Source organism: Aquarana catesbeiana, linkage group LG04 (assembly GCF_042186555.1).
Source record: "Aquarana catesbeiana isolate 2022-GZ linkage group LG04, ASM4218655v1, whole genome shotgun sequence".
NCBI lineage: Eukaryota > Metazoa > Chordata > Amphibia > Anura > Ranidae > Aquarana > Aquarana catesbeiana.
Window position 1 is genome coordinate 521,461,886 of NC_133327.1, and position 72,089 is coordinate 521,533,974.

At 43.0% G+C, this 72,089-nt stretch overlaps 1 protein-coding gene across 1 annotated transcript; it reads left to right on the forward strand.

The window, feature by feature from the left end:
- The first annotated feature begins 21,160 nt into the window (after window positions 1–21,160).
- LOC141140516 (sulfotransferase 6B1-like) lies at window positions 21,161–55,404 on the forward strand. The gene is made up of 7 exons (XM_073627797.1): window positions 21,161–21,463; window positions 27,264–27,373; window positions 41,956–42,045; window positions 46,588–46,714; window positions 47,451–47,545; window positions 51,225–51,381; window positions 55,190–55,404. The coding sequence occupies exons 1-7, from the start codon at window positions 21,244–21,246 to the stop codon at window positions 55,318–55,320; spliced, it is 930 nt and encodes a 309-aa protein (XP_073483898.1). The 5' UTR covers window positions 21,161–21,243; the 3' UTR covers window positions 55,321–55,404.
- The last annotated feature ends 16,685 nt before the right edge of the window (window positions 55,405–72,089 follow it).

Sequence of the window (72,089 nt, forward strand, 5' to 3'; positions counted from 1 at the left end):
TCTCAGTGCAGCTGAGGCTGCAGAGAAAGGGACTGGGGAATCTTTATCCTCGGTCTCTTTCTCTGTCTCAAAGGGGAGATATCAGAGGTCTGTTAAGACCCCTGATATCTCACCAAAGCCCCCCAACAGGGCTGATCAAAAAAAAAAAAACACACACATTGCAATAAAGAATAAAAAAAAAGATTGTAAAAAAATAATGAATGTAAATAAAAAAAAAACACACAGAAACCGTTCACCCCCCCCCTAAAAAAAAAAAAAAAAACACTGTCACGTGACATTAAAAAAAAGTATCGGTAATCGGTATCGGCGAGTACTTGAAAAAAAGTATCGGTACTTGTACTCGGTCCTAAAAAAGTGGTATCGGGACAACCCTATCCTCCAGAGTACCCCTACCCAACAAACCCCCCAAAGAAAATGTCGTGTCTGCAGAAAGCGCGGATTTAGGCGTGACACCCGGTATTATTGTCCCTCCTGTCCTGGCAATCCTGGTCTTTGCATTGGTGAATGTTTTGAACGCTACCATACACTAGTTGAGTATTAGCGTAGGGTACAGCACTGCACAGACTAGGACACACTTTCACAGGGTCTCCCAAGATGCCATCGCATTTTGAGAGACCCAAACCTGGAACCGTTACAGTTTTAAAAGTTACAGTTATAAAAAAAAAATGTTAAAAAAAAAAAAAAAGTAAAGAAAAAAAAAAATACACAAAAAAAATATAAAATAAAAAAAACAAAAATAGTTGTCGTTTTATTGTTCTCTCTCTCTCTATTTTCTCTCTATTGTTCTGCTCTTTTTTACTGTATTCTATTCTGCAATGTTTTATTGTTATGTTTTATCATGTTTGCTTTTCAGGTATGTAATTTTTTTATAGTTTACTGTGTTTTAAACATTTTTTTGTTTTCAGGTACGCCATTCAGCTGCAGCGCTGATTTATTTATCTTGACAGCAACAGCGTTTGCTCCCACGATACATAAAGCCGTGACTCCAGCGCTGTCGGAGGTGATTTCACCACCACAGTTACATACTTCAGCATATATGCCGAAGCGTGGGGGCAGCAGTGGGTGGAGGAGCAATTTGCTCCTGCCTTTTGCGGAAGGATGCCCCCATGCTTTGGCATATATAAATGGTGCATGTATGCCCATCATTAGAAGTGGGTGGATGAAGGGAGGTATTCTAATGGTGGGCATACCCACCGATCAATATCTTTTTTTCGTTCAGCCCACAGGCTGCATGAAAAAAAAGTTTACAATATATGCCCAACAAGGACCAGCAACGTACTGGTATGTTGCTGGATTTTGAGTGGTTATACCAGAATGATGCCTGCAGGTTTAGGTATCATCTTGGTATCATTCTTTTCAGCCAGCAGTCGGCTTTCATGTAAAAGCAATCCTAGCGGCTAATTAGCCTCTAGACTGCTTTTACAAGCAGTGGGATGGAATGCCCCCACCGTCTTCCATGTTTTTCTCTGGCTCTCCTGTCCCAACAGGGAACCTGAGAATGCAGCCGGTGATTCGGCCAGCTGACCATAGAGCTGATCAGAGACCAGAATGGCTCCAAACATCTCTATGGCCTAAGAAACCGGAAGCTACGAGCATTTCATGATTTTGCCGGATGTAAACAGCGCCATTGGGAAATTGGGAAAGCATTTTATCACACCGATCTTGGTGTGGTCAGATGCTTTGAGGGCAGAGGAGAGATCTAGGGTCTAATAGACCCCAATTTTTGCAAAAAAGACTACCTGTCACTACCTATTGCTATCATAGGGGATATTTACATTCCCTGAGATAACAATAAAAATGATTAAAAAAAATAAAAATGAAAGGAACAGTTTAAAAATAAGATAAAAAAATCAAAAAATTAATCAAAAAAAAAAAAAAAAAAAAAAAAAGCACCCCTGTCCCCCCCTGCTCTCGCGCAAAGGTGAACGCAAGCGTCGGTCTGGCATTAAATGTAAACAGCAATTGCACCATGCATGTGAGGTATCACCGCGAAGGTCAGATCGAGGGCAGTAATTTTAGCAGTAGACCTCCTCTGTAAATCTAAAGTGGTAACCTGTAAAGGCTTTTAAAGGCTTTTAAAAATGTATTTAGTTTGTCGCCACTGCACGTCTGTGCGCAATTTTAAAGCATGTCATGTTTGGTATCCATGTATTCGCCCTAAGATCATCTTTTTTATTTCATCAAACATTTGGGCAATATAGTGTGTTTTAGTGCATTAAAATTTTAAAAAGTGTGTTTTTTCCCCAAAAAATGCATTTGAAAAATCGCTGCGCAAATACTGTGTGAAAAAAAAATGAAACACCCACCATTTTAATCTGTAGGGCATTTGCTTTAAAAAAATATATAATGTTTGGGGGTTCAAAGTAATTTTCTTGCAAAAAAAAAAATGTTTTTCATGTAAACAAAAAGTGTCAGAAAGGGCTTTGTCTTCAAGTGGTTAGAAGAGTGGGTGATGTGTGACATAAGCTTCTAAATGTTGTGCATAAAATGCCAGGACAGTTCAAAACCCCCCCAAATGACCCATTTTGGAAAGTAGACACCCCAAGCTATTTGATGAGAGGCATGTCGAGTCCATGGAATATTTTATATTGTGTATACCACATGTGTGAGACTTTTTGGGAGCCTAGCCGCGTACGGGACCCCGAAAACCAAGCACCGCCTTCAGGCTTTCTAAGGGCGTAAATTTTTGATTTCACTCTTCACTGCCTATCACAGTTTCGGAGGCCATGGAATGCCCAGATGGCACAACCCCCCCCCAAATGACCCCATTTTGGAAAATAGACACCCAAAGCTATTTGCTGAGAGGTATAGTGAGTATTTTGCAGACCTCACTTTTTGTCACAAACTTTTGAAAATTGAAAAAAGAAAAAAAAAAATACGTTTTTCTTGTCTTTCTTCATTTTCAAAAACAAATGAGAGCTGCAAAATACTCACCATGCCTCTCAGCAAATAGCTTGGGGTGTCTACTTTCCAAAATGGGGTCATTTTGGGGCGGTTTTGTGCTATCTTGGCATTTTATGGCCTTCAAAACTGTGATGGGTAGTGAGGAGTGAAATCAAAAATTAACGCTCTAAGAAATCATGAAGGCGGTGATTGGATTTCGGGGCCCCGTATGAAGCTAGGCTCCCAAAAAGTGCCACTCATGTGGTATCCCCGTACTCAGGAGAAGCAGCAGAATGTATTTTGGGGTGTAATTCCACATATGCCCATGGCATGTTTGAGCAATATATCATTTAGTGACAACTTTGTGCAAAAAAAAAAAAAAAAATTGTCACTTTCCCGCAACTTGTGTCAAAATATAAAATATTCCATGGACTCATCATGCCTCTCAGCAAATAGCTTGGGGTGTCTTCTTTCCAAAATGGGGTCATTTGGGGGGTTTGTACCATCTGGGCATTTTATGGCCTTCAAAAATGTGATAGGTAGTGAGGAGTGAAATCACAACTTTACGCCCTTAGAAATCCTGAAGGCGGTGCTGGGTTTTCGGGGCCCAGTACGCGGCTAGGCTCCCAAAAAGTCCCACACATGTGGTATCCCCGTACTCAGGAGAATCAGCAGAATGTATTTTGGGGTGCAATTCCACATATGCCCATGGTCTGTGTGAGCAATATATCATTCAGTGACAACTTTGTGCAAAAAAAAAAAAAAATTGTCACTTTCCCGCAACTTGTGTCAAAAAATAAAATATTCCATGGACTCAACATGCCTCTCAGCAAATAGCTTGGGGTGTCTACTTTCCAAAATGGGGTCATTTGGGGGGGTTTTGTGCCATCTTGGCATTTTATGGCCTTCAAAACTGTGATAGGTAGTGAGGAGTGAAATCAAAAATTTATGCCCTTTGAAATCCTGAAGGCGGTGCTTGGTTTTCGGGGCCCCGTACGCGGCTAGGCTCCCAAAAAGTCCCACACATGTGGTATCCCCGTACTCAGGAGAAGCAGCTGAATGTATTTTGGGGTGCAATTCCACATATGCCCATGGCCTGTGTGAGCAATATATCATTTAGTGACAACTTTTTGTAATTTTTTTTTTTTTGTCATTATTCAATCACTTGGGACAAAAAAAATAAATATTCAATGGGTTCAACATGCCTCTCAGCAATTTCCTTGGGGTGTCTACTTTCCAAAATGGGGTCATTTGGGGGGGTTTTGTACTGCCCTGCCATTTTAGCACCTCATGAAATGACATAGGCAGTCATAAACTAAAAGCTGTGTAAATTCCAGAAAATGTACCTTAGTTTGTAGGCGCTATAACTTTTGCGCAAACCAATAAATATACGCTTATTGACATTTTTTTTACCAAAGACATGTGGCCGAAAACATTTTGGCCTAAATGTATGACTAAAATTGAGTTTATTGGATTTTTTTTTATAACAAAAAGTAGAAAATATCATTTTTTTTCAAAATTTTCGGTCTTTTTCCGTTTATAGCGCAAAAAATAAAAGCGGCAGAGGTGATCAAATACCATCAAAATAAAGCTCTATTTGTGGGAAGAAAAGGACGCAAATTTCGTTTGGGTACAGCATTGCATGACCGCGCAATTAGCAGTTAAAGCGACGCAGTGCCAAATTGTAAAAAGTGCTCTGGTCAGGAAGGGGGTAAATCCTTCCGGGGCTGAAGTGGTTAATAGAGCAAGCTTTAAAAGATTATTTAAAAAATAACACTAGTACCAACATCTCCTCACTTACACTCTGGGAGGCACACAAACCGGCCCTAAGAGGTGTATTCCAACAACAATCAGGAATTCTCAAACGAGAAATTAGAACTCTAGCAAAACAACTAGAGACGGAATTTAAGGCAGCATTTATGTCTTTTCAAAATAACCCCACCTCCTCTGCAAAAACTCGTTTAGAGAAAGCACGTCTAGAATATGACCTTTTTCTCACTAATTCCGCTGATTAATCAATTCATAGAACTAGACATGCATTCTACGTGAACTCTAATAAGCCAGGCAGATTTTTGGCCAGGGCGTTAAAATCCATTAACAAATCTTTTAAACCCATTAAACTTAAATTGGCCAACAATATATATGCTAGCAACCCACAAAAAATTGTACAGAAATGTAACTCTCATTTAAAGGATCTATATACAGAAACTAATACATTTAATGGGGCTGATTCCTTCTTCTCACAAATGAATATTCCTCAGATGACTGAAGCTCAAAAAAACGCTACTAGAAAAACACATTACTGGTGATGATGTTGCAGAAGCCTTAAAAGAATTAGATAAGAGACCGGGACCAGGTGGATACTCAGCTTTTTATTATCGAACCTTTAGGGACATTATCTCCCCCATGTTTGCAGAAGAATTTAATGATCTATTAAAAAATAAATCATTCAGACAAGAATCATTAATGGCTATTATCTGTATGATTCCGAAGCCACAATCAGATGATACCCTTAGCACTAATTATTGCCCTATTTCCATGATAAACATTGATATCAAGATATTAGTGAAAATCTTAGCAGCCCGTCTAAAAAAGAACATTGGCACTCTTGTACATTGTGACCCGGTGGGCTTTATGCCTTCACGTCAGGAAGGGGACAATGTACGCAGAGCAGTCCTGTTGGCACATATTGCTAAAATGCACAATATCCCTGCTTGTTTTTCTCTCTCTTGATATCAAGAAAGCCTTTGACTCTATTTCCTGGCCCTATCTGAATTATACCTTGCAGAAATGGGAATTCGGCCCAAACTTTACAAATTGGATCATGGCACTTTACAACAAGCCAAAAGCGTACGTAAAAAATCACAGGATATAAATCTGATTCTTTCAATATTGAAAGGGGCACATGACAAGGATGTCCACTTTTTCATTTACTATCTGCCCTTCTTATAGAACCACTTGTACAAAACATTAGAACTGACCCCACTATAATTGGAATTGAAATAGGAGGCTATCAACACAAACTTTGTCTATTTGCAGATGATATCCTCCTATTTCTTTCATCCCCACAAGTGACAGGCCCTAATCTTATCCCAATTCTTAATAATTTTGCTGCATTTTCAGGCTTATACATTAACCCCAAAAATGTTTAGCACTAAACATATCTCTTTTAAATTTGGAATTATCTTCTGCAAAAATTGGTCTCCCTTTCACATGGACTTATAGATCACTCCCATACCTTGGGATACAACTTACATCATCTCTTTGAGATCTATTTTCATTTAACTACCCTCCGATTTTGAAAAATGTATTGAATATGATGAATTAATGGTCCCACATCCCGTTATCATGGTTTGGAAGAATTAACGCAATTAAAATTACAATATTACCTAAATTATTATACTTGTTCAGAGTTTTACCAATTCCAATTCCAGCATATTACTTGAGAATAATACAGAGGATAACAATATCATTTATATGGGGTGTGACAGACCTAGCCGGGAAAGAGACTTTTGGAGGGGACTCTTGAGGTGGTATTACTGTGGATTCGGGTCCTGGTCCCCCAGGACACACAGACTCTGGAGTGTCGGCAGAGTGGAAGCGAGCGAGCAAGGGGCTCGTTACATTGGTGGCAGCAGTGGGATTTGCTCTCCAGTTACTGGGACACTCCAAACCAGCCTGCAGGAGAGCCATGCTGAAAGACTTACTTGAGAGCCATGGAGGGAATGGTGGGATCGTGCTTCCTTGCCGTGAACACATCCAAACCATCCCCTGGATCCAAGGTAGCAGGATAGCAGGAGAGGAGAGATACCAGCCACCATGGATGAGGAATTCAGAAGGAGGTTGCGAGAGAAGGAGATACAGCACAGAGGACCAGTATCAGAGCAGGTCCTGCTAGGATGGTTTGATTCTATCCTCTGTGAACTCTGGAAGGAAGCGCTAGCCCGTGAGCAGCGACACCAGGGACACCAGGGAAAAGTTCTCCCCTCCATCCATGTAAGGTACTGGTCGCAGTATGAAGTGCGAATGCTGTTTTTGGGGGAACAGCCGAACCAGGAGTGGACAGCCGAGTTAAGCAGGCTGATCCGGGCAGAAATGCGGTTGGACGAGAGCTACAGAGCCCTCCAGTGGTATGTAGCCCAAGTGTGCCCATGGACAGCGGATGACAGCCCCACGGAAGGCTTTAACTACGATGGCCTGGGATTGTTATACTGGAGGCTGTCCAGGGATCCTGACTTTGGAAGTGATCGGGAGTGGCGTTTGGAGGAAATTGGATCACAGAGAGTGGAGACTGAATGTCTCAGAAGTGCACTGGGCACTGGAAGATTTGGAGTTTCTGGCCGTTAAGGAATGGGAGTTGGAGATCGCCTACAAACAGCTGTTAGACTCTGCTCAGCAGCAGGGTGGTGCTCCCTTTGCCTGGGACTATCATGAAATACCAGTTGACAACTCTGAAATCCTGGCTGAAGAGTTGACAATGTGGCAGAGTAACGGTGTGCTTTGCCAACCTGCCCCCGCAGCTATGGAGGCAGAGGTCTTATGGCGGATGCAGCAAGTGCTGACTGACCTTGATGAACCTGTTTCTGCATTGGATGATCTTGGATGGAGGAATGTGCCTGTCCAGCAGAATGCCAGAGAATCGGCAGTGGAAAATCTGAAGATTGCCGTCCCCAAACCTGAAGTGCTGACAACAGGGCAGAGCTCTGCTAACCTCTGCCCAGCACTGATAGCATCTTCTGGGTTCCACGGAGAGGAGATGGTGAACCTTTATCCCCAGACACCAGTTGCAGAGACAGGGGATTTGATAGACTTTTCTGCTGAGGAAGAACAACCTGGTGAGCCTCCAGCAGAAGAAGAGCTGTTATTAGGGCGAAACTTCACTGTGCTCTGCCCAGCACTGATAGCTTCTTCTGGGTTCCAGGGACAGGAGATGGTGAACCTTTATCCCCAGACACCAGTTGCAGAGACAGGGGATTTGATAGACTTTTCTGCTGAGGAAGAACAACCTGGTGAGCCTCCAGCAGAAGAGGAGCTGTTATTAGGGCCAAACTTCACTATGCTCTGCCCAGCACCAACAGAAGTATCTGTGAAGTTACAAGGCACTTCCCCAGCTGAAGCGCTGGCAACCGGACAGAGGGTCCAAGATCTCTGCCCTACACCTGCGTCGGTTCCGGAGGCTCAGGGTGAGAAGGAGGTGGTCACTTCCCAGCAACAGATCAGGATACAGGGGGAGAAGGGAGAGGAGGTGTTCGTCGTCCCTCCCCAACAGTTAGCCGGAGCAGATGGTGTGGGGTTTCCAGCAGAGGGGCTGGCAACAGGGCCGAGTACTGCTGGACTTTGCCCTCAACTAACAGAGCATGGATGTCCTGTGAAGGTGGATGGGACTTCAGTCTCCACCTGTATACCCCAGGGATGCTGGGCAGTCGGCCCAGATCCCCAACAGCTTGACGGAGTGAGCCCAGACACCCTGTCTTCTCTCCAGCGGCAGAAAGGACTCCAGTGAGAAGGGCCAGTCCAGGCCTCTCCCCAGCGGCAGATATGTTCTCTGAGAGAGGCAGAGGTTGGCTGGGTGAGTAATGCTTTGTTTGGAACAATTTGTTTGGGGTACTGTGTGGGTACAGGCATTAGAGGACTGGAACTACTGACTAACTTCGGAGTCAACCCGTCTGGGGTCTCCTCCTGTGTTAGTCTCCTGCCAAAAGGGGAGAAATGTGACAGACCTAGCCGGGAAAGAGACTTTTGGAGGGGACTGTATGCTAGCCTCTTGCCGATCGATCGGGGGCCCTTGCATTTGGGGGAATGGTGCTCTTTGTGAGCTGTATGTCTGGGGACCCTGGATTTGCCATATTTGAATAGTGGCTGATTCACAATGCTGGGACAGATACTGTTAGGAGATGCTGATGTAAATTCCAACACCTGTCTGTCTATTGTCTGCTAAAAATGTGTATTGTAAATAAGTCTACTATGGGATCTAAGAGTCATTAGATCCCCATTGTTATTTGTGTTAATTAACTCTGCTATTGTGTGAAGAAGAGTCTATGTTGATTGTGCTAATGTTGATTGGATTTTCTGAACTACAAGACGGCCAGTCTGGCCTAACGGTCATGTCTGAGTCATCTAGGCTGTCTAAAGGGATTAGTTAATTAGCTCATGTTAATTAGGTTACAGCTGTATTGTTAGAGTAATATGAGCAGGAGGTCTGCACCTACACTTTGAGTGTATAAAAGCCTGTATTTTGTCAATAAAGATAGATTCCTGTTTGAGCTTACATACAGCCTGCCTGGTGTTTGTTCTGAGCTATCACAACTGGACTAGAACGGCACAGAGCTGTGGTTCTAGTCCCGGACCATTGGATGACCGAACCATCAGACGTTGCAATCTGATTCAATAGCTGCAGAGGAGTGTCGGGAGAGTGGAACCGCGCGAGCAAGGGGCTTGTTACATGGGGCTCTTCCAAACCCCGAATACAGCAACATACACTTTATCTTCCTAAAATAAATGGGGGTTTGGGATGCCCTAATTTTGTGTATTATTATAGGGCAGCTCATATAGCAAGTCTTACTAAATATCATCAACACTTTGGGTATCAATTGAAGCGGCTGAATGTGATCCTATTTCAATCTCCAACTTACTCTGGATCTCCCCAAAAGACCGTAAAGGGATACGAAATCCAATTACCAAACACTTAATTTCCCTTTGGAATAGATTTAAAATTAAAAGTCAATTACAATCCATACATAACCCTTTACTTTCATTCTACAAAAATCCTGCATTTTATCCTGCATGGGAATCCCCTAAATCTTTCAGAGAATGGACATCTTGGGATGTCCTATATATGTACAAATTTGTAAACTCTGCATCATTTATTCCTTTCCTGACATTAAGTGAAGCATACAATATACCACAATCGGAATTGTTTAGATACCTCCAAATAAATTTTTTTTTCACACCCCTATTAAATTCCACAACCCCACTAACTCAATTGACCAGTTTTGAAGCTATTTGTAAGAATAACCCACACACTAGAGGTACAATATCCATTTTATACTCGCATTTCTTGGTCCAAGTCAATATAGATAAACCAAACTATGTTCAGAAATGGGAAAAAAACCTGGAGCGACAATTGGATAGCTCAGAGTGGAGTCCAATATGGTCTACAACAAAATCAGCATCCCCTAATATATTGGCAATTGAGGCTAACTATAAGGTGCTAACAAGATGGTACCTCGTATCAGCCAGGACAGCTAAATATGTACAAAATTATTCTGCACAATGTTTTCGGGGATGCTCTGAATTGGGAACGCAATTTCACATTTGGTGGTCATGTCCAAAAGCTCAAATATTTTGGAGGGGAATATTTAACATGGCATCTAAAATATTCGGTAAGAAAATTCCTCTCGATCCTGCAACAGCATTACTCAACTTGAAACCTGAAAATATAACACATACTCAATTTAAACTGCTAGTGCAACTCTTTACAGTAGCTAAAAAAAATTAGCAATGGCCTGGAAATCTCCTAAATTTGTCGTAAAGGAAGCATTGGTTAAGATGAATAGCACTATGACCCATGCCAAAATGATAGATAATGAAATGGACATGATCCCTAAATTTGAAAAAAACATGGCAGTCCTGGATTGCATATACCATGCCACCAACCTTTGACAACAAAGTACTACTGCCGTGGTAGTTGTAATAAGGAGTTTTATAATATCTGTTTCCTGGTTGCAGTAGCGGCACAAAGCCTGACCTTACGGACCTTTCCACTCTTCTTTCTCTACTTTTTCACTCTCCTTTCTTCTTTTTTGTATTTTCTTTATGATTTTCATTATGATTTTGAAGCTCTCATTTTTATTCACTTCATAATCTTTTAAGACTATAATGGTGACTGTTATCCCTATAAGAATACATAGTACCCTGAGTCTTATAAACTTACTTTTAACAGCATCATATTCTGTTCTAGATATTTTTGTATTATCCTTTAGGATATACTACTAGATTTTTTATATAAGTGCAATTGAGCTTCTTCTTCTTGACTGTATTATTTCTACAATATGTTACTTGTATAATGTTTTTCAAACTTTACAATAAAATATTTTGACAAGGAAAAGTTCATTGTCTTCATATATCTTCAGCTAGCCTGTAGTTTTAAACTGCAGTATTTGTAACCCAACAGGGAAATAAAGAGAAAGCAAACCGTAGAATAAATGATGCGCTGGTAACTGTTAACTGAATATATATATGGTACTTGTGACACTTCCTCCTTATCAGTTGGTGTAGCACAGTACTGACTTTATAGCACAAGGAATAGCAAATCCTAGAGTTCAGCTGTATATGGCCTGTGAGTAGGTGGATTCACTTCTGTGGAACTACAAGTCTCACCAGCAGTCTGTAACTAACTCACTCAAATAAAATAGTGCACTTTACTGGAATGGGCAGGTGCCCTCTCACTACAATAGACCCAGAAGCTGTGAGGCTCCGTCCAGACTCTCCTCCTGATGTCTCAGTTTGATGAAAGATGGCACCGCCGTGCTATACCGCCCCTCCGGATGGCTGGGATGCAGGAAACTTCCAGATGTCCTGGCACTGCACACTGATCCGCTTGCTGAGCTGGCAGGGCTGTACTCTGAAGTCCCTCAGAGGCTGGCGATCCCGCTCCGTGCCGTGTAGACCGCAGTCTTTTGTTCCCACACACAGACCTCCCTGCTGGTGGTTGAATGGCGTTCCCGACAGGCTGAAAGATGGCCGCGCTGCCCCTTTTATCTCCTTACCCAGCAGGCTGTTCTGTCTCTTGTCATTGTGGGTTTGTGTCTTGGCATTGTGGATCCAGTAGTTCCCAAACTAAGTTAACCACATGAGTCACTTCCTCCTTAAACTACACATCCCACAATGCATAACTGTTTGCACTCTTAATTAAAGAAAAGGTCTTGACAAAGTTTTAGCGGTCACTAGAGGGAGCCAAACTCTTGCTTAAGAAACAATACATTACTTAGCATGATAACTTTGGTAGCAAACCCCTGCGCTACATACTCCCCCCAATTGAAATCTTTGGTCCTCAAAGACAGTAAAAGTTTGTGACCTGTTACATGCTTTTATATATAAGCGGAAAAAATAGGTTAATGCACACATGACAACAAACAAGTTGCATTATCATAAGAAGAGTTTAAACTCCAGTTGTTCACACCATGACACAGAACTGACAGAGGAGCCTCCCACCAATTGTCACAAGAAGAGAGACTGTTCTGTCCATTTGCTACTGACACCGAAGTGTCCTGTATAGATGTGCCAGAGGTGAGATGGGATTGTTCTCCACCAAATCAGCGGTGGAAGGACCAGGCAATTCAGGAGTCCCTTTTGAAGTGAGACAAATCTCCTCGGAGCATTCACCCAGAATGTCATAGGTTAGTCTCTTGGGTGGTTGAATAATTCTCTTCTCTCTCTGTTCTTTAGGTTCTGTGCTACAGGTAAACTGGTATTGTCTTCATCCACGACCCCTTCTTCCTTCTGCTCATCTACTTCAGCTTCCTGTATTTTGGTTTCTTGCATTTCAGCTTCAATAAAGGAAGAAAAGTCCTCAGAGTCTGTTTCTAACAAGGAAGATTGGGGGTCTTCCAGATCTTCCGAAGATCTATCTTGAGGCACAAACTTGGGGGCCTCTGGTTGGAGAACTCCACTGTCTCCGTGGGATGAGGAAAAAGGGTGGTAGCAATCTCTGGTTTGGAAGATGGCCACAACCAGCCTATTCCATCCCTTCATCTTCGCTGTCCTCATCATCTACAGCAAGAGGCACAGACTGAGATCTATACACTGGTTGGGATCTCTGAGAGGTGGTGGATGTGGATGGTGAATCTTGCTGTGGTGGAACACGAGCTGCCTCTGACAGAGACAAAAGATGATTGCGATGCCAAGTCTTTAGTGGGCCTGTGCATCCTTCTGGCTGAATCTGGTACACTGGCAGTCCTGGGAGTTGTTTGCAGATAACACAGGGCTGTGACTTCCAGCGATAAGCCTATTTGTGTTTCCCAGGTACACCTAGATTCCTCAGCAGCACTCTATCGCCTGGTTGTAAGTCCTGTACTCGCACCCTGAGGTCAAAATTTCTTTTGTTCTTCTGTCCTTGGGCATCTGAAGCAGCTTGAGCCTTATCACAGGCAGTCTTAAGGCATCTCCGCAGTCGGTCCACAAACCCCCTGTGGGAAGTTGCTGAAGGCTAGATCTACTGGTAGACGGGCCTCCCGCCCAAACATCAAGCAATAGGGAGAGTATCCTGTGGCATCATGTGCAGTGCTGTTGTAAGCGTGCACAATAGCCGCTATGTGCTTGCTCCAGTGTTGCTTTTGTTCTGAAGTTAGGGTCCCGAGCATATCCAAAAGAGTTCTGTTGAATCTCTCTGGTTGAGGAACCCCTTGAGGATGATATGGGGTGGTTGTAGATTTCTTGATGCCCAGCAAGTCTAAAAGTCTCTTAATGAGGCTGCTCTCAAAGTCTTTCCCTTGGTCGGAGTGGATACGCTGGGGCAGGCCATAATGTACAAAGAACTTTTCTACTAAGATCTTGGCCACCATGGATGCCTGTTGATCCTTTGTGGGAAACGCCCGGGCATAACGGGTGAAATGGTCGGTTATCACCAGGATATTTCCCTGCCTACTCAGATCAGACTCCAAGCACAGGAAGTCAATGCACACCAGCTCCAGGGGTCCCTGGCTCTGAAGGTGGCTCATTGGGGGCGGCTCAGTGAGGCAAAATCTTCCTTTGGATACATCTAAGGCAAGAGTGACAGTAACCCTCAACTTCAGCCTGCATGCGGGGCCAATAGAATCGGTCCCTCACCAGTTGGAAAGTCCTTTCGGACCCTAGATGGGCATGATGGTCACGTAGAGCAATTAACACTGTCTACTGATGCTTTTCTGGTAGGAATAACTGCCATTTTTCTTTGGGATCATCAGAGGGGCCCCTTCGGTAGACCACATCTTGTTGCAGCTGCAACCGATCCCACTTGTGCAGCAGGCGGGCTTCCTTCGGAGAGTTGAGTCGGAGAGAGTGAGGAGCAGGTCAGGGCGCTGGTTCTCCAGGGCCTTTAATGCCAGGCTGCAGAGGGGATCTTCCAACTGGTCCCTTCGCAGGTCCTTCTTGGAAAGCTTTGGTAGACCTTCATCCCTGACTTGGGTGATGTTACAATAGCATCTGGGCACCCCAGTGGCTGACATTCCAATTTCCTCAGCCCTGGCTCCTCCTCTAACTTGATGTTCCGCTCCTTGACAAAGGGCTCTCATCCCCTCAGGGGTCAGCTGAGTCCATTCTTCTGGGGAGTCTCGGGAACAGTGGGGTCTTCTCGACAAAGCATCTGCATCCTTGTTCCCGATCCCTGGCCGGTACTTCAGGCTGAAGGTAAAGCCTGATAGGGCAGCCAACCATCTGTGACCTGTGGCATCCAACTTGGCGGTAGTGAGTAGGTATGTGAGAGGATTATTGTCGGTCTTAATTAGGAACTCTGCTCCATATAGGTAATCCCTCAGTTAACACCCCCAGCAAATCACATTGCCCCCAGCACATCGAACCACATAGCCCCCAGCAAATTGCATCACATCGCCCCCAGGAAATCGCATCATAATACTCCAAGCAAATCGCATCACTTCGCCCCCCAGCAAATCGCATCACATCGCCCCCAGCAAATCGTATCACAACACCCCCAGCAAATAGCATCACATCGCCCCCAGCAAATCTTATCACAAAACCCCCAGCAAGTCGCATCACATCGCCCCAAGCACATTGCATCACAACACCCCATCACATGCCACCATCAAAACTGCCCCATCAAAATTGCCCCCATCAGAATTACCCCATCAAAACTGCTCCCATTAAAACTGCCCCATCATATTGCCACCATCAAAACTGCCCTGTCATATTGCTACCATCAAAACTGCCCCATCAAAATTGCCCCCATTAAAACTGCCCCATCATATTGCCCCATTAAAACTGCCCCATCAGAATTGCACCTAACAGAATTGCCCCATCAAAACTGCCCCCATCAAAACAGCCCCCATCAAAATTGCCCCATCAAAACTGCCCCAATCAAAATTGCCCCATCAAAATTGCCCCATCATATTTCCACCATCAAAACTGCCCCATCAAAACTACCATATCATATTGCCCCATCAAAACTGCCCCATCAGAATTGCCCCCATCAGAATTGCCCCCATCAGAATTGCCCCATCATATTGCCACCATCAAAACTGCCCTATCAAAATTACCCCCATCAGAATTACCCCATCAAAACTGCCCCGTCATATTGCCACCATCAAAACTGCCCCGTCATATTGCCACCATCAAAACTGCCCCCATCAGAACTGCCCAATCAAAACCGCCCCATCAAAATTGCCCCCATCAAAACTGTCCCCATCAAAACTGCCCCATCATATTGCCCCCATCAAAACTGCCCCATCAGAATTGCCCCCATCAGAATTGCACCCATCAGAATTGCCCCATGAAAACTGCCCCTATAATACACAAGCTTAATGTATTCTAGTAAAGTTAATATTCTAGTAAAGTTAGCCAGACTGTATTTCTTCCTGGATCTCATCCTTGCAGATCTCGCACATGCTCAGTGCAGCACAAGCGGTGTAATAGGTTTCAAGTCAGGTTTCCATAGCAACGGCAGTGTCAGAGGAAGTTGCCTCCCCTTAGCTATGCAAACCTCTCCTCCCATCCTACCTCCAGGAACCAGGAAATAAATTACAATTGCATTATTTCTTGTATTGCCTACCTGCAAATGGCATAGACCAGGGATGTCAAACTGGTGGCCCTACAGCTGTTGCGCAACTACAAGTCTCATCATGCCTCTGCTTTTGGGAGGCACGCTTGTAACTATCAGCCTTACAAGGCCTCATGAGACTTGTAGTTCTGCAACAGCTGGAGGGCCGCCAGTTTGACACTCCTGGCGTAGACCAAGTAAGGATGAATCTCTATGACATCATATCACATCTCCCCCAGCAAATTGCATCACAACATCCCCTGCAAATTGCATCACAACACCCCCCGCACATCGCACCACATCGCCCCCAGCACATCGCACCACATCACCCCCAGCACATCGTTTTTCATTGCCCCAGCAAATCGCATCACAACACCCCCAGCAAATCGTATCACATCGCCCCAGCAAATCGCATCACAACACCCCCAGCAAATCGCATCACATTGCCCCCAGCAAATCACATCACATCACCCCCAGCAAATCGCATCACAACACCCCCAGCTAATCACATCTCTTCGCCCCCCAGCAAATTGCATTACATCGCCCCAGCAAATCCTATCACAACACCCCCAGAAAATCGCATCACATTGCCCCCAGCAAATCGCATCACATTGGCCCAAGCACATCACATCACATCGCTCCAGCAAATCTCATCACTTCGCCCTCAACAAATCGCATCACATCGCCCCCAGCAAATTGCATCACAACACCCCCTGCAAATCGCATCACAACATCCCAGGCAAATCGCATCACAACACCACCTGCAAATCGCATCACATCACCCCTGCAAATCGCATCACAACACCCCCAGCAAATCGCATCACATCGTCTCCAGAAAAATCACATTGCCTCCCAGCAAATTGCATCACAACACCTCCAGCAAATCACATCACATCGCCCCAGCACATCGCACCACATAGCCCCCAGCAAGTCGCATCACATCGCCCCCCGCAAATCACATCACAACACCCCCAGCAAATCACATCGCCCCCAGCACATCACACCACATAGCCCCCAGCACTTCGCATCACATCGCTCCCCACAAATCACAACACCCCCAGCAAATCGCATCACTTTGCCCCCAGCAAATCGCATTACATCACCCCCAGCAAATCGCATCACATCGTCCCCAGAAAAATCACATTGCCTCCCAGCAAATTGCATCATAACACCCCCAGCAAATCACATCACATCGCCCCAGCACATCGCACCACAACACCCCCAGCAAATCGCATCACTTCGCCCCCAGCAAATCACATTACATTGCCCCCAGCAAATTGCATCACATCGCCCCCAGCAAAATCACATTGCCCCAAGCACATCGCATCACATCATCCCCAGCAAATCGCATCACAACATCCTCTGCAAATCGCATCACTTCACCCCCAGCAAATCGCATTACATCACCCCCAGCAAATTGCATCACTTCACCCCCAGCAAATCGCATTACATCACCCCCAGCAAATCGCATTACATCACCCCCAGCAAATCGCATTACATCACCCCCAGCAAATCGTATCACAACACCCCCAGCAATTTGCATCACATTGCCCCCAGCAAATCGCATTACAACGCCCCCAGCAAATCGTATCACAACACCCCCAGCAATTCGAATCACATTGCCCCCAGCAAATGGCATCACATCGGCCCAAGCACATTGCATCACATCGCTCCCAGCAAATCACAACACTTCTCCCCCAGCAAATCGTATCACAACACCCCCAGCAAATAGCATCACATCGCCCCGAGGAAATCTTATCACAACACCACCAGCACATCGCATCACATTGCCCCAAGCACATTGCATCACAACACCCCATCACATGCCACCATCAAAAGTGCCCCATCAAAATTTCCCCCATCAGAATTGCCCCATCAAAACTGCCCCTTTATATTGCCACCATCAAAACTGCCCCATCATATTGCCACCATCAAAACTGCTTCGTCATATTGCCACCATCAAAACTGCCACCATCAAAACTGCTCCATCAGAATTGCCCCATCAAAACTGCCCCATCAAATTGCCCCATCAAAATTGCCCCATCAAACTGCTCCATCAAAATTGCCCCATCATATTGCCACCATCAAAATGCCCCATCAAAACCACCCTATCATATTGCCACATCATATTGCCCCATCAAAACTGCCCCATCAAAATTGCCCCATCAAAATTGCCCCATCAGAATTGCCCCATCAAAACTGCCCCATCATATTGCCACCATCAAAACTGCCCCATCAAAATTGCCCTCATCAAAATTACCTCATCAAAACTGCCCCATCATATTGCCACCATCAAAACTGCCCCATCATATTGCCACCATCAAAACTGCCCCATCAAATCACATTACATCGCCCCCAGCAAATCGCATCACATCGCCCCCAGCAAAATCACATTGCCCCAAGCAAATCGCATCACATCATCCCCAGCAAATCGCATCACAACATCCTCTGCAAATCGCATCACTTCACCCCCAGCAAATCGCATTACATCACCCCCAGCAAATCGCATCACTTCACCCCCAGCAAATCGCATTACATCACCCCCAGCAAATCGTATCACAACACCCCCAGCAATTCACATCACATTGCCCCCAGCAAAATGTATCACAACACCCCCAGCAATTCGAATCACATTGCCCCCAGCAAATGGCATCACATTGCTCCCAGCAAATTACAACACTTCTCCCTCAGCAAATCATATCACAACACCCCCAGCAAATAGCATCACATCGCCCCGAGGAAATCTTATCACAACACCACCAGCACATCGCATCACATTGCCCCAAGCACATTGCATCACAACACCCCATCACATGCCACCATCAAAAGTGCCCCATCAAAATTTCCCCCATCAGAATTGCCCCATCAAAACTGCCCCATCATATTGTCACCATCAAAACTGCCCCATCATATTGCCACCATCAAAACTGCTTCGTCATATTGCCACCATCAAAACTGCCACCATCAAAACTGCTCCATCAGAATTGCCCCATCAAAACTGCCCCATCAAATTGCCCCATCAAACTGCACCATCAAAATTGCCCCATCAAACTGCACCATCAAAATTGCCCCATCATATTGCCACCATCAAAATGCCCCATTAAAACCACCCTATCATATTGCCACATCATATTGCCCCATCAAAATTGCCCCATCAGAATTGCCCCATCAAAACTGCCCCATCATATTGCCACCATCAAAACTACCCCATCAAAATTGCCCTCATCAAAATTACCTCATCAAAACTGCCCCATCATATTGCCACCATCAAAACTGCCCCGTCATATTACCACCATCAAAACTGCCCCATCATATTGCCACCATCAAAACTGCCCCATCAGAATTGCCCCCATCAGAATTCCACCCATCAGAATTGCCCCATCAAAACTGGCCCAATCAAAACTGCCCCAATCAAAATTGCCCTATCAAAACTGCCCCATCATATTGCCCCCATTATATTACCCCATAAAAACTGCCGCCCCGTCAAAATTGCCCCCATCATGTTGCCACCATCAAAAGTGCCCCATCAAAATTTCCCCCATCAGAATTGCCCCATCAAAACTGCCCCATCATATTGCCACCATCAAAACTGCCCCATCATATTGCCACCATCAAAACTGCTTCGTCATATTGCCACCATCAAAACTGCCACCATCAAAACTGCTCCATCATATTGCCCCCATCAAAACTGCCCCATCAGAATTGCCCCATCAAAACTGCCCCATCAAAACTGCCCCATCCCATTTGCCCCATCAAAATTGCCCCATCAAACTGCCCCATAAAAATTGCCCCATCATATTGCCACCATCAAAATGCCCCACCAAAACCACCCTATCATATTGCCACATCATATTGCCCCATCAAAATTGCCCCATCAGAATTGCCCCATAAAACTGCCCCCATCATATTGCCACCATCAAAACTGCCCCATCAAAATTGCCCGCATCAAAATTACCTCATCAAAACTGCCCTATCATATTGCCACCATCAAAACTGCCCCATCATATTACCACCATCAAAACTGCCCCATCAAAACTGCCCCCATCAAAACTGTCCCAATCAAAACTGCCCCATCATATTGCCCCCATCAAAACTGCCCCATCAGAATTGCCCCCATCAGAATTCCACCCATCAGAACTGCCCCATCAAAACTGGCCCAGTCAAAACTGCCCCAATCAAAACTTCCCCCATCATATTGCCCCCATTATATTACCCCATAAAAACTGCCGCCCCGTCAAAATTGCCCCCATCATGTTGCCACCATCAAAACTGCCCCATCAAAATTGCCCCCATCAGAATTACCCCATCAAAACTGCCCCGTCATATTGCCACCATCAAAACTGCCTCGTCATATTGCCACTATCAAAACTGCCCCGTCATATTGCCACTATCAAAACTGCCCCATCAAAATTGCCCCATCAAAACTGCCCCCATCAAACTGCCCCATCAAAACTGCCCCCATCAAAACTGCCCCATCAGAATTGCCCCATCAGAATTGCCCCCATCAAACTGCCCCATCAATATACAAGCAGACAAAAGGAAAAATACTTAAAAAGGACATCCATTACACAAAGAAAATAGGAAAGGAACAAAGTGTGTGCAGTTGGAAAGCTAAAGCAGTTGGAGCTATATATTGGAAGCTGTATATAAGAGACTGTAAATAGGAAGTTGTCCCTGAAGCTCTTATGCAAGTCAAGTGGGCATCCCATAACCTCCCATCCCTATTCAAGTTATTAACCCCCCAATAAATAACAAAAACAAAGCTCTGGACTGTTCTCAGACTCAAAGTGCCTGTGAAGATTCGGTGTGCCTGGCTGTGCAGGAGTGGGGAAAACCATGTTCATTTGCAGCTCCTATGTGGGGGTGTACTACAGTAGAACTTGTTGCATTTTTTTTTGTATGGTACGCATCTGGAATATGGCAAAATGCTCATCAAAAATGCACGTCCTCAATTGAGATGAAGAAAAAAAAGGGTGGAAAAAATGCACTGGGACGCATCAAAAACACACTGGAATACATCAAAAATTCATCAAAATCATGCATGCAGAAATTCATCCAGAAATCAGAAATTGTGATGTGAACAAGCCCTGAAACGTTCAGATTTTATTGCTAGGTCTGATTGAAGCAATTTTAATCCTATCTTCTTGCAGTAAATCAAAACCAATGATTTCTGCATGTGATTACTTAAAAGTGGTTGAAAATGTCAGAAAGTTGCCAAGTATGTGGTCAATCTAACAGAGGTCCAAAATGTATTCTATCCCAGCACACACTGTGGCTGGAAAACAAACTGTGTGGGGTTAAATGTGATTATTTTTAGCGTAAAGGGACATAATCTCTTCAGTAACTGTTAGTAGCCTCAAGATTCACAAAGTGACTTGTCATTCTTGTCAGCAGGTTAAGGTTCATACATATTTGTATTTGGCTAGCTTGCATGACTTTGCCAATCTTTCTGCTTTGCTTTAGAGATTGTGCAATAAGCAGAGCTCTACACCAAGAAAAGCGTGCGAGAAAAAGGCAGAGCTGATGTGTAATCCTCCCCTCCCAGTGCCTCATTATAAAGGAACTGCCTGTGCAAACACTTCCAGTCTCTGTGCTTATACTCCATAGTCAAAATGTCTACGGCTGAAGGGCAGCAAGCAAAGACAGATACATTCAAGGAAGACATTAAGAAAAGGTTAGAACAAGCCAGCAAGATGACACCAGAAGAGCTGAAATTTAGTTATAAGGGAATTCTGTACCCTACCATTCTCTGTAGTAAGGAAACTTTTCAAGCTATGGAGAAAATGGAGGCTAGAGAAGATGATGTGCTAATTGTAACCTATCCAAAATGCGGTAAGTGTGTTGAATGTGAGAGTTTTGCTGAATGGGAGTCTGTTATCCTAAAGTTGAACTGCAGGCAAACATCTTAATACATACTTATAAATACATACAGTTAGTACTATATATATAGGAGAAACAGTATGTTACCTGCTAAAAGGGTTCGTATTATTTTCCACCCACCATTGGGGTATCATCCAGTGTGAAAGTGTCTATGTGGCACACGGGTTGACCGGGGGGAAGTTTTATACTGGGGGTTGATATCAGGTCAGGTGTGTAACAAAGTGCTTCTTTTACTTATTATGCTTTACATGTGACACATACTCCTTTAACTCCATTTCCCACAATCCCCAGACTCCTTGGAAGGCCCAGGAGATATAGGTTTTCCTCAAAGGGACCAAACCTGATGAGGTAGAGGAGGCTGGGCACGTGATCTGCAGCCAGGTATACTGTCCGCCATTGTTAATCCAAGCTTCTGGGCAGCCGGGGATGAGCCCAATAGCACATAGCTTCTATGGAAGACTCAGTAACTAGACAGCTCTGTGCTAATTGCTACCAGAGTACTGCGCTTTCAAGTGAGGTTGCCCTGTGTCTGCAGCCACCCATCTGTGGAATCAGCCTCGGGGCTTCTCCAGCTGCTCGCTTGAGGTGCCAGTTTAGATATTCCTCCAGTTGTCTACCTGTGTACCCAGACCTACTTTGGTCTTCACTGTGAAAGATGCTGTCACAGAAGCTAAGTGCAAGTAGCTATTCATGTTCTGTACTGTTTACAACATAGTTGTTCATTAATATCTGTTGCTACAGCGCTTTATACTGTAGAGTGGGGGTCGACAACCCATTGATTGTGATCTTCCCATCGACCGCGGGCAGGTAATTGGTAGATCACAATCCTTTCCCCGTGTTGCTGACCTGGTCAGGTGCACGCTCACCAATCCTAGGCTGCAAGGGCAGCTCCCGCCCCTTGCATCTGTGTGGTTGTGGGGCAGGGAATGGCTCTTGAATAGTTTGGTCGGGTTTGGGCTCTTGTCCGAACATGCCCGGGTTCATCCACTGAGTGTTGTGTGCTTGTCCCCACTGGTGCTCCTCCCTGATCAAGGGGCTTGTGGGTGATATCATGTGAAAAGGTGAGAGAGGATTGCTGGTGGGAACAAGCACCAGAACATGTAGCCATGCCATGAAGGTTCCCTGCACCATTCTGCATTAAAAAAACAACTTCTGTGCCCTCCTGACACCCCAGCCCTCCTAAATCCCAGCACCACACCCTCCTGACACCAAAGTACCAATCCCTTCTGACCCTCCCAATACCATACCCTCCTGACCCCCTAGTACCATGCCCTCTTGATACCCCTGTACTCTGGCCCCCTAGTACCATGTCCTTCTGACACCCCAGCCTTCCTGACCCCCCAATACCATACCCACCCTCCTGCCCCCCAGTACCATGACCTCTTGATATCTCAGCCCTTGTTATTCCTCTGTACTGTGCCCTCCGAATCTCCCAGTACCATGCCCTCTTGACTTCCCAGTACCATAATAAAAAGTCCAAAAAATGCTGCGCTTTTAAAATTGCAGTGAGTCCAAATGAGGGAAGGTGGATGTACCCATCACCAGCTTCAATGTGTGTAAAAGAGGCACTCATCACCACGTGGTAAAATAATCTGCTTACCAAATGTCTGGAACTAACATGCGTGTTGTAACAACCAAAAGGCACATCTCCAGTATGCGGCTTCTACACAAGATCTCACAGAGGCAAATGATAGGTCTCCAAGTAGTGTTCTCACTATATAAACTTCTCCAAGTTCTCACATCAGATAAAAGGCATTCAGTTTATCAATGATACCCAATGAAGGAAAATAAGTAGCCAATAGTGAAGACCGTAATAACATTTAAAAGAAGTTTATTTATAGTAACTTACAGTTAAAATTCAGAGGTGCATGCATCACAAGAAAATGATCGGCTGCAGCATTCAGCGTGCTAGTATCAACCTGCCTGATATGTTTCATCACAAACGAATATCATCAGAGGCTCCCAGTACCATGCCTTCCTGACCCCCCCTGCACCATGCCCTTCTGACCCCCCGCCCCAGTACCGTGCCCTCCTGACCTCCCTATACCATGCTTTCCTGACCCCTGCCCTATATACTAATGACCAGTGAACACTGCCCTACATCCTACTGACCTCTGCACACTGTCTGCATGCTACTGACTTGTGTACAATGCCCTACATCATACTGACCCCTGTACACTGTCCTACATCCTACTGAGCTCTGTGCACTGCTCTACCTACTTATGACTACTGTACAATGCCCTACCTACTACTGACCTCTGTACACTGCCCTGCCTACTACTGAGTCCTGGGTGCTGCCTTACATACTACTTACACTGGCCAGCACTCGGAGCAGATAACCACTTGCCCACCATAGGCCATCATATGACGTCTTGGACTTTAAGTGGAGATATCTCAATGATGCCTGCCCATTCAGATACTTTTTTTTCAGCCGGTGATTCCCTGCAATGTGGCTGTTTAGTTACTTGATTGCTTTTATAAGCGGCGGGAGGGGACACTTCTCTGGTGCTTCTCCGGTCTCTCCCATGCGATTGGGAAACCAGAGAATAAAACCACCGGCAGGCAGTTTACCATAGAGCTGGCGGTGGACTTAGAGACCCTCAGATCTTTCCGTAAAGAGCTGTCAATCCCTATTCCTACTATTCCTGTCACTCCCTATTCCTATTACAAGGGATGCTTACATTCCTTGTAATAGGAATAAAAGTGATAAAAAAAATACAAAATTTAAGGGAAAGTGTAAAAATTAAAAATAAATAATTTAAAGTGCCCCCCATCCCCTTGTGCTAGAGCACAGCAGCGAATGCATACATAGGTCACGCCCACATATGTAAACGGCGTTCAAACCCCACGTGTGAGGTATCGCGACAAACCTCCCCTGTAACTCTAAACTGGTAACCTGTAGAAATGTTTAAAGCATCATCTATGGAGATTTTTAAGTATCGTAGTTTGTTGGTATTTCACAAGCGTGCGCAATATTTAAGCGTGACATGTTAGGTATCCTTTTACTCGTAAAATCATCTTTCACATTATACAAAAAAATTGGGGTAAATATTGTGTTTTATTTTTTTTTTTTAATTCATGAAAATGTTTTTTCCTCCCCAAAAAAATGCATTTGAAAAATGACTGCGCAACTACCGGGAGGCATAATAAAAAGGCAACGACCACCATTTTATTCCCTAGGGTCTCTGCTAAAAAAAAATATATACAATGTTTGCGGGTTCTAAGTAATTTTCTAGCAAAAAAACACTGATTTTTACCTGTATGAGAGAAATGTCAGAATTGGCCAGGTTGGCAAGTACTAGTCAAGCAAATCAGCCTGCAACACCAGATTTTACATAGTTACATATTAGGTGAGGTTGAAAAAAAACACAAGTCCACCAAGTCCAACCTATGTATGTTCTACTTTTATGATGGACTCCAGCATCAGCCTTTGTGGAGGTGGCCAATTACTTCCCAGTAGAGACTCGAACATTGGGTATTCGTTTGTTCGTAGAACAAATGAATATATGTGGCGCTCGCGGGACGTTCGCCCAACGCGGAGCGCTCCATAATGTACTGCAAGATTGCAGTGCATTGACGTCTGCTGATTGGCCAAAGCATGCACCTGACTTGTATGCTTTGGCCAATCACAGCGCGATGTGCTGTGAGAGCCATGACTGGCCAAAGGCAGGGTGCCTTTGGCTAATCATGGCTCAGGGGCCATGCCCCACACTATATAAGGCTGCTTACACGGCAGCCATATACAGTGTGATACAGTGGAGATAGATTAGACAGGTTAGTTAATGGATTGAGCATGCAGCCAGTGAAGAATATATAATACAGTGCAGTCAGTGTAGAATATACAATTCAGTGTAGTGTATATATTACAGTGTAGTCAGTGTAGTGTATATAATACAGTGCAGGCAGTGTAGAATATAAGAATATATAATACAGGGAAGACAGTGTAGTGTATATAATACAGTCCCGTCAGTGTAGTGTATTTAGTGCAGTGCAGAGTATATCGTGCAGTGCAGAATATATGGTGCAGTGTACATAGTTCAGTGCACAGTATATAATACAGTGCAGTGTAGAGTATATAATACAGTGTATTGAAGTGGTTAAAAGGGAACCCTATGACAGAATTAAGAAAAAAATGCCATGGAGTCCCCCCCAAAATCCATACCGGCCCTTTGGGTCTGGTATAGATTTTAAGGGGAACTCCACGCCAAAATTAAAAAAAAAAATTACATGGGATCCCCCCCAAAATCAATACCAGGCCCCTCCCTCCTGAACCATACCAGGCCATTGCCCTTAACATGGGGAGGGTGCTTTGGGGTGCCCCCCAAAGAACCTTGTCACCATGTTGATGGGGACAAGGGCCTCTTCCTGACAACCCTGGCTGGTGATTGTCGGGGTCTGCGGGTGGGGGGATTATAGGAATCTGGAAGCCACCTTTACCTAGATCATTTCAACATTGTACCCCTACACATTCACCAAAAAAGTGTGAAAGTAAAAACCACAAGAGACAGTTTTGGACAAATCCTTTATTAAAAAAGAAAAAAAAAGTGTCCTGCGATGTAAATGCACCGTCAATCACACCAGTCACATGACATCAGAAGGGGGCTGGGTCACCCGGTTAAATCACCAGGTGACCCCTCACTTGCCTATATAAAAGTGAAGAGAGAGCAGTTGGCGGGAGGCCTCCCATGGAGGCGGAGCATATTAATCTTTTGCTATTTTTCAGGTACATCGTGGATTGATGTGATTAACGGTGGATTTACATCATGGGACACTTTTTTAATAAAGGATTTGTCAAAAACTGTCTCTTGTGGTTTTTACTTTTTGACACTTTTTTGGTGAACAGGTAGGGGTACGATGTTGAAATGATCTTGTTAAAGGGGGCTTCCAGATTCTGATAAGCCCCTGCCCACAGACCCTGACAACCACCGGCCAGGGTTGTCGGGGAAAGGCCCTTGTCCCCATCAACATGGGCACAAGGTGTTTTGGGGTGGGAGGCACAGAGCCACTCGCTCGTCTCTCCCTTTTTCCTGACCTGCCAGGCTGCATGCTCGGATATGGGTCTGGAATGAATTTTGGGGGGAGGAATCCATGCCATTTTTTTTTTTTTCATTTTGGCATGGGGTTCTCCTTAAAATACATACCAGACCCGAAGGGCTTGGTATGGACTAGGAAGAGGACCCCACGCAGTTTTTTTCATTTTTTTTTCATCTATATTACCGGGAGCCGGCAATACATTACAGCCGCAAGCAAGTTTAAATGACATTTTTTCCTTTAGAAATGTCATTATTGCTGCGGCATGCTCTATACATTGTACAGATGCACCACTTTACAATAGTGTGCCAGGTGTGTAATTTTATGTATACTCCTTAAACCTTCATTTAGGTGACATTTGTGGCAATTCTGTCAAAAGTGTATCATAAGGAACTTGGCTAGAATTTTCCTGTCGATGTTACAACAGATAAAATGTTTTTTAATAACAGACCACTAACAGGGACAAGCCACAGTCCTGGATACTTAAAAATATAAATGATACTGAGGAGGAAAGGAAAGAAGCACAATTACAAAGTCCTGGAAGAATGTTTGGTCAGTTCCCAGTGTAGCCTAGGTGGCCATAGCCTTACCTAACATATTTTGGTCTCTAAAAACAAAAGCACAGAGAACATTTATGTATAGACATATTATAAATATAAAAAAGACCCTTGACTGCTAACACTTTTCAGCCTTTGGTAAAAGGTGTTGTTCTGTATTGTAGGAACAAACTGGTCTTTACAGATACTACATGAAATGGTATTGGAAGTGAACAAAAAAGAGCCAACAATGGTCAAAGGTATGCTGGAATTTGGAAAGCCAGAGAAATATGAGGTTGGTATTAAAACCTATCAAGGCTTTAAATACTGCATAAGGATAATACATAATTGATTTGTTAAAGATAACATGAAAGCTCAATAACATTCATTGTTAGCTAGATACAGTACATTCCAGGTGCTAACTGAAGAGCTATAGGTTTAACTTAATAGAGGGCATTTCGGACCTCTACAATGAGACCACTGCCTCCCGACAGAACAAAGGTCTCACTCTGCAGCTTCTGGCAGGGGACAGTCTTTTCCAGGGCTTTTTTTCAGGGGGAACTTGGTGGAACTCAGTTCCACCATCTCTGGCTCAGACCCTTTGGTGCCTGCTCACCACAATCACTTGTAAACACGGAAGTCTGGTTTCTGTGTTTACAAGTGACAGCTCTGCACTCTGTTTGTAATGCAATCCTGGTATTTAATGCCCCTTTAAGACCCTCCTACTGTTTTCGTGAAATTTGACAACACACCCACTATTTGATGTGATTTGGAGGGTGTGTGTAGGGGGAGGGGTTTTGTGGGACCTTGGTTAAGTTCCAGCACCTATTGTTTGAGAAAAAAAGCCCTGGTCTTTTCTATTCAGGTTGTGGCAGTTTAGAAACAAAACAAACATCGAACACCTTATGTTTTGATGCGCCTGGAATGTATTTAGCTGATTAAAAGTAAGTAAAGCTGGCCATACAGTATACAATCTTCTTGTTCAATTTCCTTTAGATTTACCTTCAATCATGTAGTGCAGGGGCCTACCTTATTATATACAAATTGAAAATGTTTAGGTTTGACCTCCAATTATATGGTTTTGGTAAATCTAAAGAAAAATTGTACAAGAAAATTGTGTAATGTGTGGCCACCCTAAGAGTGTGTAAATTCTAGGACCTCATAAGGGAACTGGCAATATATTGATGGTGAGTATCACATGTTAATTTCTGTCCATCTCCCTTTTCTCTCATGTACAATTAAGGGAAAATGATATACAAAAATAGAATACAGTTATTAGTTTGACACTGGACTGTCCATTTTTCAGTAATGCCGCGTACACACGATCGGAATTTCCAACAACAAATGTTCGATGTGAGCTTGTTGTCGGAAATTCCGACCGTGTGTAGGCTCCATTGGACATTTGTTGTCGGAATTTCCGACAACAAAAATTTGAGAGCTGGTTCTCAAATTTTCCGACAACAAAATCCGTTGTTGCAAATTCCGATTATGTGTACATAATTCCAATGCCTAAAATTCCACACATGCTCGGAATCAAGCAGAAGAGCCACACTGGCTATTGAACTTCATTTTTCTCGGCTCGTCATACGTGTTGTACGTCACCGCGTTCTTTACGTTCGGAATTTCTGACAACATTTGTGCGACCGTGTGTATGCAAGACAAGTTCCAGCCAACATGAAATAAATCCACGGTTTTGTTGTCGAAAAAAATCCTATCTTGTGTACATAGCATAAGTGTCTATTCTGGTAGACATAACCCAACAAATATTAAGCCAGACTGGCTAGTAAAGCAGGGCAAAGAGCAGTAATAATATGCAAATTGCCAGTGGTGACCCGTCCACAAGGTGCGCACGGGTGCCGCCCCCCTAATCTCTATGCGCCGCCCCCCCTAATCTCTATGTGCTGGCCCCTAATTTCCATGCGGGGCACCGGACATATAAAGTTCTACGAGATTTTTTTTTTTTTTGTGAAGCTCTAATTGGCTTCAAAAAGGGTGGGCTTAATTCGCTATTGTCTTTCTGCTTCTGCTCCCGACCAATCAGGATAGGAAGCTGGTCCTAAGACCGGATTCGCTGGGAGGAGAAGCGGGGCAGGCCACCGAAGCTGGGCAGGCGGGGAGGGGGGTGGTTTGTTTGCCCCCCCCCAAAAAAATGGAGCACCAGCCGCCACTGCAAACTGCAGAAAGTCATAGCATCCAATCACTTTTATGCGCTGAGCTCTGTTAAGAGTAAAGATGAGCTTAAAGCATAATCAAAATAAAAACCACAAAAATCAGCACACAGTGCATGACTTACTATTATTGCACCTCATCCTCCTAGCACAGCTATTATATTCATAAAAGCCGGTTCTATAGCTTCTATGAATGAAGCAGGATACATGAATGGAGGATGGATGTTTGAAAAGATTGTCCCATTGATTCACAGAGTGGGTTTCATTAGAGCTGGGCAGAAAGGCAGGCAGAGTTGGGAAGTCTTGATGAGTACAAATGACAGCTCCCTTAGTCCTATTAACCCCCGATGTACCGGAAGATTATGGCAGGGGTAGGGGGGTCAATGGAGAAAATTTTAAGTAAACTAGGGGGTTAATTTACTAAAGGCAAAAAGACTGCACTTTGGAAAGTGCAGTTGCACACGGCAAGAGCAGTTGCTCCAGAGTTTAGTAAATGAGCAGAAGCTCTGCTGACTTTCATCAACCAATCATGTGCAAGCAAAAATGCTGTTTTTTTTAAATTTTCCTTGCATGTGATTGGGTATTCTTTGCAACGTGAAGCTTTACCTCATTTACTAAGCTCTGGAGCAACTGCACTTGCAGAGTGCAATTGCACTTTCTAGGTGCACAGTCTATTGGCCTTTAGTAAATCAACCCCTAGGAGTCAGCAGCACAAGGGGCACAGCACATTATCAGTAAGTCATATCCATTGTGTTGATTTTTGTGTTTTTAACTTTGAGTAAACGTAGAATTTAAGATTCAGACAGAACTTGCGGCTATTAGGGCGTTCGGATGTACGGCCAAACATCAACCTAATTGTGGGGAGCTAAACATCACATATTAAAGCAGTATTACTTCTGTTAGTATACATAACAGCTTTCCACTGTCAATGGTTGTTAAGGACGTAGGTGCAGGCACTGCTTAACAACCTGTGATGTCACCAGCCCTACTCACTTACGTGGTTAGGAATCCCCAGCAAAGGAACACACAATAACACTAAATGTTGACCCTCCAGATCATCCTCCTAATTGACAGCATCATATACAGTATATACATAACAAGAACAAAAGCCACAATAATAATTCAAAAGAGGTGGAAGTCATCGGGGAGAACAAATATTAAAAAAGTAAATTAGATGAATAAAGTGTACATCGAATGGTAAATCTGTTGATCCTATGAATGATCAAATAGATTTTGTGCTCCCCAGGCCTGTAAAGACACAGATGATAACATAATGCATGTTAGCAAAGGAGCTACAATAACAATTTAACCCTTTCCTGCCCAGCTCTGGGGACCCTTAAATTGGGTTATTACATCCAGAGGGTGGGATGGTCTGTCTGTTTACATGACCACTGTGATGGCTTTCACATGAGCCAGTCCTGTCAGCTCCCAATCATTACAATAGACCAGGAGCTGTCTTTGACAGCTCAGTCATTGTGTTGGGAGCACGCTCCCAGTGCAGAAACCTAATCCACCTATGGACGCATATGCGCAGCATGTGAGCATTAAATTCCATCCTTTTTGCCACTTCCCATATGCGTTATGTGGGTGGCAAGTAGGTAAACACACTTTTTTATTTGTAAATGTGAATCCCCATACACACGATAGGACTTTGTACAAACTTTCCTTTGGATTTTTGTACAAAGAGCGTTGGCCAGAAGTTTGTCTTGCATACAGACGGCAGGACTTTTCCAGCCAACTTTCACCAAATCACGTGGTTTTTCAGCTTTTTACCACCACCCTTTGGTCAACTTCTGTATTGCTGTCTGATATTGTGTCAATCTTGCCACTTTTATCGGCAAAATTGACACCTTGAGAGCCGGGTTCACACTGGTGCGGGGATCCGACTTGGATCCCCACCAATGCCAGGCACCGTTTGGTATGAATCTTGAGGGGGAACTCCACGCCAAATTTTAAATTAAAAACTGGCATGGGTTCCCCTCCAGGGGCATACCAGGCCCTTAAGTCTGGTATGGATTGTAAGGGGAACCCCCTACGCCGAAAAAAATGGCATGGGGGTTCCCCCAAAGTCCATACCAGACCCTTATCCAAGCACGCAGCCCGGCCGGTCAGGAAAAGGGGTGGGGACGAGCGAGCGCCCCCCCTGAGCTGCACCAGGCCGCATGCCCTCAACAAGGGGGGTCGGTGCTTTGGGGGAGGGGGCGCCCTGCGGCCCCCCCACCCCAAATCACCTTGAGTTGATGAGGACAAGGGCCTCTTCCCGACAACCCTGGCCGTTAGTTGTAGGGGTCTGCGGGCGGGGGGCTTATCGGAATCCGGAAGCTCCCTTTAATAAGGTGGCCCCCAGATCCCGGCCCCCCACCATTTGTGAATGAGTATGGGGTACATCGTACCCCTACCCATACACCTAGGGAAAAAAGTGTCAAGAAAAAAACGCAGTACACAGGTTTTTAAAGTAATTTATTAGGCAGCTCCGGGGGTTTTCTTCCGACTCCGGGGATCTTCTTCCGACTTTGGGGGTCTTCTTCCGACTCCGGGGGTCTCTCCGGCGTCTTCTTGTCTGGATCTTCTGCCGGCTCCTCCACTATCTTCTGCCGCTCTCTTGCTAGCGGTGGCTCGGACATCTGGATCGTCTTCTTCCCTTTTCTCTTGCAGAGATGTTGACACGACGCTCTCTCCGGCTGTAATGCTGTCTGTGCGCTCTGCTATGACTTATATATACTTACATATGACATGACCACGCCCCCTTATGACCTCACAGTCCCAGCATGCCCCGGAGAAGAACCAGAGAGCGCGGAGACGACACCGGAGAGAGGGAGAAGAGGCCTGAGAGCCCCCGAAGTCGGCAGAAGACCCCCGAAGTTGGCAGAAGACCCCTGAAGTCAGAAGAAGACCCCCGAAGTCGGAAGAAGACCCCCGGAGCTGCCTAATAAATTACTTTAAAAACCTGTGTAGTGTGTTTTTTTTATTGACACTTTTTCCCTAGTTGAATGGGTAGGGGTACCATGTACCCCATACTCATTCACATAGGGTGGGGGGCTGGGATCTGGGGGCCCCCTTAATAAAGGGGGCTCCCGGATTCCGATAAGCCCCCCTGCCCGCAGACCCTGACAACCAACGGCCAGGGTTGTCGGGAAGAGGCCCTTGTCCTCATCAACATGGGGACAAGGTGCTTTGGGGTGGGAGGGCCGCAGGGCACCCCCTCCCCCAAAGCACCCACCCCCCATGTTGAGGGCATGCAGCCTGGTACGGCTGAGGAGGGGGGGCGCTTGCTCGTCCCCACCCCCTTTCCTGACCAGCCAGGCTGCGTGCTCGGATAAGGGTCTGGTGTGGATTTTGGGGGGACCCCCATGCCGTTTTTTCGGGGTAGGGGGTTCCCCTTAAAATCCATACCAGACCTAAGGACCTGGTATGCCCCCAGAGGGGAATTCCCTCTCGCGCTCGCCGCAATAGGAAAATGTGTTTTTCCTATTGCAGCCAGTGCGAGATGTACGGTGCCCTGTCGCCGAGAACCAGCGCGATGGGTTCGCGCTGGAAACATTCTCAGGGGCCGCGTACTGTAGTTTGTACAAAAGTCCGATGCTTTTGTGTACACACGATCGGACTTTGCTCCATCGGACTTTTGTTGCCGGAAAGTTTGTCCGTTCGCACAGCCAACAAAAGTCCGATGGAAACAGAAAAAGTTTGTCCGATGGAGCGTACACACGGTCGGATGTTGCTCCAAAACAGCTAATCTGCATGTTTGTTGTCAAAAAGTCTGATCGTGTGTACGGGCCTTGAGTGTTGCTGTAGTAGGTTGTAAACATCGCATAGAGATGCCAATTCACAGGTAGCGTCAGGGCACCCCTCCGGCTTGTCATTTAAGGGCATAGTTGCCAACATTTTAAAATGATTTTTAGGGATACCTTTTTTTTTTTCTGTGTCCAGAAAGCCACTGTAGCTGGAGAATTTGTTTAATTAGGTGTGGGGCATTCATTTAATATGGCTGAGGTTCTACAAAAAGCATATTAAATTATTTGTGGCAGATATATATGTAGCACACCCCCATAGGGACTGCTGATTAACTTGGACCCCCCACTCCTGCACAGCCAGGCACACTGAATTTTTACAAGCACCAAGACAGAACAGTCCTCTACTTTCTTTTTGTTATTTAATTGAGGGTTAATAACTTGGATAGGGATGGGAGGTTATGAGATGCCCACTTGACTTCAGCAAAACATCAGCAAACTTCTGGGACATCTTCCTATATACACCTACTGTATATACAGCCTCCTTCACTCTCCTCCAGCACATTCGCTTGTTTGCTCCAGCTGAATCACTCAGAGTTATCTGACATGCTCCCAGTCAGATTAGCAATGGCCCATTACAGGCAGGAACTTGTAGCCCCTTTTGTGCAGCACAGTTGTAGTGAGACAGCTTGTAACTTCTCCTCTGTGGCCACTGATCCCAGCACAACATTTTCAGGCACTACCAACCCACCTGGCTGCAGCTGCCCCTTTCACTAGCCCTCCACACCAGCCCACCCGACTGACTCTTCACCAGCCCACCCGGCTGACTCCTTATCAGCCCGCCTGGCTGACTCTCAGGAGATCTCTAGGGAAAGGCTGAAGACTTCAGCACACCGCTGTCTTCAAGGGAGAATGGCTACATGTGGCAGCCTCCCCCCCACAGTGTTGACCAGGGCTTTTTTTCTCAGGGAATAGGTGCAGGAACTCCTCCCTTCCGAGTCACCCTTCGTCTCTGCCCCCCTACCCGTTTCTGAGCACCATCCCCTGATTCCACCCCCCTACCCACCTCCCAGTACAGCACCTTTCAGAGAATTTAGAACCAAGTATTTTGTGCTACTCAGTAAATTCTATGAAATTTGTTAATGAAAACAAGAAAGATAGTAAAACAGATCCCTTGTAATGAGCAACAATAGACTCCACCCCAGCAACAATAGATCCCCCACGCAACAAAATACTTTCCTCCAGCAACAATGGGCCGCCTACAACAAAGTACCACCCCAGCAACAATAGACCCTCCAGCAGCCAGCAACAATAGACCTCTCCCTCAACAGTAGATCCCACCCAGCAACAATTGACCCCCCCCGCGAGATAAGACCCCCCCACCAGCAACAGTAGACTTACCCAGCAACAATAGGCCCCCACACAAAAACAGATCCCCACCAGTGACAATAGCTACCCCAGCAGCCAGCATCAATAAACCCTTCATCACCCTCTTGCCAGTACATACATTCAGTGCTGGAGGTGCCGGAACTGCGTTCCCCCGCGTTCCCGCTGAAAAAAAGCCCTGGTGTGACTATTCTCTCTTGCTCCGTGCCCCTAGGAAAGACTCCCTCCCGTGTGTTATGCAGGATCCTTCTAGCACCTGAGCCCTGGCCCAAAGCAGGACATCCCCTCCAGACTAGGGGGCACCCCTGACGGCCACCGACAGCCTCCTCAACACTGAATCTCTATCTTCCACCTAACTGCACCTGCTGGCATGACCTGTGTCTATCTATGGAGTGGTGTCTGCTGCCAGCCTACCTCTGAGGATTGGCTGAGGCTCCATAAATATTCAAGGCAGCTCCTCCTAACCTCCACCCTCTAATTCTAGAGGATTCTCCAACCTTCTAGACCAGGGTGAGGCACCAGAGAGCTGCCAGAATGAGTCACCCAGCCTTGAACCAGTGATCAAAATAAAAGGAGAGTGGGATAGGAGCCAAGGTGTCCTTAACTTCAATGAAAGAAAAGGAACAAATTGTGGTTTAACCTGATATAACTTTATTAGAACAATTAGTAGAAAAAATATTTATCATTGAAAAGAAAGCATAAACAATAGAAAATTGCACATGGTAAAAACTGGCAATGTTGTCACTTAAAAACACATGCCCATGAGCTCAGTCATATCCCAGTCATCTACATGTGTCAATCATCTCAAGTTATTAAGTGCAACTTAATAGATAATGCTTACATGTGTTTAGGCGAGGTGAGTTCCGGGAAACCTTGGTAGCACAAGTCGGTATCTGTATTGTGCTTAATCATGGACCTCCAGACTCCCTATATGCCTATAAAGCTCCTGCATTGGGTCTTTACAGTGTTGAAAAAAGCATTAGTCATCACAGACAAATAAATGCAATTCTGGCTAGAAAGTATCCCTGCTAGTTAGTGAACAAGACAGGTTTTATTGCTGGGTGTAGCACTGTCAATCATAGAGATAGTAAAAAATGCAGCACGCTGTGATGTAAGCATGCGACTTGAGTCAAGGAGAAACAAATAGATCCACAATAAGTCTGTTAGGCTCGATTCACACCTATGCATGTTGCTTTTGAGTGTTTTTGGAGTTTTTTTTTGTCATGCTTGCCACATTTTTGAGCAGCGTTTTTGTAGCGTTTTTACAGCGTTTTTTTTTTTTTTTTACATTTAAAAAAAAAACGGCAAAAACGCATCAAAAACGCTGTAAAAACGCTGCAAAAACTGTGCACTTGCGTTTTTGATGCTTGTCCATTGAATTCCATTACATGCAAAACGCTGCATTTTGCATGAAAAAAAGTCCCTGACCCTTTCCAAAAATGCAGAGATACAAAAAGGCATTGATGTGAACATGTTCCATAGGAACCCATGTTAAAAAATTCCCATGCATTTCTGCAAAATGCAAAATGCATCAAAAAACGCGCTAGTGTGAATGGAGCCTCAGGCTGGATTCACACCTATGCATTTTTAGTGCTTTTTGCATTTTGCAGATTTGTACTACAGAACATGTTCCATGGGAAACCATGTTAAATGGACTGTAGTGCAAATCTTCAAAATGCAAAAAGCACTAAAACTGCATAGGTGTGAATCCAGCCTAATGCTGGCCATACACTATACAGAAAATCGGCCGAACCCATTTTCGAAAAACGAACGTTCGACCGTGACCGCAAACGATCGTGCCATCATATAATGTCCGATAATCTGTTCAGTGGACATGAATAAATAATTTTGTGTTCGTTTTTTTACATATACCTAGTGCAGGCAGTTCGGACGGGAAACACATTAACCTTGCAATTTATCGTACGTTCGGCAGAAATTTTCCAAACATGCCGTTCGTTTTTTTTCCACAAAAACGTCACAAACGATTATCGATTTGTACCCACTAACTTGCCGAAAAACGAACGAAGTGTCCATACGAACGATTTTTCGGCCGATTTTTCGTATAGTGTATGGCCAGCATAAGGCTCGATTCACACCTATGCATGTTGCTTTTGAGCGTTTTTGGAGGTTTTTTTTTCATGCTTGCCACGTTTTTGAGCAGCGTTTTTGTAGCGTTTTTGCGGCGTTTTTGCGGCGTTTTTGCCGCGATTTGCGTTTTGCGTTTTTTTTTTTTTTTTTTTTTCATTTTTTTTTACAGTCTTAAAAAAAATTACAAAAAAAAAAAAAAACAAAACGGCAAAAACGCACCAAAAACGCATCAAAAACGCTGCAAAAACGCTGCAAAAACGGTGCACTTGCGTTTTTGATGCTTGTCCATTGAAATCCATTACATGCAAAACGCTGCTTTTTGCATGAAAAAAAGTCCCCGACCCTTTCCAAAAACGCAGAGATACAAAAATGCATTGATGTGAACATGTTCCATAGGAACCCATGTTAAAAAATTCCCATGCATTTCTGCAAAATGCAAAATGCATCAAAAAACGCGCTAGTGTGAATGGAGCCTTAGGCTCCATTCACACCTATGCATGTTGCTTTTGAGCGTTTTTGGAGGTTTTTTTTTCATGCTTGGCACGTTTTTGAGCAGCGTTTTTGTAGCGTTTTTGCAGCGTTTTTGCCGCGTTTTTGCCGCGATTTGCGTTTTGCGTTTTTTTTTTTTCATTTTTTTTTTACAGTCTTAAAAAAAAATTACAAAAAAAAAAAAAATAAAAAAAAAAAACGGCAAAAACGCACCAAAAACGCTGCAAAAACGGTGCACTTGCGTTTTTGATGCTTGTCCATTGAAATCCATTACATGCAAAACGCTGCTTTTTGCATGAAAAAAAGTCCCCGACCCTTTCCAAAAACGCAGAGATACAAAAAAGCATTGATGTGAACATGTTCCATAGGAACCCATGTTAAAAAATTCCCATGCATTTCTGCAAAATGCAAAATGCATCAAAAAACGCGCTAGTGTGAATGGAGCCTTAGACCCCTTTCACACTGGGGCGGTTTGCAGGCGGTATTGCGCTAAAAATACCGCCTGCAAACCGCCCCTAAACAGCCTCCGCTGTTTGTTCAGTGTGAAAGCCCGAGGGCTTTCACACTGAAGCGGTTCGCAGGCAGGACGGTGAAAAAAGTCCTGCAAACTGCTTTTTTGGAGCGGTGTATTCACCGCTCCTGCCCATTGAAATCAATGGGACAGCGCGGCTATACCGCGGCTATAGCCGCGCTGTACGAGGGATTTTAACCCTTTTTCGGCCGCCAGCGGGGGTTAAAACCGCACCGCTAGCGGCCGAATACCACTGCAAGAACAACGGTACAGCAGCGCTAAAAATAGCGCTGTCGTATCGCCGACGCCCCCACCGCCCCAGTGTGAAAGGGGCCTTAGTGAGTCTCTTTTAAACTGGTATATCCAGCAAGCGATCACAGGCTGAACATTTTTTGAGGCTCTGTGATTTGACTCAGCTGACTCTATTTTCCTATCCAACTTGTATGCGGTGCTATCTTTAATGATTCATGGAAACATGGTGCTGAATGACTAACAGGCTGTCTTGTTCACTAACAACCAGTCACACTTAATAACTTGAGATGATTTACACGTGTGGATGACTGGGATATGGCTGGTTTTTAAGTGACAACATTGTCAGTTTTTAAGATGTGCAATTTCCTATTGTTTATGCTTTCCTTTCAATGATAAATATTTTTTCTACTAATTGTTCTAATAAAGTTATGTCAGGTTAAACCACAGTTTGTTCCTTTTCCTTCATTGAAGGTGAGGACACCTTGGGTCCTTTTCCCACTCCCCTTTTATGTTGACTACTTCTCTTGTTTTGATAAGGAACACCACCCTATTAGGTGAGCTGGTAACCTGTTACCTGAATTGACCGATAAAACTGGTCATCAGGACCTCGCCCATTGCGTTTTTTACAACGATCTGAACCTTAGTAAACCCTGACCCAGATTCCATAGCTCAGGCTCACACACAAAACAGGAAAAATGAGCTGAGGGGAGGGTTTGTGAAAAAAAAAACACTTATGCTCAAAAAAGCTCAATAAAAAAGCACAGAAGAGCACAAAAAGCACAAGCTTTTTCAAGCTTTCAGGCAGAAAAATAAAAGCTCAAGTGCCTAAAGCAGCTTTTTTTTAAATTTTTTTTTATTTTTTTTTATTTTTTTAGCTGCAGTGTGCATGAGCCATAAACCTGGTTGGTGTATCAAGGGTTAACTGGATCCCTGTACTGAGAGCAAATAGTGGCTGGCCTTATGCAAAGCTCAAGGGATATACGGTGTGGACAGATAAGAGTAACAGACTACGGCCCTCCAGTTGTTCAGGAACTACAATTCCCATCATGCCTAGTCACGTCTGTGAATGTCAGAGTTTTACAATGCCTCATGGGATGTGTAGTTCTGCAACAGCTGGAGAGCCGTAGTTTGAAGATTCCTGCACTAGATGTAAGAAGTCATCTTTTGCTCACCAGACTTGGTCCTTTTATGCTTCTCTTCTAGTGCTGGCACACTGCAGCTTCTTGTTTTCTCCTTCTTAATGCCACTAATCTTCACAACTTGCTTCTCCCAGCTGCCACCACTTACCTTCCTGATGCCGCCAGTTTCAAATAGACCATGATTACACGATTAGGTGTGTCAGTGAGCAGTAATGATGCGCTGTAACCTCTAGCAACCAATCATTGAGCAGTAATAATGCGCAGTAACCTCTAGCAAACAATCATTGAGCAGTAATAATGCGCAATAATCTTTAGCAACCAATCAGTGAGTATGGACCAGTTCTTTATGTTTACTCAGTTAAAGTTTTTTGAGATACGTCTACGTGTTTGTTTGTTTTTTTGTGATGTTGGGGTGGAGAGCAAAATTGCATGGACAAAAGGGGGGGGGGGGGGGCAAGAAAACTTTTGCCCAGGGTCCAGGCAATATTAAAGACAGCCCTGCATCTGGCAGTACTGCAGTGTGAGTATCTGAGCTTCTACTGTACTGTCTGTCCGTGACCAATCTTCATTTTTGGGATGGAGCCTGGGACAAGGTCAGGTCAGAACAGGTTGTAAAAATTTGTGAGTGGGACTGTTGGCAACTATCTTAATGGAGTTTTGTATGTTTAGTGTTTCACTTTAAGCATTCCTAAAATCCTTACCAAACAGAATTCTTGCAACCCAGATAGCAAGGATAATTTGCCACAAATCTCTAGTTTTCTTCTTTTCCAAATTCAGCCACAGTGACCCCTGTGGTGGGATGACTATTGTACAACATAACTGAACCAGAACATGCAGCAGACTTGCAGAATGTTTGCAAAGAAAGTTGATCTGGAGTCATGAAATGCAGCCTTGCTGCGGATGTGAGACTTGAAGCCTGGCAAGTCTAGCAACATCTTAGCAAGTCATCTTTAAACTTGCAGCTCAATTGCTTGTGTAGCGCACCCCCTTAAGAGACACTGATGAATAGGGATCCCCACTCTGCACAGCCAGGCACTCCAGAGTCAGAGAACAGTCCGTGACTTTAGTTTTTTGTTATTTATTGAGGGTTAGTAACTTAGATAGGGATGGGAGGTTATGGGATGCCCACTTGAGCAGAACTTCAACAACTTCAGGGACATACTCCTATATACAGTCTCCTCACTTTCCTCCTGCACACAGTTGCACAATGGTTCCAGCTGAATTACTGTTGGTTAATCTGACAGGCTCAGTCAGATTTAAGCAAATCACAGCCCTTTGCAGGCAGGAACTTGTAGCTCATTGTTGTGTAGCAATATACAGTGATCAGCCTGTACTCCTCCTCTGTGGCTACTGATTCCAGCACCACCTCTTTAGGCACTGCCAACCCACCTGGCTGCAGCTGCCCTTTTCACCAGATCTCCAGGCTAACTTCTCCACAGTAGTCCTCCAGACTGGCTCTTTGCCAGCCCACCTGGCTGTCTCTCTCACCAGCCCACCGGGCTGACTCTCATGAGATATCCTGGGGAAGGGTGTAGACTTGGCCCACCGCTGTCTTGAGGGAGAGCTGGCTACATGTGGCAGTCTCCCCCCTTGTAGTTCCCCAGTAGTGCCGATCTACTCACACTGTCCTCTCTCTTGCTCCCGTGCCTCCAGGAAGGGCTTCCTCCAGGTGTTGTGGCAGGATCCTTTCAGCACCTGAGCCCCTGGCCTAAGGTCACCCCCCCCAGACTAGGGGGCACCCTTAAAGGTCACCGACAGCCTCCTCAGCACTATGTCTCCATCTTCCATCCGAATGCCCCTGCTGGTATGGCCCATGCCTATTTATGAGGTGAGCTCTGCCCCCTGCCAGCTCACAGCTGGGGATTGGCAGAGGCCTTATAAATATTCCAAGCAGCTCCTCTTAACATCCTACCAACTAGCTCTAGAAGATTCTACAATCTTCTAGACCAGGGGGAGGCACCAGGGGAGCTGTCAGGATAAGTCAGCCTGTCCTGAGTCACTAAACTCTGACCCAGATTCAACAGCTCAAGCTGAACCCTGAGCTAACAACTTTTTCCTAATCTAACACTAGCACACAATAGGGGGTGCTACACTTATTATCTGGGTTTTGGTACATGTTTCCTAGGGCAGTACCGAGCCCCCTGTGCCATTTGTTTGACATTCATTTGCCTATTATATCGGAAAACATTCCACTCCCATTAACTTCAATAGGGTTCAGGTTTGGCACCCAGACTTTAGTCATGTTTGCCAAACTTTGTTCAAACCAAACCCAGGTATGTCTGCCTCATCACTAGGTAAGAATTTCCTTTGCTAACAGATAGCATTGGATTACTGCACTTTGCAATATTACATAACAGGATCCACTGTGGTTAATTCACTAAAGGAGTAGATGATTTTGCATTTAAAGGAGAAGTCCAGCCTGAGCTCATTTGGCTGGGCTTCTCCTAAGGGTCACAGGAGTGAAATTCATTTTGCACTCCTGTGACCCGTTTTCAGCACAGAGCGGTTTGAAGTCCGCTCTCTGCTGACATTACCAGGATCAGTCCAGGCACCACTTCGGAAGTCTGGATCCACCAGGTGTCTGGACTGATAGGCGTCTCAGCGAGCCACTGAGACAGCCTCTCCCCACCCCTCCACAGCTCAGCGCTCCAGTGAGCGTGGAGGAGCAGAGCAGGAGAGATGCTGACTGACAGGGAGGTGAGAGAACTGAGCCATCAGTGTTCGGTGGCTCGGTTCTCAGTGAAGAGGCGGCGGGGGGGGACAGATGCTGCATCCACCTGGGTAAGTATGCATATGGGATAAAAAAAAATCCCATACTTCTCTTTTAAATGAATGGGTTTTTAAGGATAAATAAAAAAACCCAAGAAGCACTGAACAGTGACAAACTCCAGTGATCACTGGGGTACTGAGCAGGAAGACACTCACCAATCAGTTTAGGTTTGTATGTGTAGTGGAGGGGTGGAAATGTAGACAGGAAGGAGATAACTCAGGTTATTGACTTTGCTTCATCTGTGATTCCAACAGAGACAAATGCTGTACATATGTTATTTCTTGACGAAAAATAAACATAAAATAAAGCTCACATTACCAATAATATTTATCTTCTTTGTCTAAAGTACCTGAGTCAACAGCCTTCACCAAGAGTCTTGGCAACGCATATTCCATGTGAAGATATTCCTAAAAACTTTTTTGAAAAGAAGACCAAGGTATAGCATAAGTGAGCATGTTCAATTTGAACCAAAAATGTTGTTTATTTAAGGTTTAGCTATATTTTAAGAATATGTTTACCTTTCTTGCAAACTTACAAAAAGTAACATTGAACTAATAGCTATATGCACATATAAATGTTCTCGCGCTACCAGAAATAATATAAAATATTAGGGTAACTGCTGCAATCACCGAAATGGTCAGTCTGTGGCCAAAAAAGGGTAAAACAAAATAAATGGTGCTGTGCTGTTAATAATAGGTGCAGAAGTGATCAAATAAGTAAAGAGTGTAAATACAAACTTCAATCAACAATCTATATATAAAAGATATTCAAACAATGTGTAAACAAATAATGCTGTGATCATAAATAGTCCTCTTTAACTTGACTAGCAATAGATAAGTCACGTGGAGAAATCCAAATGGATGAGGTGCACACAAATGCACATAAAAAATAAATATCTTAAAGAGCTAAAATGTCAAAAGGGAAGGAATGAATGGAGTGCTGGATTCCCTCTACCACTCTGCGAAAAAATCAAGGTAAGTGTATTTTTCTCTCCAGTGCAGTGACACCTCAGCACGAGAACATAGCAATGCAGATCCTTGATGTTGTAATCAATCACACTATAGACTTCTTGAATGACATCAGCCAAAATCCTCTAAGGGGCCTCTTTCCCACTATGTGTATGTATAAACGGAGCTTCTTTGGAGCCAACGTGTATCCTGGGTATGCCTCCTGGGCTTACCCATATAGCATATAGAGGAAAAAGGGGTTCCGGATAGTGTAGTATGTAAAATCAGACTATGTTTTATTAAAATAAACAGCTGCCGTACTCACATGAACAACAATAAAAAAAACGAAGTAGCGATGCCGCTCCAAGCGTGTTGGTGTCTCTAATAACCGCCCTCCCACAACTTCACATGCAGGCTCTGCAATGGTGTAGGAACTTGAAGAAAACAGCTGAACGGCCGCACTCCGAATAACACCTTTTATTCCTGGCAAAACATTGTAGAAGATCCAAAATCTATTACATCATGGTGATGAAAGGTACAGACAGGCTAACGCGTTTCACATCAATATAGATGCTTAATCATAGCTGGTGACCATACTCAGACTGAAAATATTTATAGTGAAATAAAACCAAATAGGGGCTAGACAACCCCCAGAAACTCCTCCCATATCTAATCAGACTAAAGTGGAAACCAAATGTGCAAAGGAAAATGGGCAGCACGAAAAAACAGATCCAAAAGGATTAACACCTCTGAAAGAATGACACAGTATTAATATATACTTAGCAAAGTCAGAATAGAACTGGTTCACTGTGTGAATAAAAAATGCTAATCTCCACGAGCAGCGAGCTCGCATGTCAACGTCACTTCCAATGCCTGTCTGTCCCAACGTGTAGCGTCACACCCACGTGACTTCATCAGGGTAATGGCTGATTTACCTTTTTGGAAAACTTGAATAATAATGAAATATCAAACTATCATGGGATATCAGGGAGAAGACCATATCCTTTCTGGATTTAGAAATTACCCAAGAAGAACATAAACTTATCTCAAAAACCCATTTCAAGAATGTGGATAAGAACAGTTACCTCCCCTTGAGGTTACAGTAATCACCTCTTCCATATTGAACCGTAGGATATCCTCATGAACGAAAGAGATGGGCACCCATAATGTAAATCCGAATGGTTAGCTTTATTAAAATAAGTAAAAATAAAATCAGAACTTGACACAGTTAAGTATGATAGCTAGTATGCCCTGGTTGCAAACCATGAGCTCTGGATCAGCGTGCGTTCCACAGACTGGAACTCTGCAACCGGAAGTGACGCAAGTGCGTACCAATCTCTGCCTTACACATTTCGTCATAGGACAATAACCTTAATTATTTCTATCATAATTAATCTTTTATCATATATCATTTTGCACATTTACTACATATTGTTTGGGATGAATTATTTAGTATGAAATTTGATTGCCTTTGTAGATTTGATGAGTTTACTTTGATATGGTTGTAAACAGCGCAATTAATAGAGCACTATTAATACACTATTTGATATAGGTCACAGGGTGAAAACACCTTTTATGATATCTACCTCATATATTGGGAAATTACTCACCATCCATCTGAGAAGAGTGACCTATTGGAGAATCACCCTTCAGGTGATGGGAGTAGTTATCACCCATCCATAGCATATTTACCTGGGAGGAGTGACCCACGCCTCCACCCACTGACTTACTCACTGCCCAGGAAATCGCTAATCACTTCAAAAACAAGATTGATACAATCCGTGATGAAATCTCTATTCTACAGGTATCTCCCCCAGCTAAGACCCCATGTCAACAGATACAACTGACACTCCCCCTATTCAAATCTACTACTACAGATGAAGTTGCTAAACTCCTTTCTATCGCCCACCTAACCACCTGTCCCCTGGACCCTATTCCCTCTCAAATGCTACGGTCACCCTCTGACCCCATCCTACACTCTCTAACCCACATCTTCAATCTCTCCGTCACCTCTGGCATCTTCCCCGATGCTCTAAAACATGCACTGGTCACCCCCATACTCAAAAAGCCATCCTTGGACCCTACCAATCTTAACAACCTACGCCCAAACTCCTTGCTCCCCTTTTCCTCTAAACTCCTTGAACGCCTGGTTTACAACCAACTGAGTGACCACCTCATTAAAAACAACCTTCTTGATCCCCTTCAATCTGGATTTCGCCCTCAACACTCCACAGAAACTGCTCTTTTAAAACTCACAAATGACCTACTAACTGCAAAAACCAATGGACACTATTCTGTACTCCTACTTCTGGATCTTTCAGCTGCCTTTGACACGGTTGACCACCCCCTCCTCCTCAAAAAACTTTACTCCCTCGGTCTCCGTGACTGTGCTCTTCAGTGGCTCTCATCCTACCTATCCCAACGCACCTTCAGTGTCACTTACAATTCTACTTCCTCCACTCCTCTTCCCTTCTCTGTCGGGGTCCCCCAAGGTTCTGTTCTTCCTCTCACGGCTTTCAATATCATTTCTATGCTGATGACACACAAATCTATCTCTCCACCCCTCAACTCACTCCATCAGTCTCCTCACGCATCACTAACTTACTAACCGACATATCTGTATGGATGTCACACCACTTCCTCAAACTCAACTTGTCCAAAACTGAGCTTATAATATTTCCTCCCCCACGTTCCTCTTCCCCCGACTTCTCTGTCAAGAGCAATGGCAAAACCATCCACCCGTCCCCACATGTCAGGGTACTAGGTGTTATCCTGGATTCTGAACTCTCCTTTCAGCCCCACATCCAATCACTTTCCAAAGCTTGCCGCCTCAACCTCCGCAACATCTCTAAACTATGTCCCTTTCTAACCAATGAAACCACTAAGCTCCTGATTCACTCCCTGGTTATCTCTCGCCTTGACTACTGCAACTCACTCCTCATTGGCTTACCTTTAAACAGACTATCCCCCCTTCAGTCCATCATGAATGCTGCTGCCAGACTCATCCACCTTACAAACCGCTCAGTGTCTGCTACCCCTCTCTGCCAATCCCTCCATTGGCTGCCACTCGCCCAACGAATTAAATTCAAAATACTAACAATAAGTTACAAAGCCATCCACAACTCTGCCCCCAGCTACATCACTAACCTAGTCTCAAAATACCAACCTAATCGCCATCTCCGTTCCTCCCAAGACCTCCTGCTCTCTACCTCCCTCATCACCTCCTCCCATATCCGCCTCCAGGACTTCTCCCGAGCCTCACCCATCCTCTGGAATTCCCTACCCCAATCTGTCAGACTGTCTCCAACTTTATCCACTTTTAGGCGATCCCTGAAAACTTTCCTCTTCAGAGAAGCCTATCCTGCCTCCATCTAACAACTGCACTATTTTCTCCATTAGCTCATCCCCCACAGCTATTACCCTTTTGTATCACTTGACCCTCCCTCCTAGATTGTAAGCTCTAACGAGCAGGGCCCTCTGATTCCTCCTGTATTGAATTGTATTGTACTTGTACTGTCTGCCCTAATGTTGTAAAGCGCTGCGTAAACTGTCGGCGCTATATAAATCCTGTATAATAATAATAATAATAGAGAATAACTCTTCAGGTGATGGGCAGCGCCACCTGGAGTAACCATCACTCATCTATTGCAAATTCACCTGGGAGGAGTGACTCACTGTAGAAGATCACTCTTCAGGTGATGGGCAGCGCCACCCACCCCTACATATACACAATTTTTTAACACGGGAGCTTCAATTGAAGCACTCCAGGGCAGGCAGCAGTCCAGCCTACACCTAAGCGCAGAATACAATTTATATATTGTGTCCATGTGTATGACTAGAAAAATTATTTTTTTTCTTTGTGTTTAATTTTAAAGCCTAATAATACATTTAAATAAAATGCATTATGTAAATATAAAATTATGATCATGCATGAAAAAAATAATAATGATAATTTGGTGCAATTATGTGTATATGTTGCTAAAGTAATACATAGTGAGCAATGCTTTTTTTAATCAAATTTCTTGTTACAGGTGTTACTCATCCTTCGGAATCCAAAAGACACGGCTGTGTCTTACTACCATTTCACAAACAAGAATCCCACACTTCCTACATATGAGTCTTGGGACTTGTTCTATAAGGATTATATAACTGGAAATGGTACTGACTGAATGTCTTTAAAAATACACAGTAAAAAAAAACACAATGTTTTGTCACATACTTCTTTTCTTGATATATTTTTAGATGTACAACTGTATCATGCTCTGTAAAGTTTTGAAAAATGTTAGCATTATTTTATGTTTAATGTCAGTAAATCTTTATAAAAGGGGATATAGGGTCATAAGTTGTCTTCTATGGAATGGAAATACTTTACCTGCTATTTGCCAATTGGTTCAAGAGCTAAACTTACAGGTAAAGTAGAAAAGCCCTTTAAAATAGGAAACAATGGGGTTCACGTTGCCAAATAATTTTACTACTTTAGTAAGTAAGGTGAACCAAAGTGAAAATTCACATTGCAAACAATACTTAAACGCGTGCAAGGAGAATTAGAAACAGTTTTATTTCCTTACACATGAATGGATGATTTCAGTCAGCACAACTTCACCTCATTCTGGAAGCTAAGGATGACTTTTTTTTTTTGTAAAGTAAATATTCAATTCAGTTGTGCTGACTTCAATCATCCAATCATGTGCAAGCAAAAATCCATGTTTTTTTTTTAATTTTTCTTGCACATAATTGTGTATTCTTTACAAAGTGAATTTGACTTTGTTTCACCTGACTCAATAGGATAAGTGAAAATTCACTTTGAAAATGAGCATGCACTACTGCTTGAGTAGATCATGGTAGCTGCCTGTGTTTTAAGGTATTGTAATTGTTGCTTATTGTCTTTTTTTAGTAATCTATGGATCATACTTTGACTATACTCTTCAGTGGGAGAAACATATTGATGATGGGAATATTCTTGTACTTACATTTGAAGACATGAAAGAGGTAATTCCAATAACTTCTATTGTTTGCATTAAAACTAAAAACTGCTTTGACTTTTATCCTTAAAAATTGGCACTGGCTTTGTTTAGTATACAAATTTATGAACAGTCAAAAATACAGCTGTAAAACATACTGCAAGGATTTACAAATTTAATTAAGAATTTATTCTGCTAAAATATTTCATTTAGCTTTTGATTAGCTTTTCTAGTTCACCTGGTCCCATGATACCACCAACAGCCTGTATCTTGTTTAAACTATTAGTCAGTGCTTTTTTTCAGCTGAAATGAAGCAGAGTTCCACCATCTCTGTCACAGCCCTGTGCTTATGGCTATTTACTGTCACTTGTAAACACAGAAGCCGGCTTTTGTGTTTACAAGTGACAGTGCCTTTTTGCTGTTTGCTGCAACAGAATCCTCCCTGTGCCTGCACTCAAGGTGCGATAAAGGAGGAGCAGCTGCCCCAGTGCAGTGTGTCTGTGGACAGGAGGCGTGGGCATCAGGTGCTGAACTGCAGCAAAGGTAACAAAGGTGGGAAAAAAGGCACAGCCATGAGAGAGTAGGACTGGCTGCTGTCAGGTTTCTTTGCAGAGGTTAGTACATAAGGAAAGTGGAGGGGGATATTCAATAGTGAGGACTGCGAAGGTGTAGAGGTGAGCTGTGGACAGGGGTTAGGTATGGCTGGGGTTGCAGAGGTGAACTGTGGAATGGGGTAAGTGTGCAGAGATGAGTTTTGGAAGGGGGGGAAGAGTGCAACGGTGAGCTGTGATCAGGGGGTGCAGACGTGAATTGCGGACAGGATTGTAGAGTTGAGCTGCTGTTGGGGGATTATAGAGGGGAGGTGCGGGGGGGGGGGTGCAGAGGTGAGCTGTGGTCATTGGTTAGCTATAGCTGGGGGTGCAGAGGTGAGAGGTAGAAGGGGAAAATGTGCAGATGGGATCTGCAGTCAGGAGGTGCAGAGGTGAGCCTCTGACAGTTGTGGATGGGGGTGCAGAGGTGAGTTTTGGACAGGAAGTGTAGAGGGGATCTGTGGATGGGAATGCAGAGGTGAGCCGTGGATGGTGGGGTATGGAGGTGAGTTCTAGACAGGAGTACAGAGGTGAGCTTTGAACAAGGGTGCAGAATTAAACTGTGGAAGGAAGATGCAGAGGTTGGCTTTGGATGGTGGGGTGCAGAGGTGAGCTTTGGACAGGGGTGCTGGGGGTTTTGGGGAGAAATCAGGCAGAAGTCTTCTTTGGTTGTAAACTGGCCTGTGAGATATGCAATCTAGAACCCTACACTCTGTAAATAGTGCACTCCTGAACCCTACAGTCTGTGCTTAGCACACTCCTGAGCCCTGCACCCTCTGCATAAAGCACTTCTGAACCACAATCTCTGTGTTACGCACTCCTGAACCCTGACAATCTTCTTGTTAGAAATTCCTCATTTAAGTTAACAAAGCTCCTTTAAGACCCTTCTGCTGTTAGTGCGATTTTGTCACACCCACCCAAAGATACGTCAAGTACAAAACGCCATTCCACATCACCACTGTCCACCATGGGGAGGGGGTGACTTCTTACACCTATTCCCTGACAAAAAAGTCAGGATAATAAATGTTATTGAGCATCAGTTTGGTATCATGTCCCTACAATTTTGGGTCTCCATATGCTTCCATCCCCCAAAAAAGACAACAGGGAAGGACTGAGATGGTGTTCCTGAATGGAGATATTCTCCCATTCAAATTTCAATCAGAGTGGGACCTGAATTCTGTAACAGCCGTTATTTAGCTATACTCCCAGTACACATCTAAGATCTTCTAGCATTAACTTCGTTTGAGGCTCTGAGATGTTATGGGGCTGAATGCAGAGAGCAGCAAAAGAAGTTCAATGCTGGAATAATGGAAAACTCAGAAATTAGTTGTCCTTATTTGTTAAAGGAATTATTTGTGATGGATTAGTGCTTCATCTCTCTCCCTCTCCTCTCCCCCCTCTCTCTCCCCCCCCTCTCTCACCCTCTCTCTCTCTCTCCCCCCTCTCTATCTCCCCCCTCTCTCTCTCCCTCTCTCTATCTCCCCCCTCTCTATCTCCCCTCCCTCTCTCTATCTCCCCCTCTCTCCCCCTCTCTCTCTTTCTCTCTCTCTCCTCTCTCTCTCTCTCTCCCCTCTCTCTCTCTCCCTCCCCCCCTCTCTATATCCCTCTCTCTCTCTCTCTCTCTCTCATTGCCTTCTCCAACTTAGTCCCTTAACTATTTCCCCAAAAAATAACTTTGTACCACACTGTTTGCAGACCAGAAATCTGTGTAAAATATATTTTATTTGATTCTGAAGGACGGATTCCATGCACAGGGGGTGCAAATACACAGAAAAACTGTTGCATAGATTTTACTAGCTGACAGCCTGATTTTCATGTAATGTTTAGTTGAGTTTCTTTTTTTTAGAGCAGCTCCCAAACTCAAGGTGTTGCTCCTTGTACTGCTGCCAAGATCTTACTACTTGGCACCAACAGAACTTGGTGTAACAAAATGGTGTAATTTCATGTTTCAATATCAGAATAAAGTTTTCCTTCTTAGACCTTGCTCACCAATGTTTCAATTTATGGCAATTAGTCGCTATTAAAAGAAACCTTTTGGTCAAAGCATGGAATGATCCAAGATGCAGTTCTGTCATATCTGTAAGCAGCAAGTCTAGTTCATAAACTAGAAATGACATAATGTTACATAGCTATTCCCTCTTAAAGTGATTTTAAAGTCTTGTTTTTTAATTTTTTTTATTAATAAATTAACAAACATGTCATACTTGCCTGTTCTGTGCAGTGGTTTTGCACAGAGCAGCCTGGATCTTCCTTTTCTCGGGTCCCTCTTCGGCGCTCCTGGCCCCTCCCTCCTGTTGAGTGCCCCCACAGCAAGAGTCACAGCTCCGTGTGTCCATTCCGACATGGAGCTGCCCTTCGGGCCCCCGTTCCCTCTCTCTCCTGATTGGCTAACTGAGTTTGATTGACAGCAGCAGGAGCCAATGGCGCTGCTGCTGTGTCTTAGCCATGCAGGAGAGAGAGTCCCGGGTGGTCGAGGCATTTGTGTACATCGCTGGATAGAGAGGGGGCACAGGTAAGTATTAGGGGGACTGCTACACACAGAAGGCTTTTTATCTTAATGCATAGAATGCATTAAGATAAAAAAACCTTCTTCATTTACAACCCCTTTAAGTCTATCATGAATGCTGCTGCCAGACTCCTCCACCTCACCAACCATCCAGTGTCTGTTACTCCTCTCTGCAGATCCCTCCACTTGCTTCTGCTCATCCAATCAATTATATTCAAAATATTCACAACAATGTACAAAGCCATCCACAACTCTGCCCCAGCTACATCACTAACCTAGTATCAAAATACCAACCAAATCATTCTCTTTGTTCCTCCTAAGATCTTGACTTATTTAATCATGAAGCCTACTCCCACTGCAAACAAAATTAAACTGGGTGTTTGCCTCCCCATTGTGAATTGGTTGAATATGTTCTATTTTCTTCTTGTATATGTTCTTCTTCTTCTTTCTTCTGAATATGTTCTTATTATACTTCTTAGAAGTGCATTCCCTGGTGGGCATTCTCCAGTAAGTGACATCATCTTGTTCATACTATAACAATATATTTTTGTTCTTGATAATAAATCATTCAATCAATCATTTATATTTATATATGTATTTCCTGTCTGAAGGACCTTTCAAGAGAGCTGAGAAAAATAAGTGACTTCTATGGCTTAGCTGTGACGGATGAGCAAATCAAGTTGGTACAGGAAAAAACTACTTTTTCGTCTATGAAGGAGAAATCTAGTAGCACACATGGAGATCTTGCGAATGCTTTTTTCAGAAAAGGTAAAATATGAAAACTGATTTATCCTGTGTTGTACAAACAAATAACACAGATTTAAATCCAATACATTGGGTTTGATTTACAGAAATAAAGCAACTTTCTTCAACCATCCAATCAATTGCAAAGCTAAATTATTTGTCTTCAGAAATATCATATATTCTTATGGGTTCTTTTATCTTCTTTTTTTTTCTTTTCAATAAATTGCTTCAATTTTTTGTAGATAATGTTCTCCTGCATACGCAGTTAATTAGAAATGGTAAGCTGAAAACATGTTTGCACAACCTGTTTATATGTAAAATATCAGCTTTACCCTACTGCAGAACATTAGTCTTGAGAAAATTGCCCAAATTTTGTTGTAAAATTTTATCTTGTGGTGTTATCCTGTGTTGAGCCCTGATGAAGTGGAGTGTTGTTGTCTCCAAACAGTTTTACCAACAATTAAAATTCACTTGGACTCTTTTTCACCCTTTTTTGGTCTGGTATACCTTTCTGTATTGTATGGTTTGAGCTACTATTGGGTCTCTAGTGAGAGAAGCCTTGCTGCACGGGGGGCTACCTTGCCAGAGCTATGGAGCTTTTTTGAAGTTTTCCTTCATCTGACCATGTGCAAGTCTAAAAGTTCCTAGTGCCTCTTTGAGTATGTTATTGTATAGCTGGCCAGTCACAATGAGGCTTTGATGTGGCAGGTAAACAGTATATACCAACAACTACCAAGTGAGGCTGAATTACTGTGATATTTAACTCATATTTGTAAAAAACACTGACAGGCAGGGTTTTTATAACAGGAGAGACCCTAATGGTCTCTTCTGTCATAAATGCCTACCCCTGTCTGTCAGTACTAATGTGATCTAAACCGCACATATGCAGCTTACACCACATTTACGGCCCCCTGTGTGTGCTGTGGTGATGTGACTCCCTTGCGCATGTGCATGAGTGACGTCTTTGAGGCCCAGCCATGGGCCAAGTGGCCAAAGAGACAGAACCCGGGAGAAAGACCGGGCAAAGATGAAAGCATTCTGGACCCATGGGATCAGTGACAGCTCAGTGCAGTGTAAACTAGAACACCATGACATAACACTGCAGGGAGGCCATTTGTTTGGCTGGAGTTTACAACCACTTTGAAACCTCCCCCTCCCCCCCAAAAAAGTATCCCTTGCAGTGGGGCTGTGCCCACGCTACCAGGGTTAACTGCTTGTTTATGTACAGGGGAACAATAAAATAAGATTTACTTACCTGATCTCCTGCTCGTCCCTGCAGCTAGACTGGTCCCTACAGCATCTGTATCCCCACAGTCCACCAGTCTAGAGTCTTGACATCATCAAGATCAGAGCAGGGTTCATACCCCTGCACTGGATGTGAAGATGTGATTGTGGGGGAGCAGAGGCTCAGGTAAGCAAAACTGTTTCTCCTTTCCCCTAGAAAGAATGACCTATTATCCCTTGCAGTGCAGGCATAGGCCAACTGCAAGGGATCATTTTTTTTATATTTGTCAATATATTTTAAGAATTTGCACTGAAAACAATTGTGAATATTCACTTTAAAAATTTAATTATGTGAACAACATGTGGCTGGGTATTCAAAGTGAACAGGAATTTGCTTTTATGATTATGATTATCATATGATTAGAACATTGTAGTGAATAGAACATTGTAGTGAATAGCAACACAATGCTTTGAGTAAAGCGGTTGTATACCCGCTGTCTTTTTTTTGTTTTTTTCTACACCTGCAAGGGAAAAGGCATAATGAGCTAGTATGCACTGCATACTAGCTCATTATGAGATACTTACCTTAGAACGAGGCGCCGGCATCTCACCTGGTCCACGCCGAGGGAGCTGACATCTCCCCTCGGTGTGTCTTCTGGGTATCGCGGCTCCGGCGCTATGAGTGGCCGGAGCCGCGATGTCGTCATCCCGCCCGGAGTTTGCCGGGCTGTCAGCCGAGAATCCCTGTGCGCATGCGCCGCTGCAGTCAGCGGCTCATTGCGAGGAGATATTTTTTTTACCTACAGGTAAGCCTTATTATAGGCTTACCTGTAGGTAAAAGTTAAAAATAAAAGGTATACAACAACTTTAACTTCATTGGTAAATCCGATTTACCGTCTAACTAATCAGATCATTCCAATTTTATCTAACCAAGCAGAATAGCTCACTGCAATGTTGATGCTCAATTTTCTTATATCAGATTATGAAGATCCAGCTGACACAAACAAATGTACTATAAAGTGATAAGGATGTTTATTTGATGTCAACTGCACCAGTTAGATACCAATATAACTTTTGTTATAAGATAAAATAAAATAAAATGAAAAGCTAATTATTTTTTATAGCCCACACTTACAATATATATTTATTGGCACATATTACATTTAAAGTACAAAGTTAAACTAACATATTTGCATCTAGTTTGAGACTTGACAAAAGAGCATCACATTGCCATAATCAGCTAGCATATATTGCAAAATTTGAATCAAGAATTCATCTTTTTAATACACAGACATACTGTATGTACGGGATAGGGGCCCAATTCATAAAGAATGGCTAACTGAACAAAATAAAACTACATACATCCAAAAATGTACTTTGCAAATGTCAAAGTGTACTTAGAGATATTCATAATATTGCCTAAATTGGAGTAGCAGAAATCTCCAAACATTAACCACTTCAGTCCCGAAAGGATTTGCCCCTTTAATGACCAGGCCATTTTTTGCCCATAAATAGAGCTTTCTTTTGGTGGTATTTGATCACCTCTGCAGTTTTTATTTTTTGAGCTATAAACAAAAAAAGAGCAACAATTTTGAAAAAAAAACACAATATTTTTTTACTTTCTGATATAATAAATATCCAAAAAATAAATAAAAAAAATAAACAAATTCGTTCATCAGTTTAGGCTGATATGTATTCTTCTTCTACATATTTTTGGTAAAAAAAAAATCACAATAAGCGTATATTGATTGGTTTGCGCAAAAGTTATAGCGTCTGCAAAATATAGATTTATGGCATTTTTATAATTTTTTTATATTTTACTAGCAATGGCCACAATCTGATTTTTTTTTTAGTGGGACTGCGACATTGCAGCAGACAAATCGGACATTTTTGACACTTTTTTGGAACCATTGACATCTATACAGCGATTAGAGCTAAAAATAGCCACTGATTACTGTATAAATATCATTGGCAGGGAAGGGGTTAACACTAGGGGGCGATCAAGGGGATAAATGTGTGCCCTAGGGGGCGTTTCTAACTGTGGGGGGATGGGACTGCCTAGAGGAGGAGACCAATCGCTGTTCATAACCAGTATGAACAGCAAATCTGTCTCCTCTCCCCTGACAGAACGGAGATCTGTCTGTTTACATTGACAGACCTCTGTTCTGTCTCTCTCAGGAGCGATAGCAGGTGGCCGGTGGACATCGCGGCCACTGGGCAAGTGCATCAGCTCCTACGTCACGAGGCAGGCACATGCGAGCCCCCTATACCCCTTAAAGCTCCCGCTGTACAGCTACGGCGATTTGCATAGGGAAGCCAACCTACCGCCGTATAACGACGGCAACTGGTTGGCAACTGGTTAATATCTGAAAAAAATAAACAATAAACAGAAAGTATTACACTTTTGAGAAATTATAGTGGCTGCATTTTCCAAAGAGAGAAAACAAAATAGAGGCATTTAAAAAAAAAAAACCATAAAGTTATGATGTTAATTTAATGGACTGCGGTATTCCAAAATGACTTATTTTTTCATGAAGCTCTTATAGGATTGTAATTTAGTTCCAGCTTTTAAATTCTAATAATAAATATTTTTATTTTATTTTTAAAGGAGAAGTAGGGGACTGGAAGAGTCTTTTTACGGAAGAACAGAGCAAAGAGGTGGATGCACAATTTGAAAAGTATCTTGCTGGAACAAAACTAGGAAATATGATAAAATATGAAAAATACTGCACATTTTAATGTGATTTAGTCTGGTACATTAAATCTCTTCCTCGAGTTTTATGTTTTTATGTGCTTGTATTTAATAAAAAACACATTCAAGTATTGGTTTTCCTTTTTTGTAATTCTATATAAAATTCAATAGTTTGAAGTGGATATTATTATTATACTATTATACAGGATTGATATAGCGCCAACAATTTGCACAGTACTTTGATATGCCTACTGTTGGTCGTACACATTACAATCTGATTGTACAATCTGCTTTAGACCAGCCAACAAATATGTACTACAAGGGTCCACCTTACAGACAAATTGTTTATGGAAGCTCTTGAATTCCATACATCACACAATAAGATTGTGTTATGCGTGGCCAGTTTTATAACAGATCAGAATTGCTAAAAAGAGGTTCATATAATGAATTAATAGATATATTAATCAGATACTAATTGTATAGTAACTATACTGCTAAAAAAAAGTTAAAAAAAAAAAATCCTATAAAAGAAATAAGAAAAGAAAACATACTTACCGGACTCTGCATCTGTTTGCAGGACCTTTGCTCTGTGTCAGAATTTATTGCCATAAAAAGTGTTTGGGGACTCGGGCCCTGCCCCAGGGGACATGTATCAATGCAAAAGAAAATTTTAAAAACTACCGTTTTTTCGGGAGCAGTGATTTTAATAATGCTTAAGTGAAACAATAAGTGAAAAAATAAAAATTAAATATTTCTTTAACCATTTGCCGCCCGCCCACCGTCTTCCTCTTGACCGAGCAATACCAGTAATTTTCTGTGATAGTTATGTGTTAAATGCTCTAACAAGTTACTACTGGGAATTTACAATTAATATGCGAATTATGCTGACGGGGTCCTCTCCACTTCTGTGGCACTAAAGCTCCCATTTGGGGTGCCACACTAGGTGAGGGGATTGTCCAAACCCCCAGGAAATTCCAGACTGCACGTTTTCTATTTGTTATGTATTAAACCTGTTACATGACGTACAATGCTTAATTACATAGTATGCTTATATACATTGTATTGTATATGTAAAACCAATAAAATATATAGAAAGATAAAAAAAAATATTTTATGATATCTTTTCTTGTGACAACACTAAAGAAATTACACTTTGCTACAATGTAGTGAGTGTACAGCTTGTTTAAGAGTGTAAATTTGCTGTCCCCTCAAAATAACTCGACACAGCCATTAATGTCTAAACCGCTGGCAACAAAAGTGAGTACACCCCTAAGTGAAAATGTCCAAATTGTGCCCAAAGTGTCAATATTTTGTATGGCCACCATTATTTTCCAGTACTGCCTTAACCATCTTGGGCATGGAGTTCACCAGAGCTTCATAGGTTGCCATTGGAGTCCTCTTCCACTCCTCCATGACAACATCACAGAGCTGGTGGATAGAAACAATGGACTGGGTAATGGGATTATTGCGGTGCCAAAAATACAACAATACAAATGCTAAAATTAATTCAATTTATTACAAAAATCATTTAAAAAGAAGGGGACATTTCATAAAGAGTATAAATTACAAAATGGAGCATAGGCAGATGTTTACAACCAGTGGATGGAAAGAATCAAACAAATAGTCCCTACTAGTTTCGCCAGTACATTGGCTTCCTCAGGGGATATAACAGGTTGTAATTCTATAAAAAGAAAATTTCATATCAGTATAACAAAATGTACTAATTATAATGAAAGACAGCATTATGCAGACTACTAACACGAATGCAGGGGGACTAGACAAATGCAATATCCCCCAGCCAATAGGTCCCAACAAAGGTGGAAATAACATCAATCAAGGATCATCACAACATACCCACAGAACCCAAGGGGGCTGGGTGGGCCACCTCCGAAGTTAGGGTCGTTCTTCACTGCCTTAATATGACTGCAGGGTGCTTGATAAAAAACCTTGAAAGTAGCTGTGGAAATACACATATATAAGGCTAAAAAGCTCAATTAACTATAATAAAAAGGAAGAAAGGACAAAAGAGTCCTCAATACTCACCAAAAACAAGGTATACTAGTAATAAATGTCCATTTTTCGGAATTACTGAAACATGTCATCGCCTGACACAGGTATATTGATGACATTTTGATATTCTGGTCTGGAACCCGGGATGAACTCACACAGCTGATTGACTTACTTGCTATTAATGATTACAATCTTACTTTTATCATGGAATGCATTCAGTCAAAGATCAGTTTCTTGGACCTACAGATCCATGTGGACTGTGACGGAACTCTTCATAAGTCTTTGTATCGTAAGCCCTCTGCGGGTAACACTTTACTACATGCTACCAGTGCACATCCGCAATCTCTCTAGTATTCCCTACAGTCAATTTCTCTGACTCAGGAGAAACTGTACCCTTGATCAAGATTTTTATCAGGCATCTAGAGATTTATCTGACAGACTGTACCAAAGAGGTTACAGTCGTTCCCTACTCAAACGTTCCTTCAGTAGAGTGGTTAGGTTGAACAGGCGGGATCTTATCCACTCCAAACAATCTCCCAAATCCAATCAATCAGTTCGAGTTATATCTCAATTTTCCAAACAACATATGCAAACTAGAGCCATTCTCAAAAAATGTTGGCCCTTGTTGATGGCGGATTCCACCATCAACAAGTATGTCAAAGCTTATCCTGAGATCACCTATCGACGGGCCCCCTCTATGAGGGACCGATTAGTTATGAGTCATTATACACCTAAACAATCTGTCAATGCCTCCAACACTGATATTTTTTCTTGTGGGCGTTGTGACATCTGCCCATTTATCAAGAACTCTAAAACAGTAATTCTTCCCAATGGCCAAATTCAGTCTATAAAATATCACATTACTTGCAACACTATTGGAGTGGTCTATTTGGCCCTGTGCGTCTGTGGATGTTTTTACGTCGGTAAGACGAAACGTCCATTTTTCAGATGCATTAGGAACGATATTATGCCTTAAATAGACACATTGTTATTCAACACAACTGCGATCCTAATGTTGTGCGATTTGCAGCACTTGAGCATGTGCCTCCAAATGTTCGAGGTGGCAGTATTGACATCGCTCTTTTGCAATTAGAAACCAGGTGGATACATTGCTTAGATGCTACCAAATATCCTGGCTTGAATGAATATATTAGTTTTAAATCCTTTTTGTAAGGATATATAGCATTATTTCATCATTAATATTATTTTAATAATCCAATGGGCCCTCTGGCCTGATCTGGCTCTTATATCTGGTCTTTTTCCTCTTTTCCATCTCTCTCTCCACTTTTCCGCCATGACTGTTACTGCTTTATTGGCCCTTTCTACTCCGCAGGCCCAATGCATGTGCTAGTGCCCTTCCCTTTCCTATATTTATTTCTATTTATAAATTATTCATTCTTTGGTTTTCTTATTATTTCTTTATAATCCTCTTCCATTTTTTTTATTTTTCTATTTTTTATTATTTCTCCTTTTGTCTATTTACTACTACTTTTGGTTTGAATACAATTAAATATGTTTATAAATACATGCCTGTTTATTTTTTTAATATGACTTTGTATTATTCATGTTTAATTTCACTTATTGTTTTACAGCGTTGTGCATTGTACTGCTTCACGACTGTATGGTTGACTGAACTGCCTGGCTCTGGAGCATGCCTTGCATTTCCCTATTCGATTTCGCCCTCCCAATGTTTCCCAATTTATTCATCTCATTGGTTCCCCGCATTCCCTTTTCTCCGTTCGGCTTTTTAGCCTCTCCTTCATGCCGGGTTAGTTTCTTATCACAGCCCGTGGCTGTATGGACACTCAAGGGCTGGCCTTCTTTGTCGGCCAGCCTGCCCCTCGGCCTGTCATCCCCCCCTACCCTCAGCCCACTCCATCTGCCACAATACCATCTTCCATCTTTAGCCACGCCCCGGATTGCATGCATTGGATGATCGTCGTCCTCCCACGCTCTCAGGGGATACTAGGCACTATGGGTACTGTAGGCGTCCTGCGGTGGCTAGTGCACAGGCGCACGGGCAGTTTCTTGTCTGCTCCTGATTGGCTGAATTTATTTGCCAATCAAGTGGGGGGCTTTAAATAGGTGAGTTACTCGTCCGTAATTGCGGACATACCGGGACGCTGCACAAGCCGTATTGACTGTAAAGGTAAATCTGCCCTTTGGGTGATCACACCATTGATAGAATGCAGTGACAATGTATCACAGTAGTTATCTTACTATCATCTTGCTTAATCGAGGTCCTTTGTTTATATTTACTAGGCTCATGCACTACACTTGATGTGGACACTATATGCATCTACTTCAGTCAGTGCTTCAAGCTGAAGTGATTAGGCTTTTTTTGTTTGCAGCCCAGCCTGCTTAGTTTACTCAGCAGGTATGATCTTTTAGTTAACTCCAGTACTTTTGTTGTACAATGCATAACATTTCTTTATTATTAGCAATTTATATCTATCTCCATTTTCAATTTTATTTAGTGCAGTCAACTCACACAACCTATTAGTCGCTCCGATTGATCAATTATCATTTCGATTGATCAATGATCCTTTCAGCGTCCTGGGTTTCTTACTAGTATACCTTGTTTTTGGTGAGTATTGAGGACTCTTTTGTCCTTTCTTCCTTTTTATTATAGTTAATTGAGCTTTTTAGCCTTATATATGTGTATTTCCACAGCTACTTTCAAGGTTTTTTATCAAGCCCCCTGCAGTCACACTAAGGCAGTGAAGAACGACCCTCACTTCGGAAGTGGCCCACCCGGCCCCCTGGGGTTCAGTGGGTATGTTATGATGATCCTTGATTGATGTTATTTCCAGCTTTGTTGGGACCTATTGGCTGGGGGATATTGCATTTGTCTAGTCCCCCTGCATTCATGTTAGTAGTCTGTTAGTAGTCATGTTTAATTTCACTTATTGTTTTACAGCGTTGTGCATTGTACTGCTTCACGACTGTATGGTTGACTGCACTGCCTGGCTCTGGAGCATGCCTTGCATTTCCCTATTCGATTTTGCCCTCCCAATATTTCCCAATTTATTAATCTCATTGGTTCCCCGCATGCCCTGTTCTCCGTTCGGCTTTTCAGCCTCTCCTTCATGCCAGGTTAGTTTCTTATCACAGCCTGTGGCTGTATGGACACTCAAGGGCTGGCCTTCTTTGTCAGCCAGCCGGCCCCTCGGCCTGTCATCGCCCCCTACCCTCCGCCCACTCCATCTGCCACAATACCTTCTTCCATCTTTAGCCACGCCCCGCATTGCATGCGTTGGACGATCGTCATCCTCCCACACTCTCAGGGGATACTAGGCACTATGGGTAATGTAGGCATCCTGCGGTGGCTAGTGCGCAGGCGCACGGGCAGATTCTTGTCCGCTCCTGATTGCCTGAATTTATTCGCCAATCAGGTGGGGGCTTTAAATAGGTGAGTTACTCGTTCATAATTGCGGACATACCGGGACGACGCTGCACAAGCCGTATTGGCTGTAAAAGGTAAATCTGCCCTTTGGGTGATCACACCATTGATAGAATGCAGTGACAATGTATCACAGTAGTTATCTTACTACCATCTTGCTTAATCGAGGTCCTTTGTTTATATTTACCAAGCTCATGCACTACACTTGATGTGGACACTATATGCATCTACTTCTGTCAGTGCTTCAAGCTGAAGTGATTAGGCTGTTTTTTTTTTTCAGCCCAGCCTGCTTAGTTTATTCAGCAGGTATGATCTTTTAGTTAACTCCAGTACTTTTGTTGTACAATACATAACATTTCTTTATTATTAGCAATTTATATCTATCTCCCTTTTCAATTTTATTTAGTGCAGTCAACTCACACAACCTCCGATTGATCAATTATCATTTTGATTGATTAATGATCCTTTCAGCGTCCTGGGTTTCTTACTAGTATACCTTGTTTTTGGTGAGTATTGAGGACTCTTTTGTCCTTTCTTCCTTTTTATTATAGTTAATTGAGCTTTTTACCAAATAATTTCAAATCTTGTGACGTGCTAGTGGTATCCTCCACCCACGTGAAGGATCAGAAATTGTGGCGCTATCAAAACACACTTGTGTTAACACTATATCCAGTGTACCAAACTAATCTAGTGTACCCATTATTTCAGGTGTAAAAAAATATAAAAAATCGAAATGAATACTGAATAAATCAGCTAAATACATCAAATAACTACCATACAAACAGTGACTTGGTGCTGATAATAACAAATTATATATGTGACACCTTCCTTAAATAATAAAAATATATAGATAACTTAATATAAATCATTAACACCTTGCACTTTAACAATGTGACTGATAAATAAAGTCTGTGGAGGATACACACATGTGTGTGAAAAAAAGTCTGTGATAGTGGTTTAGTAAAAAACAACAATTGTGCCACAGCAAGTCCTTAGTGTATCTTGATGTTAGATGGAACCTTCCACCACACCTCTGTGTTCCGTGCTCCCTCTCCCTATAGACAGTCTCTCACCAGCTCACTTTGCCTCCACTCTCGTATGAGGCTACAAAGCATAGGAGTATCCAGGTTACCAGCAGGGGTTAGGTCTCATCCATCCAGGGATTTGCTCCATATAAAAATGAAAAAACTCCCAATAGTGTGATAACGTAACAACTTTTAATAATCCACACTTCAAATAACACTTCAAAGGATGCACTCACATTATGTAAAATCTATAAAAGCACTGCACAAATCCACAGCAATCTGCATACAGCAAAATCAACACAACGATCTGGATAAGCCTCACTGGGGGGGTATGCGGTCACGGCGGACCCTGTCACCGCTGGCGTGTAAGAAGACTCTCTCACCCTCTCCTCGCTTACTCGTCCACCGGACTCATCATCTCCCCTGTTAGGCAAACCTTCACGATCGCTTCTTTCTGTCACTTAGTATGTAGTGTTTAATGTCCGCTCGGCCACGCCCCCGACATGTTTCGCTACGTCTGTAGCTTATTCATGGGATAGGCCGCCCACAGCATCAATCTCCTTTTATGTACTCCCCTCCTCTCCATTCAAGCTAAGAGATCACAGTGCGCATGCGCATCCTGTGTGTCTTGCGCCTGCGCAGTACGAGTGTCCCCGTAAGCGCAAACCCCCGCTGCTCATACAGGCCGGTCTGTAGTGTATGATACAACTCAAACAGATTGTCGGCAGCTCTTTACTGGATCATCCATATTACTGGCTATCTTACAGAGCAGTGGGTGATTTTATAGCATTCTAGCGTTCTGACATGTTTTTCCAACACATTTTATGTGTTCTAAAAGTCATTAAAATATGCAATATTATTTCAACATATAAATTAAAAACTCTCCAAGCCCTCTCTAATCAGGGTTATTAATAACACAACTACTACCAAAAATGCATGCAGAATGATATATTAACATGAATGGGAAAACTATATCTTATAAAAATATATAATAAACAGTCTAGCCAAATGCAACTGGCATGACTGATATATAGTATTGAGCGAATAAAAATATTGAATAAATATGGCTGGACTGAACTTGACATATTAAAATTGAAAATGAATACTTCAACTTCAGTATTGTTTCTTCACTAAAATACCTATCCTTGATTAAAACATTGCTCACATAATACCCCAGGTTCCTATATCCGACTATCAATTCCTGAAATATCCATAAATACTGCTATTGGTCATTCGTGCGATTATATTACTTGCACTACTATTACCTCAAAAAGCAGATTCATGTATGTACCACTAAAAATCTAATATGAGACAATATTAGGCTAAAAATAGAACATGTATTTCAATTACAATGGGGGATTCTTGAAATCATTCCCACATCATATCTGAACGAGATTGTTATGTTGGTTAAAAGTCATTAATGAAGCAGTTGAGGTCTAATTCAATGTTAAGCCCCCTCGGGGTGAGACTTTTAAAAAGGAATATCCATTCCGTTTCTCTGCGCGACAAGTCTCTCACTCTGTTTGAGCCCCTCCATGAGGGGTATACCACATCAATGCCACAAAATTGCAGCAGAGATGGGTCCTGTTGATGTTTTTCCTTAAAGTGCATGGATACGCTGTGGTACTTGTAACCGTTTTTTATGTTGGTCAAATGTTCATTGATACGAACCTTCAGTTGCCTTTTAGTTCTACCAACATAATACAAACCACAGGGGCACCACATGAGATAGACAACATGTGTTGTGGTACAAGTACTAAATTCTTTGATCTCAAACCTCTCTCCTTCTCTATTGGTGACACTGGTAATGCCTCTATTACTAACCTTCACTGTTTTGCAGCAGACACACCTCCTACAGCAAAAGAAACCTCTAAAATTAAAAGATAAGGACCTTGGATTTGGTGGATCCAAAATCTTTTTAACTATTTTGTCTCCTATACTTGGGGCCCTCCTATAAATAAATTTCGGTTGGGTTGGTAAAATTTCTCCCAAGTGTTTGTCCTTACAGAGGATGTACCAATATTTTCTAAAGATGTGCTCAATTTCCTTATACTGGCAATGGAATCCAGATATAAAGCTTATTTGATGTTGGGTGTCCTCTTTTGCCACTTCTTTTTCCTTTAAACATACTTCTCTAGGAATATCTGCTATTTCTTGTGTAATTTTGGTTAGTGTATCTTCCTTGTAACCCTTCTGAATGAACTTCTTCTTCAAGATCTCCGATTGGGTTAGGAAGTCTTCCTTCAGCATGCAATTCCGACGGATCCGCAATAGTTGGCCCTTTGGGATATTTTTTATCCAGGATGGATGATGTCCACTGGCCACAGACAAATAGCTATTGCGGTCCGTCGGTTTGAAATACACCTTGGTTTTCAACGTGCCACCTACTTTCTCTATGACAACATCTAAAAAATTTACTGTAGTCTCGCTAATTTGGTAATCCAATTTAATATTGTTCGTATTCCTATTTAATTGCTCCAGGAATACTTCCAAGGATTCCTTGGACCCCTCCCATATTAACAAGATATCATCGATAAATCTTCGATAGAAGATCAACTGAGGCCTATTGATATTAAACACCCGTCTATCCTCCCATTCAGACATGAACAGGTTGGCGAGGCTGGGGGCATACTTAGCCCCCATTGCCACGCCAACCTGTTGGGAGTAGAACTGTCCATCAAACCAGAAGTAACTGTGGGACATGCAGAAATCTAATGCATGTCCCACAAATTTCTTCTGTGCAAAAGGGATATCATCCCGCTTGCTAAGTGCCCAATTCAGGGCCAACGCAGCATCCTCATGCTGTATGTTGGTATAAAGAGACGCTACGTCTGCTGTTACCAAGTAGGATGTTAATGTGGGGTCAAGTTTCACTGGTTCCAGCAGGCGCAGCAAGTCGGCAGTATCCTTTAGATATGCTTTTGTTGTCTTCACACTAGGTTGAAGAAACTTGTCTAAATATTCGCCTAACCTCGCAGTTACTGATCCGATTCCATTTACTATGGGTCGTGGAGGTGGGCACTGGGTGTTTTTGTGCACTTTAGGTAGCGTGTATATCACTGGTATGCGACTTGCACTTGGGACCAGATACCTTTTTTCTTTGGGGTTTAGGGCCTTCAGTCCGAATCCCCATTCCACCAATGTAGTCAATTGTGCACTATATGACTCTGTGGGGTCCGATTTCAATTTCTTGTACGTGTTATAGTCGCTCAATAACTCCACCAGTTGATCATGGTAAAATTGCTTGTCCATGACTACCACCCCTCCCCCCTTGTCGGCTGGGCGAATAATGATGTTTTTCCTATTTTCCAAGGAATCAATCCCCTCCTTAATGTAATGGGGGTTTATCCCTTTCTTGACCGGGAGTACCTCAATATCTTTCAATACCAGGTTCTTAAACACCTCTACATAATGGTTATTCTGGATTTGGGGATTGAAGATAGATCTGTTTTTTAGGCCACTATCTATATTAGCTGGGGCTGTCGACGCCCTCATTCCCGCTTCCACCGGATGATTCAAAAAATGTTTCTTTATATTTATAGAACGGATGAATTTATGTGTATCAATGTACACCTGGAATTTATTCATTTTCTTTTTCGGTGCACATTTCAGACCTAGGTTTAAGATATTCATTTCCCTATGATCCAATGTGACTCCGCTTAAATTATAAATTCCAGTATTTACATGTCCCTCGGTCGTTTTTTTGGGTTGCTTTGATCTACCAGCCCTGCATCCCCTCCTTCTCTTGGTGGGGGCCTTGTATTCATGTCTTGCATGTATGGGGGTCCTGGTCTTCCTCCACCTCTCTGTTGTTGTGTTCGGGGATTCCCTCTCGGTGTCCCTCGTTTCCCTCCCCTCCCCCGTTGTCCTAAAAAAGACTGGCAATGTGCCGGTGGATCATAATAGCCCTCATCTTCCAACCCTGTGTATCTATTATATAACGGGATTCCATTATTTATTTCTGAATAATGGTTCGGTGGGGGGAGTTGTCTCCACTGGTGGTACTCCTGTGGAGGATGGTACCCTCGTGATCCATCATCTCTGTATGGTGATTGGTAGTTGTATTCTCTTCTTTGTGGGGTGTTATTTCTATAGGGTCTAGGTGATTGGTATCCGTAGTCTCCCCTTCCCAGTCGTCCTGGTCTAGGAGAGTAACCATATCCGCCATTATAACTCATATCTCTCGTTTGGTTATTCCCATTTTGGGTGGTACCCCCAGGCCCCTGTCTATTCTTTTTTATCATGGTTTTTTGCCCATTTTCCTTCTGGGTTGGTTTAGGTTGGGGTTTCTTCACTATAGGTTCTACTTCCTGGCTTGGGTCTTCCATAGTCACTTCCTGATTCCCATTGTTCCCATTTTGCCATGCATAAATCTTATTCGTCCTAAAATCATTCGAATCCCTCGTGAATTTCTTCACTCTCTTTTTCTGTGTCTCACGATCAACTTTATCCAACTTCTTTTTCATATTCGTGTTGAAGTCTTTCATTTGGTTGGATTCCTTGATGGGTTCCAATTTCTCTTTTAATAGCCTAATGTTCTCATTAATCCTACTTAATTTGATTTGTTTCCTTTTTAAAACCAGACTCTGTAGTTCTCTACCAACTCTATTAAAAAATGCCAGCCATTCTTCCATAAAAATAGGGTCATTCAGACCATCCTGTGGGGGAACTTCCCACCTCAAGCTTCTAAAAATCAAGTTTTCCCTTAAATAGTGCTCAAAAGTGAACACATCCCACCAAGCTTTTATTTGCTTCTCCAGGAGGTTTTCTAATGATCTCAGTGTAACTGAGTAATCCTCCTCATCTATAATTATATCTTGGTTATTAGAAAAAACATGTTCAGGGTCCATTTGTCTGTTAGACAAAAAGTTAAAAGGGTCCATGGCAGCTAGTGGATAAATATGTGAATCTATTAACGTGCGGTCCTTGTAGGTGTGACACCCTCCCTATACTTAGTAGACCACCACTGCGCCTCTGGAAATCAACCTAGATTATGACTATCCTCAGTTGGTGCTGTCCTATCTATAGCTGCCACTTTAGTGAATATAAACCATATACCAAATAATTTCAAATCTTGTGACGTGCTAGTGGTATCCTCCACCCACGTGAAGGATCAGAAATTGTGGCGCTATCAAAACACACTTGTGTTAACACTATATCCAGTGTACCAAACTAATCTAGTGTACCCATTATTTCAGGTGTAAAAAAATATAAAAAATCGAAATGAATACTGAATAAATCAGCTAAATACATCAAATAACTACCATACAAACAGTGACTTGGTGCTGATAATAACAAATTATATATGTGACACCTTCCTTAAATAATAAAAATATATAGATAACTTAATATAAATCATTAACACCTTGCACTTTAACAATGTGACTGATAAATAAAGTCTGTGGAGGATACACACATGTGTGTGAAAAAAAGTCTGTGATAGTGGTTTAGTAAAAAACAACAATTGTGCCACAGCAAGTCCTTAGTGTATCTTGATGTTAGATGGAACCTTCCACCACACCTCTGTGTTCCGTGCTCCCTCTCCCTATAGACAGTCTCTCACCAGCTCACTTTGCCTCCACTCTCGTATGAGGCTACAAAGCATAGGAGTATCCAGGTTACCAGCAGGGGTTAGGTCTCATCCATCCAGGGATAAAAATGAAAAAACTCCCAATAGTGTGATAACGTAACAACTTTTAATAATCCACACTTCAAATAACACTTCAAAGGATGCACTCACATTATGTAAAATCTATAAAAGCACTGCACAAATCCACAGCAATCTGCACACAGCAAAATCAACACAACGATCTGGATAAGCCTCACTGGGGGGGTATGCGGTCACGGCGGACCCTGTCACCGCTGGCGTGTAAGAAGACTCTCTCACCCTCTCCTCGCTTACTCGTCCACCGGACTCATCATCTCCCCTGTTAGGCAAACCTTCACGATCGCTTCTTTCTGTCACTTAGTATGTAGTGTTTAATGTCCGCTCGGCCACGCCCCCGACATGTTTCGCTACGTCTGTAGCTTATTCATGGGATAGGCCGCCCACAGCATCAATCTCCTTTTATGTACTCCCCTCCTCTCCATTCAAGCTAAGAGATCACAGTGCGCATCTCGTTCAGATATGATGTGGGAATGATTTCAAGAATCCCCCATTGTAATTGAAATACATGTTCTATTTTTAGCCTAATATTGTCTCATATTAGATTTTTAGTGGTACATACATGAATCTGCTTTTTGAGGTAATAGTAGTGCAAGTAATATAATCGCACGAATGACCAATAGCAGTATTTATGGATATTTCAGGAATTGATAGTCGGATATAGGAACCTGGGGTATTATGTGAGCAATGTTTTAATCAAGGATAGGTATTTTAGTGAAGAAACAATACTGAAGTTGAAGTATTCATTTTCAATTTTAATATGTCAAGTTCAGTCCAGCCATATTTATTCAATATTTTTATTCGCTCAATACTATATATCAGTCATGCCAGTTGCATTTGGCTAGACTGTTTATTATATATTTTTATAAGATATAGTTTTCCCATTCATGTTAATATATCATTCTGCATGCATTTTTGGTTCATTTGCCTCTGCGGATATTTAATTTTAATTACTAAGTAGTTGTGTTATTAATAACCCTGATTAGAGAGGGCTTGGAGAGTTTTTAATTTATATGTTGAAATAATATTGCATATTTTAATGACTTTTAGAACACATAAAATGTGTTGGAAAAACATGTCAGAACGCTAGAATGCTATAAAATCACCCACTGCTCTGTAAGATAGCCAGTAATATGGATGATCCAGTAAAGAGCTGCCGACAATCTGTTTGAGTTGTATCATACACTACAGACCGGCCTGTATGAGCAGCGGGGGTTTGCGCTTACGGGGACACTCGTACTGCGCAGGCGCAAGACACACAGGATGCGCATGCGCACTGTGATCTCTTAGCTTGAATGGAGAGGAGGGGAGTACATAAAAGGAGATTGATGCTGTGGGCGGCCTATCCCATGAATAAGCTACAGACGTAGCGAAACATGTCGGGGGCGTGGCCGAGCAGACATTAAACACTACATACTAAGTGACAGAAAGAAGCGATCGTGAAGGTTTGCCTAACAGGGGAGATGATGAGTCCGGTGGACGAGTAAGCGAGGAGAGGGTGAGAGAGTCTTCTTACACGCCAGCGGTGACAGGGTCCGCCGTGACCGCATACCCCCCCAGTGAGGCTTATCCAGATCGTTGTGTTGATTTTGCTGTGTGCAGATTGCTGTGGATTTGTGCAGTGCTTTTATAGATTTTACATAATGTGAGTGCATCCTTTGAAGTGTTATTTGAAGTGTGGATTATTAAAAGTTGTTACGTTATCACACTATTGGGAGTTTTTTCATTTTTATATGGAGCAAATCCCTGGATGGATGAGACCTAACCCCTGCTGGTAACCTGGATACTCCTATGCTTTGTAGCCTCATACGAGAGTGGAGGCAAAGTGAGCTGGTGAGAGACTGTCTATAGGGAGAGGGAGCACGGAACACAGAGGTGTGGTGGAAGGTTCCATCTAACATCAAGATACACTAAGGACTTGCTGTGGCACAATTGTTGTTTTTTACTAAACCACTATCACAGACTTTTTTTCACACACATGTGTGTATCCTCCACAGACTTTATTTATCAGTCACATTGTTAAAGTGCAAGGTGTTAATGATTTATATTAAGTTATCTATATATTTTTATTATTTAAGGAAGGTGTCACATATATAATTTGTTATTATCAGCACCAAGTCACTGTTTGTATGGTAGTTATTTGATGTATTTAGCTGATTTATTCAGTATTCATTTCGATTTTTTATATTTTTTTACACCTGAAATAATGGGTACACTAGATTAGTTTGGTACACTGGATATAGTGTTAACACAAGTGTGTTTTGATAGCGCCACAATTTCTGATCCTTCACGTGGGTGGAGGATACCACTAGCACGTCACAAGATTTGAAATTATTTGGTATATGGTTTATATTCACTAAAGTGGCAGCTATAGATAGGACAGCACCAACTGAGGATAGTCATAATCTAGGTTGATTTCCAGAGGCGCAGTGGTGGTCTACTAAGTATAGGGAGGGTGTCACACCTACAAGGACCGCACGTTAATAGATTCACATATTTATCCACTAGCTTCCATGGACCCTTTTAACTTTTTGTCTAACAGACAAATGGACCCTGAACATGTTTTTTCTAATAACCAAGATATAATTATAGATGAGGAGGATTACTCAGTTACACTGAGATCATTAGAAAACCTCCTGGAGAAGCAAATAAAAGCTTGGTGGGATGTGTTCACTTTTGAGCACTATTTAAGGGAAAACTTGATTTTTAGAAGCTTGAGGTGGGAAGTTCCCCCACAGGATGGTCTGAATGACCCTATTTTTATGGAAGAATGGCTGGCATTTTTTAATAGAGTTGGTAGAGAACTACAGAGTCTGGTTTTAAAAAGGAAACAAATCAAATTAAGTAGGATTAATGAGAACATTAGGCTATTAAAAGAGAAATTGGAACCCATCAAGGAATCCAACCAAATGAAAGACTTCAACACGAATATGAAAAAGAAGTTGGATAAAGTTGATCGTGAGACACAGAAAAAGAAAGTGAAGAAATTCACGAGGGATTCGAATGATTTTAGGACGAATAAGATTTATGCATGGCAAAATGGGAACAATGGGAATCAGGAAGTGACTATGGAAGACCCAAGCCAGGAAGTAGAACCTATAGTGAAGAAACCCCAACCTAAACCAACCCAGAAGGAAAATGGGCAAAAAACCATGATAAAAAAGAATAGACAGGGGCCTGGGGGTACCACCCAAAATGGGAATAACCAAACGAGAGATATGAGTTATAATGGCGGATATGGTTACTCTCCTAGACCAGGACGACTGGGAAGGGGAGACTACGGATACCAATCACCTAGACCCTATAGAAATAGCACCCCACAAAGAAGAGAATACAACTACCAATCACCATACAGAGATGATGGATCACGAGGGTACCATCCTCCACAGGAGTACCACCAGTGGAGACAACTCCCCCCACCGAACCATTATTCAGAAATAAATAATGGAATCCCGTTATATAATAGATACACAGGGTTGGAAGATGAGGGCTATTATGATCCACCGGCACATTGCCAGTCTTTTTTAGGACAACGGGGGAGGGGAGGGAAACGAGGGACACCGAGAGGGAATCCCCGAACACAACAACAGAGAGGTGGAGGAAGACCAGGACCCCCATACATGCAAGACATGAATACAAGGCCCCCACCAAGAGAAGGAGGGGATGCAGGGCTGGTAGATCAAAGCAACCCAAAAAAACGACCGAGGGACATGTAAATACTGGAATTTATAATTTAAGCGGAGTCACATTGGATCATAGGGAAATGAACATCTTAAACCTAGGTCTGAAATGTGCACCGAAAAAGAAAATGAATAAATTCCAGGTGTACATTGATACACATAAATTCATCCGTTCTATAAATATAAAGAAACATTTTTTGAATCATCCGGTGGAAGCGGGAATGAGGGCGTCGACAGCCCCAGCTAATATAGATAGTGGCCTAAAAAACAGATCTATCTTCAATCCCCAAATCCAGAATAACCATTATGTAGAGGTGTTTAAGAACCTGGTATTGAAAGATATTGAGGTACTCCCGGTCAAGAAAGGGATAAACCCCCATTACATTAAGGAGGGGATTGATTCCTTGGAAAATAGGAAAAACATCATTATTCGCCCAGCCGACAAGGGGGGAGGGGTGGTAGTCATGGACAAGCAATTTTACCATGATCAACTGGTGGAGTTATTGAGCGACTATAACATGTACAAGAAATTGAAATCGGACCCCACAGAGTCATATAGTGCACAATTGACTACATTGGTGGAATGGGGATTCGGACTGAAGGCCCTAAACCCCAAAGAAAAAAGGTATCTGGTCCCAAGTGCAAGTCGCATACCAGTGATATACACGCTACCTAAAGTGCACAAAAACACCCAGTGCCCACCTCCACGACCCATAGTAAATGGAATCGGATCAGTAACTGCGAGGTTAGGCGAATATTTAGACAAGTTTCTTCAACCTAGTGTGAAGACAACAAAAGCATATCTAAAGGATACTGCCGACTTGCTGCGCCTGCTGGAACCAGTGAAACTTGACCCCACATTAACATCCTACTTGGTAACAGCAGACGTAGCGTCTCTTTATACCAACATACAGCATGAGGATGCTGCGTTGGCCCTGAATTGGGCACTTAGCAAGCGGGATGATATCCCTTTTGCACAGAAGAAATTTGTGGGACATGCATTAGATTTCTGCATGTCCCACAGTTACTTCTG

Coding starts and splice junctions, on each gene's coding strand:
- LOC141140516 (XM_073627797.1), top strand. CDS start 21,244: ATGTCTACGGCTGAAGGGCAGCAAGCAAAGACAGATACATTCAAGGAA. Junction 27,374..41,955: donor GAAAGCCAGAGAAATATGAG/GTTGGTATTAAA, acceptor CTTTGTCTAAAG/TACCTGAGTCAACAGCCTTC. Junction 46,715..47,450: donor GGATTATATAACTGGAAATG/GTACTGACTGAA, acceptor GTCTTTTTTTAG/TAATCTATGGATCATACTTT.